Raw genomic sequence first — 60,948 nt, forward strand, 5'->3', positions numbered from 1 at the left:
ATTAACAGATTAATATTTTTTCTTCCTTTTTCTGCATAAATATGTTAAACAACTTCAGCCCTGTTCAATACTATCAAACATTAAATAATTTTGAGGAATTTAATGGCTGATTTTAGTGGTGAACAGTAGAAAATGTCAAATTTAACTATTTTTTTCAAAAATTAACCCATACATCAAGAAATGCATGGTTATATGTTGTTATAGTTATGATATTAAAAAATGTAGTATTATAATAGGAGTTAATGGGCCCTAAGTGGAAAATACCATTTTAAAACTGCTGCTACACAAAAACTAATAATGCATCAAACTCAATATTTTGGCTAATCTTTGACATATCCATGACAGATATAAAAATAATGCCTCAGCCACCTAACTTTTGTTTTGTGGAAAATAACTCATTTTTTGTGTTTTCTTCATAAATAATTACTGACATCAAGTAATCAAACTGGCATTTAAAGGGTTAACCCATTATATTCCTATGCATAAAATCCTTGTGTTTTGTGGATGTGTTTTGGATTGTGTTCAGTAGGCTGTTTTAAGTGTGTGTGCATGTGTTTGTACATGTGTGTATGTGTCCGTGTGTGCATATGTGTGTGTGTGTGCATGCATCTGTGTGCTGTTTCATGTGTCTTTGCAGTAGTCATTGTTGGTGTTAAAACTTATGTATGTAATGTCTGATGAAGTTACTTCAGTATATACCATCCACAGACACTCTTTCAAATAAACAAAAACATGCCCCCTTCCATTTTTGAAAAAAATAGTTAAATTTGACATTTTCTACTGTTCAGCACTAAAATCAGCCATGAACCCAATATATTCCTATGCATGAAATCCTTGTAATTTCATCATTTTTTGTGGTTGTGTTATTGCGCTTAGTAGGCTGTTTTAAGTGTGTGTGCGTGCATGTGTGCATGCATGTGCATGTGTGTGTGTTTGCCGTTTCATGTGTTTTTGTAGTATGTATGTTGACCTTGTAAAGCTTGTAATGTCTGATGAAGTTCCTGCAGTACACTGTCACAAACAGCCACAAACGCACTCTTTGAAGTACACAAAAACATGCCTCCCCACCTCTTCCTACTGCACTTCAAGGAGGTCAATGTGGAGAAAACACAAACAGCAGTTAGCCAGCAGCACCTGGCTGCAGTCCTGGCGTCCAGACTCCTCTTTTTCTGGATGTTTCACTTCCCTGAATCTCTCTAGCAGTTACAGGCAGCATCATTTCATCCTGAGCCTCTTCCACATAGAAACACCATCTTCATCTTGCTCCTTGGTTGTCACAGAAATAAAATTATGTTTTCTTCACCTTGACACATTGAAGGGGGCATGTTTTTGTTTACTTGAAAGAGTGTTTGTATGTCTGTGGATGGTATATACTGAAGTAACTTCATCAGACATTACATACATAAGTTTTAACACCAACAATGACTACTGCAAAGACACATGAAACAGCACACAGATGCATGCACACACACACACACACACACACGTATGCACACACATGGACACATACACACGTACAAACACATGCACACACACTTAAAACAGCCTATTGAACACAATCCAAAACACATCCACAAAACACAAGGATTTTATGCATAGGAATATAATGGGTTAATGGCTGATTTTAGTGGTGAACAGTAGAAAATGTCAAATGTAACTATTTTTTTCAAAAATGCATATGTTGTTATAGTTATGCTATTAAAAAATGTAGTATTATAATAGGAGTTAATGGGACCTAAGTGGAAAATACCATTTTAAACTGCTGCTACACAAAAACTAATAATGCATCAAACTCAATATTTTGGCTAATCTTTGACCTATCCATGACAGATATAAATATAACGCCTCAGCCACCTAACTTTTGTTTTGTGGAAAATAACTCATTTTTTGTGTTTTCTTCATAAAAAAATTACTGTGACATCAAGTAATCAAACTGGCATTTAAAGGGTTAAATTAGAAAAAGGAAGAAAAAATATTAATCTGTTAATTTTTTATAGCAGTTTTTTGGAAGTGGACTTTTTTGTCCCCTAATGACACAAAAGGTAGTAAATTTGTTTCACCATGTTCTGGTGATGTATTTGAAAACTTTAAATTGGAATTCTAAAATGTGTCTAGAGAGAGTCTTTGTTACAAAAAATTGTGCCATATGCACCAACACAGATAAAATGGTGGCCAGGTAAAGAGGCAAAAATTACCCAAATGGACAAAAAAGTCCCCAATGACGCACAAGGGTTAAACTTAAACTTGATCTAGAAGTCATAAGTGAATTAGATAATGTTACAGCAATCAGATTTAGACCTTTAACTAGACTGTTGAATAAAGTTACCCATAAATCCACCAGTGACTTAGTGACTCATTTTAGTATCTGTTTTTAAAACTGAAATGCATAAAAATGGTGTATAATGTTGTGGAACCTTTTCTGTGTCTTTCAGAGCTCTCTTCACGTGCTGGTCTGAAGCTGACAAGAAGGTCTACAGTATCCCTGACATATGCTCAGACATGATGAAGCTCATAATTGAGTTTGCATACACCGGCTCTGTAAATGTGACAGAGTCCAATGCACGGAGGCTTTTCATGGCAGCTGATTACCTCAATATAGTGAAGCTGGTGCAGATATGCTGCAACTTTTTTGAAAAGATGCTCTGCCCAGACAACTGCATTGGCATCTGGCAGTTCACAAAAACCTACCACGCCCCTGAACTGCACCTCAAGGCTTTCCACTATGTCCTCAGTCACTTTGAGGAAGTGGCTTTCGGTGGAGAGTTCCTGCAGCTCTCGGCCCAGGATGTCAGTGACATCATCAGCAATGACAACCTCAATGTGAGACAGGAGACAGCTGTGTTTGAGGCCATCATTCGGTGGATCACACATGAACCTCAGGAACGAGAAGAACATGCAGCTTTTCTCTTGTCAGAGGTACTTTATATCATACAGTATAATTTTCATATTATAGGTTAATTTATTTCAAGGCAGTGACTGAAGCCAACCTCAGCCCAATAGAGGGTTATCAGTTATTATATGTGCTCCAGTACAGCCATCCTTTACCCTTTTATAGGCCAGAAGGTGCAATATCATCTATTCTGATGAATGATAAATAAAAAGCAACACAGACTACCTGAGTGACGCATTGTGCTCATGTGCATGCTGGTCTTCTGGGTAACTCTAAAAATGGAGGAGAATTTATGCAAATCATCATCTTTTCCAAAACCTTACCAAGCATTTGTGGTGTGACAACCTATTTGCATAAGCTTTGTGTGCAGGTTAATGCAACTCAGACAATCAATAAGCTGATAATGACACTATGACAGATAAAGGGAGGAGAGTAATGAGAGTTAAAAAAAAATACATATTAAAGATAAGGGCTCAGTCCATCCTGACCAGTGGTGGAGGAAGTAGTGAAGCTTAAGTAAAAGTAGAAGTGCTACATCAACAATCCTACTTAAATAAAAGTATTGAGTACTTACTTTGAAATGTACTTAAAGTATTAAAAGTAAAAGTACTCACGCACTGAATATATATTATTGATTTCCATTGCAAAGGATACATGAACAGGTTAAAATAATCAAAGAAATCATCTTAAAATTAAAATGGACAATGTGTAGTTAATGTACCTGTTCAGTCCAAAAGCAGCTATGGACATGACTGAGGCTCATTATAGAAACACAGCCGGCGTGACACCACCTCCATGCAGAGTCTGACTTCTTTAACAAGTAACTACAAACAAATGTAGTGGAATAGAAAGTACAGGTAACAGCTGCAACATGGAGTAAAAGTATAAAGTATGCACTATTATTTTTACTTAAGTAAAGTAGAAATACATAAAAATTTACTTAAGTAAAGTAACGAAGTACAAATACTTCGTTACTTTTCACCACTGATCCTAACTGACTGCTACGATGTAGAACAAAGAGAATGAAGACCTTGTTTGTCCGGTTGCTAATAGCATTTCAAATAACTGACCATTATTTTATTGTTTTACTTGTTGTATTTATCATGTTCATTTGTCATGTTCTTTATTAGGAACCATGATTGTTTATGTATTTTATTTATTCTGACACAGACTGTTAAGTTATATCCTCTTTATTCTCTGTATTGTTGTAGGTCAGGCTGAGCATGATGCCTACAGAGTACATACAGAGTCATGTGCTGTCCAATAAGCTGGTGACGGACAAGTTGATGTGCCAGGTCATGTTCTCTGAGGTCATCGAATACAAAGACAGAATCCTCAGTCGACCTCGTCTGCCTTCTGCCATCCTATTGGCCATTGGAGGCTTAAACAGCAGCCAGGATCTACCTAATGTAATCGAGGCATTTGACGTCCGTGCAAATCACTGGATGAACATAACAAACCTTCCTGAGGTTCCTCGCGCATATCATGGTGCAGCCTACCTCGGTGGGTATGTCTACTGTGTTGGTGGCTTTTACCAAGTGTTCATAGCCACCAATAGTGTGCGCAGGTTTGACCTGAGCACACGGACATGGCAAGAGGTGGCACCGATGTACTATCGCCGCGGTTATGTGAGCATGACTGTGCTGAACGGGTGCATCTACGCCATGGGAGGCTATGATGGGCACACAAGTCTCAGCAGTGCTGAGTTCTACCAGCCAGAAACCAACCAGTGGCTTGAAATTGCACCCATGCATGAGCAGAGGAGCCGCGCTAGCTGCACAGCACTCAACGGCAAGGTGGATGGAACACAATGGAACAGAGAACAGAAAGATTTGTTTACAAAACACTGCTGTCAGTTTGACAAAAAAATGACAATTTCTTGTTGCCCCCCCCCCCCCCACCCCCCCTTTTTGTATTCAGATCTACATATGTGGTGGATTTGACAGGATTGAGCAACTGCAAACAGCAGAGTGCTACAACCCAGAGACCAACCAGTGGACCCTGATCTCTCCCATGATCAGCCCACGCAGTGGATTAGGAGTCATTGCATACGACAACCATGTTTATGCAGTAAGTGCATTAAAGAAACGTGTGACCAGCTTTCATCAGCGGTTTAAAGCGGCTAGTTTTTTTATGTGACAATTGAATTGAAAAGTGATGCATGTTCTTCTCATCTTTGACTCCAAAGGTTGGTGGCTTCGATGGAACAGCCTATCTGCAGACCGCTGAGGTCTACAACCCTCACACCAACACCTGGCATAACGTGTCCTCCATGATGACCCCCCACAACAACTTTGGCATCGAAGTAGTTGAGGACCGGCTCTTTGTTGTCGGGGGCTTCAGTGCCTCCAGCACCATCACCTCTAATGTTGAGTACTATGACAGGGAGACGAATGAGTGGTCTCAGGCCTGCGACATGGACGTCGGCCGCAGCGCTCTGAGCTGCTGTGTGCTTTCTGGTCTTCCCAACATGGCCGACTACACCATACCTCGTGATTCATGATTTCTGTAAAACTTGTATAAACATGAATGAATAAATGAATAAAGTGATGTAACAATACTGTCACAGTACCTGGCTGTATGTATATCATCTGTTTATTCCACTCATGCAATCTGCATGTATGTTTTAGTCTCGCAGTTATGCTGTACACATCTGGATTACTAGACCTGTCCTATCCACCATACAGTATGGTACTGTTTGGGACAATGAGCTCTCTCTCTCATATAGTGTCAATTACTGTTGAACCTTGAACCAAGATGTAAGACAATTTACCTGGCACAAACCTAATGGGCAAATTAGATTACTGGCTGGTATCACATTCAATACTGCAATATGTTACAGAAACAGTGATCTCTAATTGTCCCTTAAGTGATCACTGTTAATCTAAGACTCAAAAACAGAAACCAAAATAATTCATTTAAAGATTATTGGAAGTTTAATTCCCAGCTGTTAAAGAATGTGGAGTCCTGTAATTCTATTAAAGCACTAATTTGGGAAATCAAAAATGATGATGCATATCTAAATGGGAATATCTAAAGTTCTGCATTAGAAAATCCTCAATTGCATTTAGCAAACAACTAAACAAGCAAAAGAAAGAAGAAATTTAGTTTAAAGTTTAGTTGAGTCTGTATAGCAGGTTAAATTGGACAGAGGAAGAAAAAGGAAGAATTAACATATTGCAATCCAAACTGGATGAAATGTATTTGTATAAAGCTAAGGGTGCTTATGTCAGGTCCAGAGCCAGATGGATAGAAGAAGGGGAGAAAAATACAGCCTATTTTTGCAATTTAGAGAAGCGCAGACAAGAATATAACTCAATCTGTTGCCTGACAATAAATGGGGAGGAATGTACAGATCCCAAACACGTCTCAAAGGAAGTCTTTTACTTTTACAGCAATCTCTACAAATCCTCACACTCAGAACAAAATGTCACTTCCTTCTTTGATCAAATTAACCATTTGATTCCAGTAATCGAGGATGATTTCTGAGAAACTTGTGATGCAGGAATAACTATGGCTGAATTTGATGGTGCTATTAGCAACATGGCATCTAACCATTCACCAGGGCCAGATGGAATAACAACACATTTTTATAAACATTTGTGGGAAGATATAAAATTCTTATTGTTTCAAGCATTAATTGAATGTATAAGTCGAAAAGAGCTCATGGAAATAATGAAACAAGGCGTAATAAAATTGATTCCTAAACCTGGAAAAGATAAAATGATCCTAAACAACCTGAGACCTATAACACTCTTAAACACAGATTATAAAATCTTTACTAAAGTTTTGGCAACAAGATTAAAAACTGGCATTTCTAACATTATTTGGCCTACTCAGTTAGGATTTCTTAAAGGAAGGCTGATCCATAATAACATCCGTCTGGTTCTGGATCTTATTGATTATAATCACCTAATTAAAGATTAGGTTTTTTTTATCAATACATTTAAACATTTTGGGTTTGGTGATGTTTTCCTCAACATGATTGCTATGTTATACACTGATATTAATAGCTGTGTTACCCCATCAGAGGGCACATGTTCCAGGTTCAAGGTTGAGAGAGGAATCAGGCAAGGGTGCCGCATTTCACCTCTCTTATTTATTGTAGCCACTGAATTACTGTCTTTAACACACTCAAATATTCAAGGATTAGACATAAATAACCACCACAGATTAATCACAAGTTGGTGATGATACGATCTTTTCAAAAAACAAAGAACAAATCCCAATGGCTTGAGACACAATTAAGACTTTTTCCCAAGCGTCTGGTCTGCACTTGAACCTAGATAAATTAAAAAGGATCAATTAAACAAAGAAACAAACACAGACCTGCTGTTGTCCCCATAAACACTTCCTTCATTTATTTACTTCGTTCCAGGGCTCATACTAAATGAACTGCATTGCTTGTTTGTTGTTTAAGTAGCCTATAAGTGTCTTAGGTCTCCAGAAAAAATGGCGACCACTTAGCCACCACTACATGGTGAAATCTGAAGGTGCTGAATTGGGACTGTTTTGTATTCAAAGCCAAGAAAAGGAAATATTCTGAATGATGGGTATGACTTGGAATACATTTTACCAACATGATGCATTTGGTGACTCCGCTGGAATGTAAAGTGTTATATATGTCTTTTGTTTCCCCTCCAAAGGTAGAAACAGTACATTTACAGTTACCATAGAAGTCATAGAGATTTTAAGCACTAAATGATGAGACGTATCTTCACAGCCAATGAAGGACTCGACCTACATGCCACTGCCGAGTCTATTTTTTCCACATGCTAAGATTATTTATAACAATATTAACATGTATTTTTCACACGATACTGTATGTCATTTAAGACTACTAACACTACATACACCCGGGCTGACAGAGATAGCTCAAGATAGCTCAAAAAAATGTCAGGGTCATTCCAGTAAAATAAAAAACATGCAATGCAATAAAAGACATAAGATTTTAAATACATACAAAAACTGCGTTATAAAATGTTATGTAATTAGTTTTAGCTTAGCTAACACTGTTGGCAGTAACTGTGTCCTCACCACAGCAGCACCCTGGAGGCTGAATCCACCTGCGGGCTATGTTTTAAATATTCTGACCAGCTTTTCTTCTTGCCTCTGCAACAAGACAGCAAAAATAAATCCCATTACACTCAATCAACATTACATTGGTTTTGTTTATAAATGCAATTTTTCTTCTGTTATTACATTTATTACTCTGGGCTGGTGCCAATTTTACAAGACAATGTCTGAAAGATTAATATAGAGACACAATTTATATTATTCACACATTATTCCTTAAGTTTTAAATGGACATCATGTAGATTTTAATTTTAATAATTTGTAGCCAGAATTGGCCTGATTTTACCAAACACGTGTCTGTTGTAATATAAATATGTGTGTTGTATTTAAAGTGTTCTCTGCTCTCCAGCAGTATTGTAGGTGAGCTTTACTGCAGGCCCTGAGCGTACTGCGTGCGGTTGAATTGAAAGCCCTGTGTCATCACTATCACTGAGATGTGCGCAGCGCTTTAACAGTTTTGTATTTTCAGCAGATTCCCTAAAACACAAAACTCATCCTCTGTGATTGGCCGCGGCTCAGCGCGCTCCATTGTTCCATCAGGCCGTTTGTTCGCTTGGTTTCCTGCACACAAACAAAACTTTCCTGCCACCCTGGGCAATATCGGGCTCCTGTGTGCTGTGACAACCTGAAATATTGGAATCTCTGACTTTTTCTTAAGGAAAAAAAGGTATGTAATCACTATAAAAAACATCAGGTGTCAAATGCTTTTTCAATATTCTGTATTTTACATTCAAATGTATTTCTTAGCCTGATTATTTTCTCTGAAACAAGGTCAGAAATGCCCACTTTATATGAAATATTCAAATTAGATGCCATGTTTTTATGGACGCACCAGTGAATCTTTGCTAAAAAAAATATTCTTGAGCGATTTAAGCAAGCCATGTTGACTTGGCTTTAATTTAACATTAATATCTGTAGGTTGGAAAGTGTATTTAAAGATGGAGCCAGTTTTATTAGAGATTAATAACTTGCCAGACTTAGCTGGCATCTTTCTGTCTAATAAGTAATGTTTCTATAATCAGATCTGTCTAGCTGCAGCAGGACATTAGTGGCATCCTGCTGAATGTATTGAGATATTGTTTTATTCATGCACAGTGTTGCTCCCTCACTCTGCAGCAGGAAGTGGTTTCTGTAATTGGCCAGATGTGGCAAGGCCCTGACCTGCTTTCTCTCTCTCTCTCTCTCTGTTCTTGTGCCAGTCAGTGTTTTATTTTGGCAGGATGTACAGCTTCATGGGAGGTGGTTTGTTCTGTGCCGGAGTTGGGAACATACTCCTCATTGTCTCCACGGCAACTGACTACTGGATGCAGTATCGCCACTCCAGCAATTACATGCACCAGGGCCTGTGGCGGTACTGCGTGCCCGGAAAGTGCATGACACACACAGACAGTATCGGTAAGATGCCCAGACAGGGAGACCCTTATCTATATTTATTAGTTTGCTGACGAACCCGCTGTGACTCGGATCCCCACTGAGGTTACTTTCCTTTGGAGTTGTGAAAAGATTTAGGTGTGACAAAATAAAAAAGATTTTACTTACTATATTATATCTATTGCCTAACACTAGGTGGCAAACTAGAGCTGTCTTCTAGAAAGCCAATCTAGGCATGTAACAGAATAAGAGAATAAGACTTATTTCCACTCACAGCGTACTGGGATGCAACTCGGGCCTTCATGATTCTTTCCCTGCTGGCTTGTTTCATTGGCATCGTGATTGGCGTCATGGCCTTCATCCACTACTCCTCCTTTGATGGGTTTGACAAGACGTTTGCAGCCGGCATCCTCTTCTTCATCTCCTGTAAGCTCCTGTCACACACACAATACTCACAGCTGCACTAAAGATGAGTGTTAATGATTTTATCATTATTTGCTGTAGGCTTCTTTGTGCTGCTGGCGATGGCTGTGTACACAGGAGTGACAGTGAACTACTATGGTAAACGCTATGGCAGCTGGCGGTTCTCCTGGTCCTACATTATGGGCTGGGTGGCAGTGGTGCTCACCTTCTTCTCAGGTACACACACACTCAACCAGACTCTTGCTGGCAGGCTACCTGTTGTGTGCATCTAATAATTGTATGACCCTCTCTTTTAGGTATCTTCTACATGTGTGCCTATCGGATGCACGAATGCCCAAGAAGCTCTAACTCACGTTGACCTGCCAGGCACTCCCAACACACACACACTGGTCCATATTGCAGAATGAGACCACGAGGAACCAAGTACCACCATGATCCTTCCAACTGCTACACCAGTGAACTTAATGCTCATGAATAAGCAGAATAAATGAGGAGAAAACATCCATCCGTGGCTTGGATTGTAGTCATTTAAGGTTGTAGTAGTATTAACTGTATGCTGGATGAATGTTGACAATGTCATATAGGGTAACTTTTAGAGGTCTTAGCTACAGTTTAAAGGCTTAGCAGAAAAGCATAAGCATTATGGTGTTACACACATTGCTGATCTGCACATCGCCAGCTCAGAACATTAACTGTGGATGTAGTAAAAATGTATTTTAGCCACTAAAAAAGTAAACTTGCTTCTATGTATTTTAAAATATACAGTTCTAGTGCATGCTATATTCAGTGTATTATTTACCTTAAATTCTCACAAGGTTTTTATAAATTATGCAACACGGTGGCTACAACGCAGATTCAGAAAATACATGCAAATAGACAACACCTTGAAGGACCTTCAAAGGGGGCTTGATAAAATATAGATATATAGATTTTGTTTTTTGCCTATTTGCATGTATTTTCCGAAGTTGTGGTGCAGTGGGCAGCTCACGGAATACTAAAGAGTGATGGGCTGTTGATTCAAATTGAAAATATATATATATATTTTTTTAAATAACAAACTGGAGAGCAGGCACCCCATAAACCGAGGCTATAGTCCTCAATAAAACCATAATGTCTTGTAAATGCATGATTAACCCAGTGCTGTGTCCTCATACATGTTTTCATCTGTGGAATGTAGAAAACAGCAGGATCCAGAAAAATATTCAAAAACCAAAGAATCATTTATTTCTCATCCTTTGAAGACAAAAAACAACCATTATAGCTTCATAGAACGACCCAGAAAAACACTGTTATAAAGCAAATATTTTAAATGAAAGGAACATAGTCACCAAGAAGTCTGCTTACCAAAAAAAACGTCACAGTGCAAGTAAGCTTGGCATATATAATGACAATCCCAAGAACCGTCATTGTTTATAACTGTATAAATAATGCTGTGATAATACGTGTGTGAGTGAACCTCACCTGTTAGGCACTCCAAAAACAGAACAAGCCCATGCACATCTGCTTAACTTCTAATTTAGTCAACCTCCTCAATAGTGGGGCCAGAGGAGGATCCTCCTCCAGGAGCAGCACTGCCGGCTCCAGGGAAACCGCCGGGCATCCCCCCTGGAACTCCTCCTGCACTGTACAGCCTGGTTATGATGGGGTTACACACCTTCTCCAGCTCCTTCTGCTGATGCTCAAACTCATCCTTCTCTGCAGACTGAAGAAACAGAAAAAGGAAGAAGTCAATGCCAGCTTGACATGATTACTTTTAATTGTATCACAAAATCACACAAACCTGGTTTCTATCCAGCCAGCTGATAACTTCAGTACACTTGTCCAGAATCTTCTGCTTGTCTTCATCGCTGATCTTTCCCTGTAGCTTCTCGTCTTCCACAGTGGACTTTATGTTGAAGGCATAAGACTCCAGACCATTCTTGGCAGCCACCTTCTCTCTCTGCACATCATCCTCAGCTTTGTACCTCTCCGCCTCCTGAACCATACGCTCGATGTCCTCTTTGCTCAAACGACCTGTGCAGCAACGAAAATTATGTTTTATATCAACATCACCCAAGCTTCAATTTAGACAACGTTAAACGTTCTTCAGTTTACCTTTGTCATTGGTGATAGTGATCTTGTTTTCTTTCCCAGTGCTCTTGTCGACAGCAGACACGTTCATGATGCCATTGGCATCAATGTCAAAAGTCACCTCAATCTGGGGAACACCTCGCGGGGCTGGGGGGATTCCCGTCAGTTCAAACTTCCCCAGAAGGTTGTTGTCTTTGGTCATGGCCCTTTCACCCTCAAACACCTGTTGATAGGACATCAGGTCACCCAACTGGTATTTACGTGCTGTGTTAATGTAAAAAAAATAAAAAGATGGTTGTCTTACCTGGATGAGCACACCAGGCTGGTTGTCTGAGTATGTGGTAAAGGTCTGGGTCTGCTTTGTGGGGATAGTGGTGTTTCTCTTGATGAGAGCAGTCATGACTCCTCCAGCCGTCTCGATTCCTAGAGACAAGGGGGTCACATCCAGCAGCAGCAGGTCCTGCACGTTTTCAGATTTGTCACCTGACAAGATGGCTGCCTGCACGGCTGCAGAGCAAAGATATGAGATTAAGGTCTGTAGCTCAGTTGTGTGAGTTGCCTGCTGTTCTATTTAAGAGCACACAGGCTGTACCTGCCCCGTAGGCCACCGCCTCATCTGGGTTGATGCTCTTGTTGAGCTCTTTCCCATTAAAGAAGTCCTGCAGCAGCTTCTGAATCTTGGGGATACGAGTGGAACCTCCCACCAAGACAATGTCATGGACCTGAGCCTTGTCCAATTTGGCATCCCTGAGAGCCTTTTCCACTGGTTCCAGGGTTCCCCTAAACAGGTCTGCGTTCAGCTCCTCAAACCGGGCCCTGGTGATCGAGGTGTAGAAATCGATGCCCTCGTAGAGAGAGTCAATTTCAATGCTGGCCTGAGTGCTGGATGACAGCGTGCGCTTGGCCCTCTCGCATGCTGTACGCAGACGGCGAACAGCCCGCTTGTTGTCGCTGATGTCTTTCTTGAACTTGCGTTTGAATTCAGAGATGAAATGGTTGACCATTCGGTTGTCAAAGTCTTCACCGCCCAGGTGTGTGTCACCTGCAGTGGACTTCACCTCAAAGATGCCATCTTCAATGGTCAGGATGGAGACATCAAAAGTGCCACCGCCCAGGTCAAAGATAAGAACGTTTCTCTCGGTTCCAACCTGACAATTAGACATAAAAATGTGAATATTATTATTAAATATACATCCAAAAATGTTAATAAAACAGTAAATTTCTGACAAGGTTCTTTATATAAGTGTCTTGTATCTAAAGATTTACTTTACCTTTTTGTCTAGACCATAAGCAATAGCAGCAGCAGTGGGCTCGTTGATGATACGCAGAATGTTTAGCCCAGAAATGGTCCCTGCATCTTTGGTGGCCTGGCGCTGAGAGTCATTAAAGTAGGCGGGCACGGTCACTACAGCATTTGTTACAGTCTGTAATAAGAAAACAGTGACACTAGTATTAAATTACTTTAGTAGTTTTGATGGAATGCAGTGTCGCTCATCCTCACATAACCAAATTTTGTTATTTTGAGCAGCTAGCAGCTCTGATATCTGTTCTGGGGACTTTAAAACCTCCACATGACTTACCTGTCCCTCTGCAATTCATTGTTGATGTGTTCACTGAGGAAACAGTGTTTTAATCAGTGGCAGCTTATCTTTCAATATAACCCCCTAATTGGATGACGCTGATATTTCATTTTAAGGCTTTTATCTGCACATACGGATGCGTTCCTGAAAATAGCATATATCTCATGTCAAAACTTAAGTATACCTTGCCAAGATAAGCCTCTGCTATGTCTTTCATTTTGAGCAGCACCATGGAGGAGATCTCTTCTGGGTAAAAAGTCTTGGTCTCGCCTTTGTACTCCACCTTCACTTTGGGACGTGAGTTGTCATTAATGACAGTGAATGGCCAGTGTTTCATGTCTGACTGGACAACAGTGTCATCAAACCGGCGTCCAATAAGACGCTTTGCATCTGAGGGATAAAAAAGAAGAAATCAATATGCAAAAACATCAGAGATCCTTTATCATATATGACTTTTATAGTAGGAAATTGAATTGTACCAAAGACTGTATTGTTGGGGTTCAGGGCCACCTGGTTTTTAGCTGCATCCCCAATCAGCCTCTCTGTGTCAGTGAAGGCAACATAGCTGGGTGTGGTCCTGTTTCCTTGGTCATTAGCAATGATCTCGACTTTGCCATGCTGAAACACTCCAACGCAGGAGTAGGTAGTGCCCAGGTCAATGCCAACAGCTGGTCCCTTGGACATGGTTCCTGAGAATGTGAAAATGCTCAATTGTTACTCATATCAAAGTAGCAATCTGGACATGTGAGAGATGAGTAATCTCTCTCTAAGCACTGTGAGTGGCTATGATGACTTGTAGTATGGAGTAATAAGGTTATTATCAGAATCTGAGTCGCTCAAACAGAAGTGGAAACACACTGACTCAGTGAGTGAAGGTCTGCGGCACCTGTTTCCAAAGCCTCTTCATTCCTGACAGCATGGCAACAAGTGCCTTTATTATGGCAACAACAAACAACGGAGGGGCACTGGCCTTTTCCCAGAATCAGGTTTACTGCAAGCTGATTGCCATTTTGTTGAATTTGATCATTATCTTACTTTTGTCAAAGATCCTACAATATGTGACTTTCTGGAAACACCAACAAACTTGTGTTTGAAAGACTTAAAGTTTTGCAGCAGCTTTTGGCAATTACCCCATGCTTACTGTTAAAATAGAAGCAGATCATGCACTGTAATGTTTGCTTAATGTTAGGCCACATGGGAGGGTATTAGTCTAAACCCAGCAAATAGTCCACTTGGTAGGCACTGAGCAGCGTTAGAGTCAGTGCACATACATACATGAAGCATGATAGGTCATTGTACACTGAAGTTATTTCTGATATTCTAACAAAATGTCTTTTACACTTAAGTTAGTGGAAACCAAATGCACAAAACCAATACAGATCACTTTATTATGAGCAGAAAAGTTGTGGATGAGAAGGGAGTTGGTGTATTTTATGTTCTACTTGCTCAACACTTGTTTAAGGATTACTATCAAACTAAATTTTTTCATTCTTTCTGGATCACACTGGGCAACAGTTAAATGAAAAGAAGCATTTTCAAATGCTTAAAGGTTCATTTTTAAGTAGAAACACACATACTTCTAAAACTATTTTATTGTTAATGTATAGGCAAAAGATCCACAAATTATATGAAATATATACTGCTATTAAACCCTTTTAACCATATTCTGGTGAGACTGAGGTATAGACCTCTAAAAAGACATCTAAACAAACTAAAAAGAGGGTGGTAAGAACATTTTGTACATACCTTGTGTTTTTTTTTAATTAATCTTTCATAATAAAGTGCAAGTTAGACACAGCACAAAGTGTAATTTTGGCTTTGGACCACGAGGCGACACACCCACATGGCATGTGTCCAAAGGGGTGCTTTCTTTCATTTTGGATGTGCCCTAGCATTGGTCAATTGATGGGCTTGCCTTCTGACTTACTGATAAGCAGAGCAATCATTCAGGGCACACCCTTTCATGACTGCAGAAACACTTGACTGGCTGCATGTTTGCTTCTGTCTTCATTTCAGTCTACAGTGTTTAGCTGTCAATGTGTGTAGGATTTTCCAGTAGAAAACTTTATTTCCTGATGTGGGCATGGGAAAGTTCCTGAAGGTTCCTAATAGACTGCTGAAAGTTCCTAATAGAGCTAAAAGACCACTAATAGATCTAACACCACTAACAGTTCTGATGGAAACTAAAAGTTCTAAGAGTTCTAAGACTTACTAATGGTTCTAAGAGTCATTAAATGTTCAGCTGGAACTTAGTCCAGCTCACAGTTTATGTAGTATGTGTGTGTGTGAAATAAAGAGTGTGGCAACTACGAGTTGTATCCACCGTGCTTGTTCCGACAACCCATCCAGAGGGGAGACTAACTAAGACTAAGAGTAAATCTGGACAATGTGGCAAACTGGTAACTTGTGTACTGGCTTTCACAGATCACAACTTTAACTGGTAAAGATATTAATAATCAGATAAGACAATTTAATCATCTTTAAATCTGCAATTACAGCTGAGAGTTTCTGAACACTTGTTTTTTTCTTGCAAAACATGCACATCCCTTCTATATTTGACATTATTTAATATAAAAATGTTGCTATGCATTTGTTTTTCTCTAGGATATTGTTGATGATTGATAAAATGAATTCAGTTTAGGAGACAGAGAGATGTAAAGCTCCACTGTTAGTGCTGCATCATTTAGCCTCAGCCATCCACAGCAGCTCCACTACAGGAGGGCGTGTCACTTCATATTTTAGAAGGCTGCGAACTTTCTGGACCTTTCCATTCACTTCATGCATAGAGCACATGTTAGCATAGCTGGAAACCTAATTTCTTATTGTCTGACACTTTTATTGCGCAAACCACCGTAGCTGTAACTTTTTTGTTGCAGAAATATTGCGTACAGCAGCAGCTCTTAGTACCTGTTGTTTCTAAAACAACTTTAAGGTGGATATTAACGTGCACATTAACGTTTTGGAACCGTTATCTAAACTTACGATGTTAAGCTAACAGATCAGCAAAGCTACATATAAACAGTGATGTCCGCTTCTCTAACTGTTATTAAAAGTTGCCTGCCAATACTCACCTTCGTTAAACTCTCAAGCTGTCGCTTTATAGCGGTTGTGTAGTGACACTGCAGACTGGCTCTAGGAGCGGTTGTGGGTGTGTTGAATCTTCACTTCTCCCCCGCTGTCAGTCAGTCTGTGCGGCGGCTGTCGCTGCTGCTGCCTCCTCTTCAACTCTCCCAGTCAGAACCTTCTAGAATGCGGAGGAGCGATGCTGGCCAATCAGCTGGCAGTATTTTTTTTCCTGCTCCACGTCTAGTCCAATTAAAAAAATCAGTCAGCACATTTCAAAGCAGTTGCTACCAGGAAACAGACAAAAAAAGTTTGGTCAAAGTGAGGCTTCTAGTAAAGACTAGCAGGCACAGGAACATGCTGCTATTGCTGGAGAGTCAAATGTATTGATACTCACTACCCATTAATCTCATCCTGAAAGTAATTTGTTGTTAGTCATGTGTCCCAAAATAAATTGTGGTTAAGGCAAGCTAACAATATTTTTATTTTCCAACACAAAAGGCATCAGCAGGTACCTTACTGATGATTTTCTATTTTGTCAAAAACAATGAAAACAAAACAAAGAAACAAAAACAAACAACTACATATGTCCTCAGGGCTTTGTACAGGGGAGACTGTCAAATTTGGCTGTACCCATAGATAGTAATTTGGGGTGGTTGACACCCCACCTATTGTACAAAACCATCGAGGCCATCTTGGAACAAGAGTCTACTCATTGGCTGCTGACCATATACGTCCTCCTTTTTTATAAAATGATAAACACTAGCTAACACTCCATAAGCCATCTCTAGAAGAATACTTATTTGAGAAGTACAACAGAAGACTTATCAATACAGACAAAGGATGTTTTTGTACTAGGCTGTAAACATGTAAATTTAGCCATTTTAACATGGGAGTCTATGGGGACTCGCTTTTGGAGCCTGCCCCCAGAGGTAACAGGGTGAACTGCAATTTTGTAACACATTCACATAGGTTTATGCCTGGAGGTTACAGCTTGGTGGTGGTGACCTATATAAACATGCTTTCTTGTTGGTTAAAATCCATTCATGGAAAAAGATAGTAGCTAGTGAAGCATCAATAATTATCATCATAGCTGACAATAGCAATTAAAAGCAATAATTGTAAGATCCTAAATGCAGATCTGGCAATAGCTAGTGTCTACATTGTGCCCCTACATAAGCAATGTGCCTGAATATTCTGGTACAAAAAAAAGAAAAGTCACCGCACCTGTGAATGATGGATGGGTCATTTTAGAAGTACTGGCACACTCATGTTGGTTAATACATCTAAAATACACTGAAGGTCTCACAATAAATAATGTGACACTAGATACTGAGATTTGTTTCTAAAAACCAAATGGGTCACAGATCATCAAGTTTTATGAATCCTTGTATTGGTTTACTGTGTGAGCTGTGTCCTGATATTACCTTTAAAAAAGGCTCCTCCTATGCTGCTGTCACAGCATGTTATGATACTGCTCAGGTGTTGCATGCATTTGCCAATGTGAGTCAGAGTACAGCGTGTTCTGATTACAGTAAATAGGTTAGGTGTATGAACATCTATTGTCAGTTAAAATTAAACAATTCAATACTTTCCGGTGAATTTGACCCATAAAGGCAGAAAAGGAAGAGATAAGATCTGATGTGACAGAATAATATTGTGATATTAAACAAAAAAAAAACGTATATTGTGAAACAAAACAATAGAAGTCTGTAAACTTTACAAGGTAACATTGATTGAATTTATATTTGTGGATGAGTGCAGTCAGCAAGCAGCTGGTGTTTATATGGTAAAATGTAGTTATTATAATAAAGACATAATTTGGCACTTAAGATGTAAATTTCCTACACCATACAGCAAAGTCATGCGTTAACACTTTGTGAGAGGAATAACAAACACAAAAGCACTTCACCGCCAGTCCTGGTTCATGTAATTTAATAAACTTCATATTGTCCTGCAATATTCTCAATAGTAACTTTATTACCTTTCAGCCTATTGACGGCCCTGTAGAGACACAGCACTTGACCTGCGTCACATGACCTATGCGTCCTATTGTAAACATCCGGTGTTTCCATTGTAAACATACCATCTATTATTCCTCACATTCCCAGGAGTCACATTCACAGACACATGATCGTTTTTTGTGATATGTGTGTATGATAATGTAAAGCTCCAATGGAACACACTGCACAGTTGGTATTTTTTAGAGAAGAAGTCAAAAACTAGAGATTTTTTTCTTATGCAAATTGGTGCTTCCTTAAAGACGTCACAGTCAATGCAATGCTAATTTGCTTCCTGGTACAGATACCAAAGACAATTACACAAGGGAAAATAGTTACTAAATCCATCTAAAACCTGCCTGATGAATATGTCTTGCCCTGTTGATGAGTGTAGCAATGATCGTGTTTGTCTCCAGTATTGAATTGTTCCTTTAGACCTGATTGTAAATGGTGTTTGAATGAATGCATCATTTTAAAGTGTTAAAAAATAAACCTTGTGATGTCGGCACAGTTACTTACTGACCTCAACAGTTTATAGGCAGGTTTCTGTGTACGTATTGACCCACATAATTGCATATGCTGATACTGATATATCTGCGATAAGACAGGCACACACCAGAATCTATGTGTCACAGCTAACAATGCATGCTCTTGGTTTACTCGGAAACCATCCCATCTGCACTAAACATTGTGTCAGCGATTCAGATTCTTCTCGGAAAACAAAAATATATTCATGTCTACATCTTTATTGAATCCCCACAGCTGATGACAGACCGAGCCTCAGTTCATCTGGGGCTGCTCATTTCCCGGAAGAACTTGACTGAAGGAACCACATTAATGTGCACCAAACATCCGCATCCCCTCCCTTTCAGAACAGAACATTTGTTTCTTTGAGCACAGGTCCTGACCCAAATCTGCCACAGGCCTGTACCAGGTTAGTAATAATATTTCCCCTGGGTGACCACATTTGCTGCTTCTGGGTCCAAGTTCTGAAGCAATGTGCCCTAAGTAACACTGGTGGCATTGCTAGCAGACAAATGCTCACTTTGACAACAAAAGAGAGATTAAAACTGGCATTTGACATCAGATACGTCTAAAGTAATCTATCAGGCGCCTTTTTTCCAGGCTGTGTCCTCCAGCTGTATTATGGTGCTGTTCTTTGGGGACCTAGGAGTCCCTTTTTGTGTCATGATGCTTCACAAAAGACTTTGGAATTCTCTCAGCTAGGTGTGTCTTTTACCCTCAGACTGTACAAAACACACTGCAATTTTCTATTTACAGTTTAAGGCCCGAGGCAACGACCAAAAAAATGATCCATTACAAAAGTCATACTCTAAAGAACAACAGCCAGGCTTTTATCACATCCAAAAATCTCAAAGGGGGACAGTTGTGATCTGATCACTGATCCTCGTCTTTTATAGACCTGTGAAAAATAGAACTTTGTTTGTGTGTATATATTATATCTTCTTATGCTTACTAACACTTATTCTGATCTTACCCAAGAACCACTCCAGAGGTTGCACAACAGCCATTAGAACTCTTATTATTTCATATCTATAAATCATAATTAATCTACTACTCTCATCCTATCAGCTCCTGTAGTGCAGTCTGTCCTCAGTGACAATTAACAATAAGCAAATCAACATGTGATACCACCATGATTTTTGGTAGATACTAGTTAAACTACATTTAAATTAAGATTAGGATTAAGATTTACTTTATTCATCCATGTAGGGAAATAGAGATTTTAGCAATTTTTACTAGACCTGACAATTTTCATACATATAAACTATAGATTTGAAAACATATAATTTATCTAAGGCTTTATTAGGTGGACACATACTTTGTTAAATCTTTACTGAGTCTTTTTCCTGTACTGTACTGTATGTCACCTTCATACACATGTAAAAACACACTTATAAAATGTGTTGCTTAGGAGATTGTTTTCTCTAAACTCAAAATAATAATAAGATAAAAAGGAACATATTCAAGGCCCAGTTCAGGTTACACCATTGTGATGCTTCACACGCCCCTGTGGCATTGGGAGATATAAAAGGAGAGATCTGGTAGCTGAGAGCAAGACACAAAATGAAGACTGACAGGTGAGTCCCAGCATAATTTTATCTGGTAGTTTGTTCTTTCAGGGGGTGTTTACATCCATTTTATATCAAAACATCTTCTTTTAATTCATGTTTTAATCCAAAATCCAATCGAATCATTTATTACATTTTCTTGTTGTGCAAAATAATCCAAAGACACATAGCTGTGTCTAGAAAATTGTATTTTTGTTTGTTTTTTTAAAAAATGCTGAATCATGTTCTTTTTTTTCATTCATTGTTTGTTGTATAATGCGCTCATGTAACGAGCTCTGAGGCACAGGAACTCTGATCCACTTTTTTTACTAAGTTTTCTTTCAGGGAACTGTCCTTTGAAAGCAATTGGCAGGTGGCCTTGCTTCCTATTGTTTTTGCTGTTTTCTCACAGGTCTCCACTGAGAACAATGAGGCTGGTCATCCTTGTGTGCCAGCTCGGCCTGATTCTGAGGACGGATGCCCAGATGCCAGACGGTTGCATCACCAGTGACACAAACAGACCACCAAGTGAGTGGCTTTTTTTTCAATATATATATTAAAATTTAAATTTAAATCTTTTATTGATAGTTTTTATCTTTACCTCTTGCAGACAACTCGGACATCACTGTGGTCTGTGGCACCAACAGCATGGACCTGAGCATCTATATTTGCCCCATGTACAACGCTCTTTACAACGAGTCCCTGATGGTCCTGAATAATCAATACAACAAACCTGAGTGTTTTGGGAGGGCTGACTGGACCGCAACTCCCCCAGTGTTAAAGTTCAGATTTCCTATAAATGAATCTGCCCTCTCTTCATGCGCAAACAACTTCCGGGTACCTTTTTACAAAATGAGACATTTGTTACTGTTTGGATTGACTCATGACTATCATTTCATTCAAACACTGATTTATTTTGTCAATAGATAACCGATGAGGTTGGGAGCGGACAGTTTGCCGACTTCTCAAGTATCCAGTTTGTGAACATCTCTGGCTCTGTTACATCCATCGACCCCTCCGCAGGGATGATCACATATCGCCCACAAATCTTATACAAGTTCTCCTGCAAGTACCCACTGCAGTATCTCCTCAACAACACTAAACTGGGAGTGTAAGTATGACATGCGACACCAACAATAACACTTGTGCACCATTGCATCATTCAACCATATGTAATACACATTTCCTCTTGTTAAATGCAGCTCAGGTGTGAACATCGCCATACAGGACAACAACGGTAGCTTCATCAGCACACTGAGTATGAAGCTCTACCAGGTAAGGCCTGTTTGAACTCATTTATTTATTTATTGTTTAACTTGATTTAATTTTTTCCTTTCTGTACAACAGGATGGAAACTATGTAAACATGCTTTCAATCCCAGACACGGGGCTCAACCTGAAGACCAAGATTTATGTTGCAGTGAAAGCCACCAATCTAACAGAGAGGTACGAGTGTTTATAACTGCTTTACACTCAGCTAGATAAAACTGAGAAAAACACTTCAAACCATACCTCTGTAATCAAAGGTTCAACGTGCTGCTGGACAGATGCTACGCAACAACAAGTCCGTATCCCATGCAAACCACCTATTATGACCTGTTCATAGGGTGAGTTGCTGAATTGGATCCACGATCAATAAAATACCTTTCAGTGACGCTGAACTTCGAGCTAGCTATTTGTGAATGTGTCCTGTTTGACCCCAGGTGTAACCGTGATCCCCAGACAAAGGTGGATCTCAACGGTAAGTCACAGGAGGCCCGCTTTTCCTTCGAGGCCTTCAGATTTGTGGAGCACAAAAATCAGACCATCTCCACCTTCTACCTGCATTGTACCACCAGACTCTGCGAGCAATCCACATGTACCCGATTATTGCCTGTGAGTCCTTTTTAATACATCACTTCAATATAAAGTGAAAATGTCTACCGTCTGATTCTCTTTATTTATTTAGACCTGTAGCGGCACTAACAGAAGGAGAAAGAGAGACGTCCAGGATGTGCCGGCCAACGCTACAGTCACCTCGCCCCCCATAAAGGTGGGCAAACAGGCTGGTACGTATAAGCAGAAGAAGGCAGTCCGTCATCAACACTACAATGTGAACTGTACACTTATGTTAGTCATATAACATTAGATGGTAATCTGTTCCTACAGCAGCCCAGAATTGACAAATACTGGCTCTCAATAACATTTTAAGGCTGAAATAGCTTCATAGGAATAGGAGGACAATTGATTACAATCTGCAACCTTACCACTAGATGGCTCTAAGTCATAAACATTGGCCCTTTAAAAGATTATGTGTGTGGCATTGATTTTTTTCATGTAACTTTCTCTCGGAAATGTTCACATTCTCCTTTTTTTCTCTTTTGGTTCTGTTTCAGCAGATATTCAGACTTTCTCTGCTTCTCAAAGTAAGAATCTGGACCATATGTGATCTTTTCCTGTAACTTTGAGCGTATACTGATTTCTGATTTCTGATACCCAACAGCTATGTCGCCTGAGAGCAAGTACAGCAGCCCTGTGGTGGCTCTAATCATCTGCATTGTCATCATTGTCATTTTCATTGCCGCCCTGACCGTTTTTTTGGGGCTGTACGTAAGACGAAGAAAACCCATCTTGGCATAACACCTCCACCCCCCCACCACTGACTAAAAGTGGAGTCCTTTACCCATCTCTTCAAAGTGTAATACTTCATCATGTTGCAGAAATAGTTAACCCATTCAGGAGAAAGAATAGTGAGAAACATCCTGCTGTCGTGCTTCTGTGTAGCAGTTTCATTTAACACACACCGTAGCAGCTTTTCATGGTGGTCTGGAGCTCTGTATGCATGAAACTTAATAATCAATATCATTTAGATAGTTTGTTTATGTGGAGATGTGGGCTCAGGATGTGTACAATAACTGTGTATTATAATTAAATTTTTAATCACATTTGCAGAGTCATGTGACAGTATTTAATGAGTGGTGTGATTTGTTGTTTCAGTGAGATTAAAGGAAAATAACTATGGTTTTCTTGTATTGTAAAAGACGCCATCTAATGCTTTTTTTCCCTTTTAAAGACACTAAATGAAAGAAACTGAACCTGCCAAATGTTCAATAACTGGGTGACATGAAGTTGGGTAGTTGTGTAGGTTATACAGGTCTAAAATATGGATTGTTCTGCCATCTTTTGTTGGTTTTTTGTTGGTGTGTTTATAGAATTCATTTAGAGGCAATAAAAACATTAAATCACTGTGCTGAACAGACAAGACTGTGTCTCATCTTTTCAGTACAATACGGTAAAGATCAATGAAAATCCTCAATGTTCTGTGTTGGCTCCTACATTTTGACTGTGAGTCCAAAATCACAAAGGCCTCTATCATAGAAAGATTCATTTAATAAAAGTTATGGTGTAAATATAGACAGAGGTTGCCCAGCACCCACATGTGCCATGCAGCCTACACCTGTCATTGATTGGCTAATGACCACACCCCCGCTACCCATCAACGCATTGCATTGTGATGTCAGATAAGACTGGACGGCAATGTGCTGGTAAAACTAGCATAGTGGTTGTTTTAGCCAACAAATGGGACAAATTTGTGATGAAAATACCAAAAATATCCACCGACCCGACACCGACAGTGTGTAGACTGTGTGTGTGTGCACATCAAAATAGCAAGGACTCAGGAGCGGGGGTGTGGGGGTAGCACAAAGCTCACACTCTGAGATGGGTGCTACAATTGCAAAAATGTGATTCAGACATTCACCCTTGTATTAGTAAATCAGAAAGCTGTCAAGATCAAGATCACATACCCAACTGAGGAGCTGCAGTGATCCTCACTGATTTAAGTGATGAAGATTTGTGCAAATTCATCAATCAGATGTTCAAACCTTTGACCTGCTAGTAGAAGATGGGAATTTTTGCTTTGACTGCAATATGTACAATATATTATTGCCGGTCACTTTAAAGATTTAATTGCACTGATACTCTTTATTCTTTTTATATTTATTTAGACATATGTTAAATGTGCTGTTTTCACACTGTGTTCCTTAAGCCAAGAGCTGCTGACAAAGGTTTGTTGTGCCTTGCATAATGACATTAAAGATGTTTTATGATTCTTGACTCTGCTTCATAATAAAACAAGTTTTACACCATAGGGCTTCGCTTGATGTTTAGAGTTTTTTTTCCTATTTCCTCTTGTTTTGATTGTGACTTGACTCAAAACACAGTTCAGAAATCTTACACTAAATTATCAATATGGTGATACTGCAAGTTATCACACGCTACATGATCAAACCAAGAGCAACTTTAACAAATTATTTTATCTAAATCCTCCCAAAATGATCCACCACCTGCATACATTATAAAACACAACATGATGCTGTATACTCACAAAGCACCGACACAGACTGCATGGTTTCATAGATTTGCACATATTTACCAAATGTTAAAGTTTTCACGTTATGTATGCTATGACTTCAACACTACATGTTTAAGGGGTATACAGAGTACACACTTTAATAATCCATACCACAAAATTAGTCATAAAGAGATCAAAAGAAAAACACTGGCACGCCCTATTGATTGTTGTTCAGAGCATCCTTGGAGACAGACGTGTCTCATCAATCCACTGTTTAGCTACAGATACTGAGCAGATAAACATCTTTTGTATGCTTTCATGTTGACACCCTGCTTATGTTACTGGTTATCTGATGAGGTTCTTTCTTCTCCACCTTTTCATTTTACAGTATAAACGCAGAGAGATGTGGAAAGAGACAACCACACTGAAAATGACGACGCACCGGTGAGTTTACTATCTGTTCTAATGCAGTGTGAATAACAACATACCTACATTTGAAGGACTTCAGTTGGAAGCTGCTGTAAGCTGTTTGATGTTTTTTGACACAGGTCAACATTGATAATACTGAGGCTGGTCATCCTTGTGTGCCAGCTTGGCCTGATTCTGAGGACGGATGCCCAGATGCCAGACAGTTGCATCACCAGTGACACAAACAGACCACCAGGTTTGTGGCTTTTATATGTATATACATTTATATGTCAATCAAACTGTCAATATATATATATATATATATATATATATATATATATATATATTCGTGATTCCTCCTCTGACCTCTGGGGGGGTGCTTAAAAAAACATGTCCAAACAAAGAAAGCCTTAGTTTGGTTTGATTGATCAAATCTTTTATTGACAGTTTTTATATTTACCTCTTGCAGACAACTCGGACATCACTGTGGTCTGTGGCACCAACAGCATGGACCTGAGCATCTATATTTGCCCCATGTACAACGCTCTTTACAACGAGTCCCTGATGGTCCTGAATAATCAATACAACAAACCTGAGTGTTTTGGACGGGCTGACTGGACCGCAACTCCACCAGTGTTAAAGTTCAGATTTCCTATAAATGAATCTGCCCTCTCTTCATGCGCCAATAACTTCCGGGTACTTTTTACAAGATGAGACATCGTTTAATTTTTTGACTCATTTCATTCAAGCACCTTTTTTTTTGGTCAATAGATAACTGATGAGGTTGGGAGCGGAGTGTTTGCTGACTCAAGTATCCAATTTGTCAACATCTCTGGCTCTGTTACATCCATCAACCCCTCTGTGGGTGTGATCAATTATCGCCCACAGATCTCATACAGGTTCTCCTGCAGGTACCCATTGCAGTATGTGCTCAACAGCACTGAAGTGAGCGTGTGAGTATGATATGGAACACCTCACCGGCACATATTGATCCTAACATTGTTACATGCCATGACTGTATTTGTTTTTTTTAATATGATGCAGATCTGGAGTGAATTCTGCCATAAATGACATGAACAGCAGTTTCATCAACGCACTGTCCATGAGGCTCTATGTAGTAAGTGTCAGATTGAAAGAAAAAAAAAGGAAAACAGCAGTTAGCTGTTGACTTGTTCTTTCTCTGTCATTTCTGTGGAGCAGGATGTAGAACACAAAGAAGTGCTGACAATCCCACAAACGGGGCTCAGCCTGCACACAAGGATTTATGTTGCAGTTACAGCCACCAATCTAACAGACAGGTACTGAAAGTCTGGAAAATATGTTTTTAACTTTACTGTCAGGAGTCAGCTTATAAGAAATCCTCTGATACTGATGATTTTTGTCATCACTGTTAGCACTTAAATCATCAGTCATCCCAGATTATTATGCAAATTTAATTCTTAATATAATTAAAACGAGTGAGTGATCTGTACTGTTAAAAAAAAGAACCTAACAGTAGAAACCAAACTAAAAGTTTCTTTGTTTGGACATAACATGGAGGTCTATAGAGATTACTTATATTTTTTTTAAGCACACCCCCCAGAGGTCAGAGGAGGAATTGCAGTGTGAGTTTTATTTCCCTGACCTGGTAGATGCTGCTTGTGACTTGACACCTATATAGGAAATAAGCAATGGCCACAGACTACACCTGTTCTGTGATAATGTCTGACATTATCACAGAACAGGTGTAGTCTGTGGCCATTGCTTATTTCCTAACCTTACTTACTGCACTATATCTACCCTCTGACATACATATCTTCACGTTAAATGGACTTATGTTAGAGTGGTATACTTTTCCTGTTTTCCATGAGCTGCACTCATAAGAAATAATACTTCATATCTGTTTGTGAAGTTTCTATGTGCTGCTGGACAGATGCTACTCAACTCCAACTCCACAACCCTTCTACGACAACTACTACGACCTGTTTGTTGGGTGAGTTTCATAAATGTGACTCCATCATATAACGCATTTCACACTGATAAACCGCTCTCTCTTTAAACCCAGGTGTTCACATAATGCACAGACTAAGGTGGAGCTTAACGGGGTGTCCCAGGAGGCACACTTTTCCTTCGAGACCTTCAGATTTGTGGAGCACAATAATCTGACCGTCTCCACCTTCTATGTGCACTGTGCCACCACACTGTGTGAGGAGTCCACATGCAGCATGTTGCTACCTGTAAGTCCTCACTGCACATTGGCAGAACTTTTCTGAGAAAAGCAATGAGCACAGGAAACAGAGGCACCAGTGCATGCAGTGTGTGTTAATGTGACTTTCTGTTGTCTCTGATGTTCTGCAGAATTGTGAGAAGCAGCAGTGGGGGGCCCGAACAGAGAAGTCGGACTCTACAGTTACCTCGCCCGCCATCATGGTGGCAAATAAGAGCGCTGATGTGCCTTTTGATACAATAGCAGGTCTGTTACAGGCAGTAACTCACAATTTAAATATAGAATGTAAACCTTTTTGTATGATAATTAATGATTATAACTTGCTGGTGAAAGGTCAAATGTCACTGTCAAAATTTCATACACATAATGCTAATCCTAATTTCTGCACGAGGAGACCTTCTTATCTTCTTTTTCCCCCCTTACACACAGGGGTTTCACCGCTGAGCTGCTACAGTGTGATGGCTGTGATTATCTACCATGTCATGTTAATGGTCTGGCTCTCCATCTGAAAACATGTCACCCTCGCTTGCACTGTACTGTGCTCTGATTTATTAAAAATAAACATTAGTGTAGTGTTTGTGTTGACATGCTAACACTTTTTTTAAACATGAGTGTAGTGTAGTATGTACATTTCTGATGACAGTCAGTGATTTTAGTTCATCCTGAGTGACAGTATAAAATCAAACATGTGATTCAAACAGTAAGTATCGTGAATTTTGGAGCTGCCACAGTCAAAAATCTGCAACATGTGTATATCACACAAAAATAAGACAACATTTGAATTCTTTAATCCCACTTGTGGTTAACATAACTAAGTGCAACATTTTTTGTTTTTTCCATCAAATTTATAACAATACTGTCAAAAATAAGTGTTAGTCTGAGAAGCCGGGATGTTTGGTAGCTGCTTAAATAAAAGCTATAATGACAGTCTGAGAAGACATAGCAGGTATATTGTAGGGAAATGTCTCTTAAAGGTCCAGTGCAATGAAAAACACATTACCCACCGTTTGGCAATGAAGCAGGTCTACATCTCATGAGTGTTTTGATGCTGGTTAAAAAACTCTCTATTTTCTGTTGACTCCCCTTTTCTTTGAAAAGAAGAGTTTAAACTAAGATCCTGAATATTAAGTGACTTCCTCTAATATTACAGCCACTCCAGTGCTTTTGAGTTGTTGTTGTTTTTTTATCTTTATCTGAGTGAATTTAAATCACTGTGCTGAATCTTTAAAATATTTAATTTACCTAAAAAATATAAAGTGTTTTGGTAGTTTGGTATACCTATTTAAAAGCAGTCTTTGCAGAGTTCAGCATTCTCAGTGGGAGCACGCCCTCCACCCACTCATTTGGAGCGGCCATCATACGCTCCCACAGCGCCACCTCATAGGGACCTGAGTCCATCCAGTCCACCAGGGCTCCGTAGCTTCTGCCTGCAGAGACACACAGCCAAACACTGAAAACATGTCCATTCTAGTACCTGTCAGTGTTCTGCTGTCACTGAAAACATCTGTGAAGTTTTGACTGTAGGCCTCTTTTTTGACCGGTACCTGTTCCTGTTCCGAGCCTCAGGCCCCCCAGCAGGTTGCTTGCGAGCCTGTCTCGGTCCCAGACGGTGAGCTCCACGCAGGCCTCTGTTAAATCAGCCTCTCTGATGCCGTCATACACCATCGTGTGGTTGAAAACCGGATCCACCGTCCTCCGCAGCACGCGTGTCTTCTGCCGACTTTTCCTGCTCGTGTCCGGCAGCACAAAGCTCCAGAAAAGGAAGGTAACATGTTAAACGGCACAACGGGACAGTTACACTGACAAATTAGCTGCGCTTACCACTTAACATACGGGTCAAGGGTGGCCCTGATTAGAGGCAGGTTTTTGCAGTCTTTCACCCAAATGTGAATTTCTCCACTGTTGGGACTGTCTTTAACTACACCTTTACAGAAAAGACACACAAAGGTAAGTTAGATCTGGACATTTGTGTGATTTCTGTGTAGACATCATCTACAAAGGTTTTACTTCCTGCCACGCTAACTGCACTCTGTAAAGAAGTGATGAGACATCACTGCAGAAAATAATCTGTGGTCAGTAAAGTATAAGTTACAGTTTGTTTGTGCCCAAGATGGCCGCCATCTTGACACATTTCCTCTCAGATTATGTAACAAAGGAAAGAGGTGAAAATCACAAGAGCTGAAGCTACGAGTGCACACATGTAGTTATAAATCAGAAATCAGGTACAGTGGTCCAAAATGAGGGGCGGGTCTTAAAATGTAAGACAGCTGGTTATAATACAAGCAAAGTGGAAAAAACCCTACTGCCAAATGTGAGTACATGATTTAGTGTGATTAGACTGTGAGCCGACCTTCACTGTGTGTGATCTGTGGCAGGAAACGTATGGCGAGTCTCATCTCTCCTCGCCCATTTGACAGCTCGAGAGTGGGTGTAGTCTGAAACAGAGAAAACTCTACATCCAGAATATCTCATAAAGAATTCAGGAAACAAATGACAACAGGCTGCACATATTCTTAAATAAACAGCTATGGTATGATGAGAAACAGGCCAATAAAGCCGCCTTTGTGTGTGTGTGTGTTTTTCTTTTTACCCTTGCTTTCAGAGCTAAGTAATTCATCTGGGTGTGGTCAAAGTCCCACTTAGAGAGATCCACGTCTACCTCTCCCAGGAAACTGTTCCTGCCAAAGGTGTCGTGATGCCAAACAGAGAGAATGAGCGTCTGGGTTCTGAGGTACTCCATGCGAACGCGATACTGCAAGACAAGGAAGAAGAGTGTGTGGGAAACATTTCTGTGTGTGTGTATGTGTGTGTGTTCTCTTGTTCTTACACGGAGGATCTCATTGAAAGTTGGATTTAGCGTCTTCTTTTTTACAGATGTTTTCCTCTTTCCAAGGTTAGCTTTGTCAGGAGCCAGGTAGCTCTTCACATATCTAAAAAAAACAAAACAAACCTGGCATTAAAACATGTTTCACCCACTACACTGTACATTTGAACATGTTTTAAAGGCCTCCTTCACACAAGGCTAATATTAATGTTTGAATAATTTAATGCACAGCAGAGCTGAACGAAGAAACTCCCTGATCTTCAAACAGATTTGTTTTACCATTAGAGGAATGTGTTTGGTATGCTGAGTGTCTGTATATTGCTGCTGTATTTCTATTCTATTCTATTACTGCTGCCTGTTTGCTAAAGATCATGTGGACAAACCAGAGGGCCACTGGTAAAATATTTTGTGGACAGATGAGACCAGAACAGAATTATTTGTCTTAAATGAGAAGGCTGATGTTGGAAGAAAGAATGACACTGCATTCCAGTCTTTGGATCTATCCCATCTGGTAAACATGGTGCTGGTGGTAACAGGATGACTTGCCAGCATTGATGGAACAATGTCACTTCAGCCTGAATCTAGGCATAAAGCCATCAACGTGACCCCAAATGGATGTTTCTACAACAACAGTGCAAATAATATAAGTTTACAGGGTGAACTTAAATAGTGATGCTTGTGAGCGGCACTCACGGGTCTGAGCGGCCCCTCTTTGGGTCGACTGCAGCCAAGTCCCGGCACTCAGAAACAAAGATGTGAAACTCTCTGAGCCTCTGAACGTAGTTGATGGAGAAGTGGATATTTCCCTGAACCTCCACACTCCCAAAGTCCCCGCTGTACATGGTCATGACGCTTCCACTTAGCTAAGGAGCACACACAGACAGGATGGCAAACAGTATATTACAATGATATGACTGTGTGATGTGACACTAAGTCTAATTCTGACAGACAACAAGCAGTGTTGTTCAGGAGCAGCAGCGTCTGCTGGGAAACGTGCTTGTAACGGAACGATGCACGCTGCCGTGTTTAAACATACAGACGACACAGACGCCATGCCAGAGGAGCTGTTGATATTAGTCCCTGAGCTGCCAGTCATTAGTCGTCCTCGGTGGTAACTGTCCTCATAGATGTAGTCAGTGTCTCGGCCAGCGTCCTGAAACACAGACAGCAGGCACAGAAAGCTCCGTGCACAGTCGGGATGCAGAGCGGCCTTTGTCCACCCGGACTTTAAAGATGCAGTTTTACCTCCTTCTGTAAGAACGAAGGCACTGATTTGCTCATCTTCTTCAGGTGGTCTGGATCCGAAAACAAAGACGATGAAGGTGATGGGATGGATGAAGCTAACCAGAAGATACAAATATTTACTAATATGTTTTCAGAAAACACCCGTCATGAAAAGGAATGGGCATTATTTTTACCATCACTGCTGCGTCTGAGGTCGGCGGTAGGATCCGGTCTTCTCTCTTGTCCTGTGATAAAAACAGTAAAAACAATCATCTAATAGACTTTAGCATGAAGAATATTTTGACTTGAGGACATGCTCACGTGGCGATAAGGACGCTGTGATGTCCTCCATGCTCTTAGCCATATTTTTAGGCCGTGCTTCTGCTCGTCGCAGCGCTTTCCTCACAGGATTCAGATCGTCATCTTCGTTTTCACCTGGAAGAAAACACGTCATTCACTTTCAGACATATTCACTGAAGGGCAGAGTTTCTTTTTATAAATTAAAGTCTATGTAATAAATTGGTATTTTGAGCTACTATTTTGAGCTATACAGTATTAGCTATTGTATTATTTTGGTCTAAAAACAACAGAAATATATTTTACTTTAAATAAACCAGCAAATGTAGTTAAATCAAATATACTCTAAACGTATCCCAGTAAAGAGACGGCTCATTTTGTAGGTTGATGAAATGTATTTGTTCTTCATGTGAGAACTGTGTGTTGCCCAGCCCGCAAACTAAACACAGCAGCTGACTGCAGGTGCTGTTTACAGAGATTTGCTTCTGGTCATACGGACACGGCGTCAAGGATACTGTGGGACCAACCCATGGTGACAGTAAACTGTCCCCGAGTCTGCAAACAGTCTGCAGCAGCTCTCTGCTCCATAACAGGCCTTCAAATTAAGAATATGTCTGCTTAGATTGCACAGAGGAGAGGATCTGTGTGCTCACTGATGGTTTACTTCTTCAAAACATTTTCCCAGTTCATGATACTTGTGTAAAATCTTGTATTTACTTCATGTATAAACTACGTTTATTTAGTTTATCATTGACAAAGAGAGAGGAACTGGTTTGTCCGTGTGTTTTTGTGTTACACTGTAAAAATGCTCACGGTTGGAACTGTTCCTCGAGTTGCACCAGGTCTCTGACGTGCTGCTCACAGACGACTCCTGTCCAGTGTCTGAGCCGCTGTAGTTCGCCCACAGGGGCCGCTGCTGATTCGTCTTGACGGCCTTCCTGCCGTAACGATCTTCTGAGCTCACCGGGGTGCTGGTCCTCACCGGGCAGCCCAGGTCCAGCTCGTACCCAGACTTGATCTCGGGCTCTGTGTTCTTCGCAGTTGGGGCGAGTGAGGTATGGACGCTTGTCTTGTCTGTCATCCCCAGATAATGACGGTAGTCTCTGGGAACGAACGCTCGTGCACGTGGAATGAGAGTCTCGCTGTCCTCTGAGGCTCTTCTGAGCATGGCGCCCTTGTCAGTGCTTAGCCTCTGTTTCCTGCTCTGAGAGTGGACGGGGCTGATGTCCATGGTCAGCTGGTTTTGATCCTTTTCATCAGGAATGCTTAGAGCGAACATGCTGGTGGCACGACGCAGAGAATTCTCACGGCCGCTTGAAGTTCCAAAGCTGTCTTTCCTGCTCTTAGGAGAGCGAACCTCTTTTCCGGAGCTGCCTTGTGGTTTTGTGGGCTTCTCTTCTCTGCTGGCATCTTTAGAGCTCCGCCTGGTCTGCCTCTGCTGCCCGCCCTCGGCTGACATGTAATTAGGCAGGTTGTTTTTGCTGTCGGTTGGTGTTCTTGACCCCGTCTGTCTGTCATGTGGAGACTGTGATCGATTCTGAGATGATTTCAGGCCAGCTGGTCTTGTTTTCTCCACTGTGGTGGACAAGCGGTAGGTCTCCAAGTCGCCACTCTTTATCTCCTGAGATGGAAGCTGGCCACCTAATGACTCTTTTCTTTTGGGGGTTTTGGGTTTGTCAAAGGAAAACGGAGCTCTAGAGTCGGACGTGGCCTCGTCCCAGAACTCACGCAGGGTGTTGAATTGTGTCCGGCTCGTGCTCAGACTCTGAGGTGTCTTGTCTAATCTCTGATTTAATGGAAGAATAGTGAAATTGGGATGATTTTTCTGTTCTTCATCGCTGCCTGAGTCATTTCCAATCGACCTCAGATCGTACTCTGACTTTGTAAATCTATTATTCAGCTTTGCCTGATTGGCGCCGCGGGCTACTTTACCATCTCCGGGAGCTTTAGGCTTGCCGGTGTAAAACACGGGCTTGTTCCTCTCCTGCTCCCAGAAAGATTTGAGCTGCTTTATCCTCTCTGCTGTACTTTCCTGATGCGGTAATCCTTGTCTGTTTGAGTGAGGACCGTTAGTTCTTTCTTTAGAGGACGCATCGTCTTTTCTTTTTGAAGTCACACTTTTATCTTCACTGTCCCTTCTCCTTACATCCTCACTTGAACCTCTGCGATTTTGTTCTTTGAGTTGCACGTCATTTCGTGAGTCCGGACTGCACCGTGGCTGGAGATCTGGGTCCAGCTGCAGCATGGTCTTTGACAACTCTTCTTGCAGGAGCACAGGCGGATCTCTCACGTCAGAGGCACTGTCAGGTGGTGGAACTGGTTTGACATTCTCAGACTCTGGACAGATGGTCGGCCTTGTTGATGAGCTGAGTCTGGTTACGCATAAAATCTCAGCATCTGAGCCTCGTCTGTCAGCTGTCTGGGGACTGGAGCCATTATTGTTCTTTGGGGTTGAATTAATCACCACATTGTTGACCTGCTGGAGATTATTTAAGTGAGAGTCTACATGATCTGTTAGTGGGTTTTCCTCCTTATCATGGCCCGCCTTCACACTGCATGTTCCTGGTACAGAGGTCGTGATAGAGTCTGAGAACTCAACAGGTTTTTGTTGAGGGACTGATTTGCCGATCAGTATCTTAGGTCCTGGAGTACTTTTCTCCCAGAATGACTTGAGGTGAGAGATTTTTGGTGGCTGGTTTTCATCAACATTATCTTTCCCGTCTTGTAAATGCTTCTTCTCTGCCTGCGTTTCGGTCACTTCTTTGCTGATTGTTCTGTCCGTTGCTCTAAACTCCTTCTCCTCATTGGTCTGTCTTTGTAAGTGGCTCCTCTTTGTTTCAGATGTTTCCTTCTTTCTGTCACTTACAGCATCCACAGCGTATTTAGCTGATAAATCTTCCTCTCTTGACTTGCTGACTTCTACATGCTTCGCGGTCGCCGCAGTGTCTTCGGTCTTCAGCCAATCGCTGCTGTCTGTGCTGCGGCTGAACCAGTCCAACACCTTTGCGATGGAGTCCCCCTCTTCACCAGTGGGACTGGTGGCCTGTGTGGATAATTTAAATGCATGTTTCTGGTTTGACTTCTGGTTGTGCTGATCAGGCTTGTCAACAAAGTGAAGATCATAGGACATCGGAGGGTCTGGATCTGAAAGGAGAGAAGAAGCTGTGGTGACAAACTGCTACATTAACCTTAAAAATAGTTTCATATTGTTCCTCCTATAAAAACACTCTGTTGCCATTGGAAACATGGGATGCTAAATTTGCTTTGCTTGCCATGAAATGTATGGTGCACAGAGGATGAACCCAGCTGATATTCTCTTACCTTCAGACACATCATAATCAGCTGGGTTTAAAGACAAAATTCAAACACCAACCTTTGCACATTCAGCTCTGATCACCTTTAGCTCCTGCAGTAAATGATGCATCTAATGGTTTAACATTTCTTGACAGTCACAGAGTATTTTTTACAAATGTATCACAGAGGACTTGCCAAGTTTCCAGAATTAAAACAGTAAATCTGTTATATCGTGGAGTTACAATGCAAGTGAAGTGCATTGTGTATTATAATATATAAAAACAGAGCTCCTGTGCAAATATGTGCACATAAATACTATAAATAGACAAGTTCGAGTGCAACAAAGCTGTGAAACGCAGCTAATGCAGAAATATAGAAAGCTGCAGCCACGTCAGGCTGCCTCCAAAGGTGATCTCCACAGAACTCCATAGAAAAGAAAGACAAACTTTACAGCAGAAATAAACGTGTTTACAGCCTTGTATTAAGAAGCTGCAGTAATATATGTCATTTTTAGTCATTTGCAGCTGATGTATCCTGTTGTTTCTGGGTTGATTTGAGGAAAGAAATCAAATCTGTGAAACAAAATGCACGAGTTCTTCCTACTTCACCACTTTAGATTGTCAGAATCCTTAAAATTGAACCAGAAGACAGAAAAGTACTGAGTTATATCTTCTTTGGGACTTACCCACAGTGCTTTGGGGCAGACTCAGCTCCTCCTGCCTCACTGCCATCCCCACACTGCTGTTGTCCTGAAAGGTTGGGGTGGTAGTAGTGGTGGTGGCGGTGGGGATGCTGAGGGCTGCATGCTCTCTTTGTGTCTGCTCTCTGATTGTGTCGTCTTCACTCCTCTGTGTTGCTTCTCTCTCAGTGCGGCTGAATACAGCTTGTCTGAAAGTCCACAGGTAGTGAGTGACAGTGGGACATTGGGGGGGTTTAATTACAGATTCTAGGTAAAACTTGTCCACTGACCTGTCTCTTGGTATAGACGCTGTGTTTGTTTCTTTCTCCAGGCTTGTATTAGGGGAAACCTGAGACACTTCATGCAGAGAGTGTGTTTGGGGCGTTTTATCATCTGCTGGTCTGGATGGCTGAACGGACTGAGCGATCTGATTAGACACTGTGACTGCACATTTTTGAGGAGTTTCATCTTGATGTTTTAAGCCTGATTGGTTGGAGCTGCTGCTGGAACCTCTCTGTAAGCTCCGTCTTGGGGCAGGAACGATCTCAGCCGGCCCTACATGAGCATCCAACCCCAGGCCGTTGATTTCTGACTGACTACTCTTACGTCTGGAGAGAAATGTCCTCTTCTTTGGCACAGGCCTGAAACCCACAGAGGAGCCCTCTGATGTGATGGAGCCTGAAGTCTGAGCAGCTTCACCTGCTGGGGGATTCTTTAGGGACGAGGCTGGCTCTGAGGGGAACAAAGAAGCTAGAGAGAGTCACTGTGACATTCCCTGTTTCACAGGTTTATATAAACTCCAGTTCAAACCTGTCTCTTTTGTGTCCCGGTCCCGACTTGATGATAAGTCATAATTATTTTCAGGAGGCTCGACAACAATTAGGGAAGCTCGGTTAAAAGGGTTGTGCCTTGGCTGGAAGCAAAATTAACAGAACATATGATTAACATGATAATACAACTGCTTCAAAGAAAGAAACAGATGAGGAAGACGTGTGCATCTACCGTCCTTGGAGAGCGGATCCCTGAATTTAGATTCTCTTTATCTGCATCCCTGGAAATGAAGGAAAGTTTTGTAAGATTTGCTAAACAACAACACAGCTTGTGTGTAGAGAATATGCACTTAAAAGATCAACAGTTGCTTCTTGCTGTCGGCCCCACAGGCCACCATCACACCTACAACACTTCCATAACAGCCATTTCCTCACTGATGCTGATGAACAGGCTGAGATCATGTAGTTTAATGCAGATCTTTATCAGGGACATTTTATCCATCCCATTTCCTCCTCAACAGTCAGTGTAAAACTGGTTGCAGTTCACAGAGAGAATGCTCCGTATGAACAGCAGCAATCTATCTCATTGTGAATAGTTGTATTACATTAGTTTTTATACATATATATCCTTATGTTGAAATAATGAGGAAAGTTCATCAATCCAATCAGCACCATCAATGGACAGTAAATTTGATGACAACATGGTGTCAGCACTAATGGAGGATGTGCCATCTTACAGCATGGTGAGAAAGGAAGTGAACTGGAAGCCTCAGCCAGGAGGTCACAACAAACAAACTGCACATGTGTCCCCTGGTTGGTTTCTGTCTGAGAGATATCTACAGCTATTTGTAACCACAGTGAAAACACCAAGAGTCTCCAACGCCACAGAAAGACGAATCAGTGGCATCTGCAAGCAAGCTGACGGCCTCTGTTTCCTGCTGCTGGTGGACTACTTGGAAAAGGGTTTCACTCTTACAGGGCCGACTACACTGATCTCTGGGACAGCAACAGGAGAACATCATGAAGAGTCAAATCAGCACCATCAACGGACAGTAAATTTAGGAGCTGGTTGTTGGATGGATGATTTCTATGCCTTACTCCTACATACATCTGTACACTCATTAAATTATCGTTGCAAACAAATGTGTACTTATAGAGAAAAAACTGTGCATGAGCAAAATTCCACTAATATAAAGCAGCAGACATTAAAACTATAAAAGATCACAGCAGCTGCTGTCGTGTGCATGACTGGGGCTTGCTGACTCGTAAATAACACTGATGTCTACCCAACCACGGCGTTCAGAGAGGGCTGAATACAAGGAGGGAAATTATTTACAACACAAAGGAAATGTGATGCAAGCAAACCTGCTGCTGTAAACACGACACCACCAGCCTGCAAATACCTCAGACTTTTACAGCCTCTCCACAAAACGGTGAGCTCGGCCAAGTCAAATATTGACTGTACTATAACAGACCTGTGTTGACTTTAAACTTGAATATTGTGCCTTTTATTTTCCTTAAAAATCTTTTAGTGACCCGTCATTGGAGTCACATGCCCACAATTTATTTAGAATGTGGTACATTTCCAAATATAAAAAATAAAATGTTCATAACAGACTAATTAGAATCACAGGACAGTAACTTCCTGACACAGAATTTAATTCTAATAAAATAACTTCTTATTCTCAGCGCTGTAATTATGCTAAGAGCTCAGTATTGAGTTGAACACTTTGCTACACTGTGTTCCTGTACAGTAGCTGTGCTGCAGGGTACATAACACCAACATATTACCAGTCAGCACCACCTATGTTTACACAGGCTGTGTCACAAGACACACTGAACACACACGCAGGTTTATACTGAGAGGAGCTGGTAACACCTTCATCACCATCAAACCGTCTCTCAGCCACACTCACATGACCCAAGAAGGACATTATGATGTTATATACCCACAGGTGTATGTGTGATAAAGAAAAAAAGAGTGTTTACTTTGTCTCCTGTGGCTGCAGTGCCTCCAAACATCTGGCAGGCTTTGGTGGACCCAGCACGTCTGAGCCTCGACTGCTGGAAGTCCTGGATCTATCAGTTCTAAGAGACCCCTCTGCATCACAGAGGAGTAAATAAAAGCTGTTAAGATACAACCTGCTGCTACAACATTTTTAAAAATGACACAATAATAAAATGTGTGACCAAAGGTCGAAGGAGATACAGCTCCTATTACACTGAGAGTTCAGCCTTAGCAGAAAGTTTGAAGTCAATTGACAAATCAGCCTCCAGTTCTGATCACCTGAGGATGTCCATGACAACCAGTGGTGCAGGAAGTACTGAAGCTTGGTACTTCATTAAAAGTACAATTACCTTGCAAAATATATACTAAGTAAAAGTAGAAGATTTGTCTCTCAGTATCTAGGTGGTGCCATTTAGATAAAGAATGCAGATACAGCTCCTGGTAACACGTCTGTCTACAGATGTCACCAGTAAATTGCTGTCAGCAGCTCTTTCCTTTCAGGCTGACACAGAATGCAACGATGAGTTTAAACACATCTTTCAAATACGCTCACGGTGTGGCTCAGTTCAGTGGAGGCTGACTCTGGATCCATGTTCAATGGATTAGGGATCAATTAGCTGCAAAGGACAGGAGGCCAGTGACAGTCTGGTTTGCTGCTTTGCTGCTGCCAAACGCTCTGCTATCATTTGGAGCTGATGGAGCCACCTGATTGGTTTAAACTTCTTGGATAGAAACAACACAATCCATATGTTTGTGTAGATAACAAGTAATGAAAAACTTTGTAGAAATGTAGTGGAGTACAAAGTAAAGTAATTTGGAGTAAAAGTCTAAAGTATGGACTAGTATTTTTACTTAAGTAAACCACAAAGTACTCAGTTACATTCCAGCATTGATGACAACATGGTGTCAGCACTAATGGAGGATGCTCCATCTTACAGCATGGTGAGGAAGGAAGTGAGCTGGAAGCCTCGGCCAGGAGGGGCGGTCACTACTGCAAACTGCACATCTGTCCCCTGATTGGTTGATTCTGAGAGATATCTTCAGCTATTTGTAACCACAGTGAAAACAACAAGAGTCTCCAAAGCCACAGAAAGACATCAGTGACATCTGCAAGTAAGCTGGCGGCCTGTGTTTCCTGCTGCTGGTGGACTACTTGGAAAAGGGTCTCACTCTTACAGGGCCGACTACACTGATCTTTGAGACAGCAACAGAGGAACATTACGAAGAGTCACTGTGGGAGGCTGACCATGCTTTTTCACCAGGACAACACTGCAGACAACACGCCCACAGCAGTGATGGCTGCTGGTCACTTGATTTTATACCCTCACTCTTCTTCAAGATGAAGACAGAGTACAGAGGTCCAGGTCACCAGACTTCAGATCTCTGACTTCTACTTAAGTCCACAAACTAATCAATCACAATCACCAGTTCTGGGGTCATTCCCTCACATTAAAAACAAATATTTTGAGAGCGAACGTACCTGAACCACCTGTTTTCCCTTGTTTCATGGAGGCCAGAATGATCTCCGAGCCGTGGATCTTGTCCATGTGCCTGCGAGATTTGGCCTCGTAAAACCACTCCCCTGTCAGGTACTTCAGGTTTGAGTCCGACTGCGTGCTGCTGTCCAGAATTTTCTCCAGTTTCCTGTTGGAAAAACACAAAACAGACTCTATAGGACTTATTTCTTTTTCTCTCTCTCTCTCTCTCTCTGTCGGTGTTTATTGATCTTTTATTTAAATCTTAGTTCCAGGAGTGACACAAAAAAACTGCTCTGGGTGAGCTGAATGGAGAATATGACACCATCATCTCCAAATATGAGGTGAAATATAAAGCCAGAGGGAAGACAAAGGACAGACAGGCCTACGTCAGGTCTTTCTGAGATGCTGAAGATATGAGGTTTTAATCTCATGAAGCATATTTAAGAAGGATAAAAGGTTTCTTATTCAGTATCATTTAAAGGAAAACCATATGTCTGCACTTCATTCTGTAGTTTCGGCTGGAGGAGGAATTCCAAAAACATTTCCATCAAGTTCAAATTGAATCAGATGGAGGAACAAAAAACATTCCTGCGCCTTAAGATGACCACTCCGACTCATCTTCCCACTTGATGGCGGTCATGTGAAAAAAGGGTAGCACATTATTACAGGCTGTTGGCTTAATCCTTTTACACTAGACTGGCTGAGACACAGCGAGCATTCAGCCTCCTCCGTGCTGATAAAAAAAAAAGTCGGTCGGCCAATTCCATTAAACTCGCAGTGAAAAAGAGCATTGTGTCTCTGCATTCTTGACTTTTATAAAATGAAGCCCATCTTTAAAACGACGCATACGTGCATGAAAAAGTGAGCTTTTTGTTTGCCTTCACATCCCCTGATCACAGTGAGGAATGTGTGACCCCCACCCCCACCCAAAATACTGCAAGTTTTTATGATTCTCCAAATTAAACTGCCTGCGTGTTGAGTTGATGTGTTTCTATGGACCTCTACTTGGGTGTAATCTAATTGGTCGTCTCTCATTGAGGTTCCTCAGCAGTGGAGGCAGCGTCTGTATCCGGCCCAGCTCTTATTGTGTTATTCCATTATGGGCAGACAAGTATTATTTTGAGTACCCCACAAAGGCTCCTTCTCACATAGAGGGACGGGAGTACAGTACTGAAATGACATTAGCTCAACAACATGAACTTTAAAGGGACACTTCACCCCCTTTTTATCCCTCTGTCCTCAGTGTCCTAAGGAAGATTAAGGACAAATATTCAGACCTGATCCTCTCCTCTTCGGCCTTCTTCAGGTCAGCGTCCCTCCTCAGCACTGTCATGATCGCACCCTGCTCCTCCTCCGTCAGGTGGCTCAGATCAATCATGGTTCGTCCTCCTCCTCCTCCACCTCCTCCTCTCTCAGGTGCAGAAATGTTGACAAATGCTGGATCAGTCACTGTCAGATAAAATCACATGGTGGTCATATGAAAAGCCAAGTTTGTACTCGACTTAGACCTTCTTCTCTACCTAAATATATTGATTATATGCACCTTTATACTGCACAACATACATTGTTTACCTGACAACATTTCTATTTACAGAGCAGGACTACCTCAAAATACCAAAAAATAAACACATAAAATCCTCATAATTAGAGTTTAAACCAGTATTCTTCCACTTTGTTTTTGCCTGTGTCTAAACGATGTAACACTGTCCAGCAGTTTGCACACAAAAGTGCAGATAAGTTCAAAGATTAAAATCATATCACAACGTCTCAGGTTTATCTTGTGATCCTGAGGAGGAGCATGGTTGGAAAGCAGTGGACAGCCTGACCAGCTGCAGCCATAAAAATGCTGCTTTAACACACACACCTTAAATGATAAAACAACAATAATACATTATTTTATAATTCTGTGCTTTGATAAGGACCATTGTGACTCAGGCGTGTGGGTAATTCTACTAAAAAAATCACACAGTTCTTACTGATCACGTTTTACTACAGGTGAGAAGACACACTGGGTCATAATAAATTTAAACAGTCTTCTATTCAGCATTTAGATAAAACTAAACTCTAAAATAGTAAAACTTGATTCCTTCTTCCTGACTTGTTTAAAGTTGTATGTGGTTTAGCTGGAGATCAAGACACCAAACCTGCTAAATTGACTCTAAAAGTTAGGTGTGTCACCTCCTTCCTTCAAATGTAAGAAATGTTCCTACCTCACAGAGCATCTGCAGGTTTGTCACAGTCAGCTCCTGCACTCCCCACTTCTTCTTTCTTTGTAGTTCTTATTAGAAGAACAGAAAGTTTTACCCTCTCCTTACCCTCAGGTCTGTTGTTGCTGCTGGATGTGCTGGAATCCTCCAGGCTGGAGCAGAGGAGAGGGGGCGGGCTCAGTGCACATGGATGGGGAGGGTCTAGGACAGAAGCTAGCAAGCAGCAACAGTAATTATAGATAAAGTTGTTTATTAGTCCACTGTTTCATCTTTGATTCAGTCTGGATGTTTGAAGTCTGATTGTCGGTTTAATTCAGTCAAACTGAAGCAGAAGGGAGAGATGGGCGTGTTGAGATGAGGCTGTAATGACAGGCAGGGTCCAGCAGGTGTCCTCAGTTTACACGAGTTGATGGGAGAAGTCTGTTTGATAAAAGGGTGTGAACAGAAACAGGACAGGGCAGAACAACTTCCATAAACAAAGTGTTTGCAAATACTGTAGAATACTATCAATCATTATTTAAGTGTTTAAGCTTGTGACACAGAAACCTGGATCACTAACCAGGTCCTCATAGAACCCAGAAAACCTGACATCTGTAATAAGTTTCAGTGATCTTCAACCACCACATCACAAACAGGTCATCCTCTGAAGCCATTTTCATTTGGTGCCTTGTTTTTCCATCCCTGTCCACAAAGCCGGTGTATGGCAGGATATGGCAGCATTGTGCAATCAGAGGTGTGTCTCGTTCTGCTGTGCCACCCATTCACACAGCAGTCCACTCAGCTCGACTGCTCCCAGAGCAGCACAGCACAATAAAGACAGTAACAGCACTGCAATGAATGAAACTTAAAGTGAAGATTTGTGCCAAATATTAAGAATTTCAACTAAAAGCTTCTTAAGAACGTGACAGACACACAGCCTAAAATCATGATGCGCACACAGAGACGACAGTTTGTGGAAGCTGCTCTTTATTTGTAAAAGAAAGAAAAAGACTTCAGTCATTGTCTGCTACACGTTCTAATTACATAAAGAAAAATATCTGCGGAGACAAACGCAGAGAATATCCTGAATCAAACTTAGGTAGAGTCAAATTTGATTGAATTGCTTTCATATTTCATACATCTTTCACTTTTGCACTCAAAGAACAGTCAGTTTTTTTTTATATACACGGAGCACCGATCAACAGTGCCCCTCCTCTCGGCCCTGCTCCCCCTGGGATCTTTTATACAACTAATTTACATCAAATCTGTGACCTTTGTTCCCCTTAAACATCCCAACCCCACCCCTCAGCGTGGAAAGATGTGTGCAACATGAAGACAACTCTTTCACATTCAGAGTAAAGGCAGCCTTGATTACAGTCAGTGAGTCAATGGCATGCCAAGCTTAAAGCAAATGGAGCCCACCGCCCGGTGTGATGCTTCATGTTCGTGGATGACGTGTTTTCAGGAAACGGATCCATTGTGAAATAAAACCCTAGGCACGGAATCGACTATACACTGTTGACTGACTCTAACCCCTGCACTTTTAAGCACAACGGAGACTGTGAAATCTTCCATCTAGTAAAAAAACTTCTTAACACAAAACTCTGAGAATATTTAGTGCTCTATCATTCCGCTTATTAGGTGTAATTCATAATATAGCTACTTTTTTTTCAAATCTACCTCTTAATGATAGTCCTTGTTTAATGCTGAAGCACTCCCACATGTGTACTGTAGATTTTACATTATTATTTCACCCCCCCGCCCCAGTCTTAAACCAATAATCATAAATAAATACAAACAACACACAAGGAATGTCTACTGTAAACACGGTAAAAAAGACAAAAACTAAACAGGTGTAAACGTCATTAGCATCACTACTTAGTGACCGTTAAATAACTGCAGGGAGTGGATGACTGATGATCGGGTCAAGGAGGAAGGGGAAGGACCGCTTGCTCCCCGCTGAAACACCAAGCCTTTTTTCATCCGACCGCAGCGCCTCCACGTACATAACGATAAACGATAACGTTTCTCAGCACCCAGAACGATCTTTACAGATTACACTGTAAAAAACGGATAAGGAGTCCTCATAAAGGGGGGGTTAGACAGCAGCATCACTCGACGTCTTGGACAAGTTACAGATTAATGGGTGTGAGCTAAATCGCCAAATGTCATTTTGGACACGGTTACCATGGTTTCTGACAGTCAGTCGTTGCACCGTCATGTTCTGATACAAGTCTGTAATTTGGTGTGTGTGTGTGTGTAAATGTTTCTCTGAAGAGTTAGACCGCAACGAGGACAAAGTTTTGCTGCTAAGTGCTTCCTCTTCTGAGAGACACTTCTTTCAAATTACATGAACTGCATCTGCAAAAGAGAGGCGACGAGAGAAACGTCAGAGAAAAGCTGAACTTTGAACAGAAAGAATGACAGAACTGAGTGACTGTTCGCTAAACTTCTCCCCAACACAGCAGAGGTACTGTCAGCAGGATCAAGGAAGCTAAAGGAAGCGGTGTGCTGTAGGCTGTTAGAGCTCTTTAAGGAAAATGGACAGGTGGATAAGTTGAGTAGTGCTGGTTGGTAATTTTGTCAATTGGAGTATGAACTTTGGGCACTCTGTGTTTCCATAGAAACCATTCTGTCGTCCTGTTTAAATGTTAGAGGCTGCAGTGAAATCAGGTCAAATACCCCTAATACTGTCATTTTTGCACACTCTCAATATCAACATATGCACCTATGTGTCCCAGCTATTTGTAGCAAACTTGAACCCTCACATTATTATTATGCCTTCTGTTAATGTGCCTTTCAGTGTAATGGGCAAAATGAGGAAAACTACGTCAGCTACTTCCAAGGGAAACGATCAGGATTAGTCAGCGTCCACTCGTCTGCTGGTCTTTCATTTAAAGCTTTTAACAGCTGATGGATGATGTGTTGATATCAGCCTGCTTCACAAGAAAAACAAAGACGCACACCAAGGAGAGAGGAGACCTTCTGCATACCAAATGTTATTAGGTTATTTAGCAGACCTGGCGTCTGTACGCATATAAGCATGAGAAAAATAGCCTAATGGAATGAGGACAAATCCCCCTCGTGATTGCACTGCAGACATTTTTTTTATAGTTGCCAGTTTTCTACTCTCTACTCTACTTAGTATTGAACACTTCTCTGATCTTTGTCCAGGCATTAATCAATCAATCAATCATTGTTCTAAAAAATGAAAGTCAGTGTTTGCCTGTCCACAGTGGAGGTCAGCCGGCTGACATTAGCAGGTAAGACATGCTTTTCTAGGTATAAAGAACTAGAATATGTTTAATCTTGGCTACTAATGTCTTTTTTTTATACATTTTAAAATATTAAGTGTGTAAATTCGGCTGTCACACTTGCATTCCTTTGACACTGAGCCCTTCACAGCATTATAAAAAGAGTACTGTTTGTTGTTTTCTACTTTTCTCCACTGACCACTCTGGTGGTAATTGGTAAGTCAGAAACAATATTTATTTTTGCCAACTCATGCAGTGATTAGGCAGATAGCCACAGCTCAATAAATATTAAATACATCACTGAATGAGCCGTTTTGTTAAATAAGGAGAAATTAAGCTGAATTTTGTTAGAAAATGTGGCAACAGTACATTTAACAGTACCCCGGGGTTAAGAGCTTGGCGGACAGACACTCAGTTAAAATGATAAAGGTTCAGAGAACACAGGTTTGAGCGATATGTGATGGCTGAGAAGGAACAAAAGGGGGAAAGGATTTGGATTCAATCTATCATAACAAGCTGAAAGTCCACACAAACAAGAAGCCAAATTAAGCTAAATGTAGATGTAGCATTCAATCATTCAAACAACACATCAAGTATGCAAGTTTTTTTTTTTTTTTTATAAAAAGAAAAACAAACGGGTATCAGTTCTGGGCATGCAGGGCATGCAGGCGCATCTGCAAGCAAAGAGCATGATGTACCTAAAGAGATGCTCTACAAGAAATCCTTGAGAGAGAGGTGTGCAAACGGGTCCTGTCCAGGGGCTCGGAGAGGACTCTGGCTGGAAGGACTAGAGGCTGCAGAGGGCTAGTTCAGGAAGAAATACAGGAAGTGGGAGGACCAGAGGAGAAGTCAGAGTCAGTACAGAGACTGAAGGAGGGATGAGATTAGTTTGGAGAAGTTGTGATGTATGAAAGACGGGTTAATAAAAAAGGAGCAGGGAGATGATTCACAGTTTTGTCCCCTTCAGCTCCGCAGAGTGAACGGATCTCTGTTCAAACTGTCATCATCTTCTGGCAGTATTCAAACACACTGACTAAACTATGGTACACGTCACAGCACAATGGATACACCTATTTACTCAACCTGATAACTGAGCAAACAGAAACAGCCTGCCGCGCACCCACCTGAGCACTCGACACGGAGCCGAAAGGGTTAGGTGGCCTCATGACGGGCTGGGAGTACATCATGGTGGGCGGATTCATCATCCCCATCGAGCCCATCTGTGGAGGCTGCAGAGATCAGAGGCATCATTTGTTTTACAGATTTAAAAACACTTCATTTTTCATGATTTTCTCAATCTGCTCTCATCTGCTCAGGCTGTGGTTTCCAAAAGGTCAAAAAAGTCATTCTAAATCTACTCAGAGGTGTTTTGTCTGCTTCGCTTCTGTGATTTGTAAGAAATTACACAAAAAAATATGAAACTTGTGTGCCCTCTGTATTATATATGTAGTCATTTTATAACATGCTTTAAATAAAATCCATTAATATTAACCCTGCCTTCACTGTATTAATAAACATCAACCCAGTTTAAGTTAAAAAAACTTTTTTCTTCAAATAATCAGCAGCATGATAATTAATTATCTGATTTATTTTTTGACCTCAAAGCATACACACAAAATAACAGGCTGAACAACAGCAGCAGGCACTGTACAATTCTTACCATGCCATATCCCATCATGCCTGTGGGTGTGGTGGCAGGGAAGGCCATGATTGATGGGGGCTAAAGGAGACATGAACAGTTAAAGTAATAATTTACAACATAGCCACAAACTTCTTTGAATGTTAAAGCCACAGTATTGCACTTTGTCGCCCCCCTCGTGTCAGCGAGAGTAATTACACCAACACCTGTTGAAAGCCATATATTGTATATTTGTACTGAGCTACATTTCTTTTTTTAAAACCACCATCCGTCCTTCTTTTTCCCCCTCATTCTAGTTGCCGTCACATCTGCATGGATATGATCGGCCTGCTATGTATGTAATTTAAATAAATTATATTTATAAATTCTCATTTGTGTGGAAAACTTCCTCTGAGGTCACATGGGGTTCACCAACAGGCGTCATCCTTCTCTAAAATTAGACCACAAGATATGATGCTGCTGCTCTCAGGCTGTATTTTAGTTTAAAGTCAGTGCTTTTACGTCAGCCTCTGTAGGAAAGCAGAAGCAGCAGTTATAACAAGCACTAAAGTTAAAGGACTGTGTGTGTCACCATGGAGACGGGGTTCCAGGTCGTAGTCGGTGCCGCCTTGGGCTGCCAGTTGGTGCCGCCGGTCATCCTCTTCTCCCCCGGCTGGCTCCAGTGGATGTCACTGTGGATTAAGACAGCCGATGTTAGCACCAGTTCACATCTGCCCCAAAACCACAAAGCTGCTCACACACGCTCACACACACAGAGCGACATGCCGTCACTTACTTTTTCATTGTGCCGTTCCCGATGCCGAGGTCTAAAAAGGAAAACCAGCGAGCAGCTGTTAGTCTGAGTATATTTGGTCATATTTTGTGCATTAATGAACACGTGCTTTAATTAGTGCAGCTGAATGCCAAGGATCACACTCACTGCCAACTAGGTTCGCCAGGGAGGAGTCAAGGTCATCTGACACCAGCTTCTCTGGCTGCTGATTGGACGGCAGGTTGGAGCCGGCAAGAGTCGGTTTCAGGATCCCTCCAGTAATATCTAAAAAGACAAACAGACTTTTTATAAGCCACAAGGTTATATGTTAGTTATGATTTTTTTTGTTAGTCAGCCATTTTATTCCATTATTAAGATGGAGCAGATGGAGAGAAAACAGGAAATGATGGTACAAACACGAAGAAACAAAGAAACACACAAATGGTCCCGAGCAGATACCATCTGTTGTTATGGTCGACACCTCATAATAACTGTAAATGTCCATCAGTGCTCTCTCCTCTGCTGGGATAAAATACATGAATACATTTAGCATTAGCTGCACTGGTTGATAGCTGCTGCCTGTACATGATTGTGATCCCCTGCTAGTAACCAAAACAAGAGCTTCTTCACTGGAAGCAGTTTCAGAAACTGTTCTTCACATGATCTGAGCTCCAATATCCGTCAGTGTTCCATCATTAGGCTGATTTGAGCCGACAGCGTGCAGCTCAGAAAAGACAGAGCGGTGTCTTTTTGCATTGACACCTGGGTGTTGCGGGTGTTCCAGCTGTGTATATAGTGTATATAATGAGTTTCCTGTCAATTGCCTACAGCAAACATACACCTGTAGTCTAGAATTACAACATAAAGGGTTAATAAGTTCCATTCCCTTAAATGTTTTGTTTGACTTTACTCAAGACATATTTATTGCACAGATGTTGCATGTCCTCTTATGTGAATATGAGGTTCTTACCATCAGAATTGAGGCTACTGCTGCCTGTGGCTTTGGCTCCAAAAACTGACTCAAAGTCCACTTGGAGTCCTCCTGCAGACTGCTGAGGAGGAGCCTGTGGCGTTGAGTAACCTTCACAGAGACAAAAAGAAAAGAAGAAGAAGAAGATGGCTGTTACAGGATATGAAAATCCACAGATAGCTCCAGGCGGCGTCCACGTATAAACCACAAGACAGCTGAGCAGAACATTCTGCAGCACTGATCTACTACTGAATGTGCTGGAGAGAGCCTTCAGTACTCTACCTCTGAATAGACCTGCTACAGTAGAGGGCTCAGTGGGGAAGGGAGCCTGATGTGGGAGGTGCTGGGCAATGGACACTGGACCACAGAAGGAGTCTGACACGCCGCAGGAAGAGGAAGACAAAGAAGAGAGAAAGAAAAGGAAGCAAAAGGAACAAAAAAAGTTGAAGGAGCAGGCCAGAGAGAGAGCCTGGAAATGACAGAAATACAGGCAGAAGGAAGAAGACGGCTAACACTTTTAAAGCTGTGGAAAATCACAGCAAGAATTGTAGGAGATTAAAAAAAGAGCAGAAAAGTATTGTAGCAACCCAGAGGGAGGGATTAAAGGAATAGTTTGACACTTCAGGAAATTGCTGAAAGTATGATTAGACTGATGACACACCCTGTGTGTAATAAAGACTAGAAACAAGTGGAAACAGCTAAACCCTGCACATGTCTGTATGGCAGAAGAACAGGGACTTGTCTGTAAATTTGTGACAGCTGATCTACTATTGATGTGAAGAACAGAATGAAAAATGTTTGTTAAGGTTGTAAAAATAAAAAAAGTTAAACTAGCATGTTGAGTTCCTATTTTAGAGTAGTCATAGATGTATATACTTTTTCAACTGCTTAATAACCGTAGTTATATTACACAAAATACAAGATTCTCTCTACTTGTAGCCATGGTTGTGCTGTTTCGATTCTGACCGTGATGAAAAACAGCTTTAAATTAAACTCTGAGCAGCTTTTTTCCCAACATGTCAACCTTTTCCTTTCATACTATCTTTCTACCATAAATATTTGGTAGAATCTGGATTTGCATCAGATCCTATGTTTGCCAGGAAACATAGGCGGAGATGGTGAGCCATCATAGTACCTGAGACGGAGTGTTCTATCCGCACTGTGCGTTTGTAATTGGTTGAAACGGATGAGTTTGTGTCAATAAAGGGATTGTAACGATCTGGAGAATCAAACATAGTGTTGGTAAAAGAAGAACAGGTTTTCAACTTAAAATCTCTATGGTATCTTTGCACTGTAACACCAAAATGCTCATTAGCTTAGGATGAACTAAGTAAGGTCCCAGCTGATACATGAGAAGATATACCAAAATAACTTGAGCTTAACATGAACAGAAACATCAGCACAAGCAGAAAAATTTCAACTACTGCAACACAGAAAACATGCAGGCTGTTCATGCTTATACATTATTACAGTGAAATGAACAACAAGCAACAAAGACTTCTGAGGAGAAACAAAATGAGTCATTACCACCAAACATTTCATGACCAGATGTCCTAGAGGAAAAGCTAACACCATCTGAAGACACGACAGGTAAGTGAGTGGCATCGACAACGAGTTTTGAGAGGAAAGGGTTAAGGTTTGGCATGGAATCATCTCCAGCTTCAGCAGAGGTGAAAGGATCTATGCAGGCAGAGGAAAGAGAGACAGAAGAAGAAAGTAGAGAGGAAGAGGTGGACATCAGAGTCAGACAACAACAAGAGAAGAGCATGCAGAACAAAGTCCAGAAACACACACACACACACACGCACACACACAGTTGGAAGGAACACTGTTTACCTGCCCATGCCGTGGCCACTGGAAGCCCCGTGGAGCCTGACTGCATGGAGGGCTGGAAGGTGGACTGCAGGTCAAAGAGGTCACTCTCCATCTTCACTGCTCTGTAGACGGGAAACACAAACAACTGTTAAGAGGACTAAAAATATTCAAAGGTAATCTAAGAAACATTTAAAATATGACAGGGGTTAAAATGCCTCATTCTTTCTTAACTACTCATTGGAATGCACTTTAAATCTAAGCAGTACCCATTAGAGCAGCTGGGTGTGGAGAAAAGGTCGATGGCTGGTGCTGTGCTGATGGTGCCCCCGGTGGTGGAGATGGGTGATGTATCAGTGGTGGCAAAGGACGGCCTCTTGGAGAGCTCTTTGAGCCTTTGCTCCTGAAGGAGTGAAAGGAAATCCAGTTCAACACAAACAGACACTGTGAAGGCGTTTATTCACAGCAGTGTGGATTTATTTTTCCAAACAGCCCGCTGACCTTCAGAGCCTTGAGCCGGGCCTGCTCCTCCTCCAGAGCCGCCTGCTTCTCCCGCTCATCCACTTTAGTGAAAGACATCCCCGTGCTGGCTAGTGATGACACGGCATTAGACAGAGTGCTGGCCCTGCAGGAAAATATAAATTCACAGCAGATGCAGCACAGATAAGTCGGCATTACTGACCAAACGGGGAGGAAGCTGCAGTCTTCGATTTAACTCTGAAATCCTGAAGTGCAAACAAGACGATCAATCACCTTGTATCATAGAAAGAAACTTTTTAATCAGACAGAACTGTCAAGATGATTAAAAATTACATTTAATGACAAATTCTATAAATCCACTTGAAATGACTTTACGCTAAGAAAATTCTGTAAAAAAATAAATTCTGTGCTTCACAGCACTACCTAGCTGTGATATGCTCACTTACAACCATCAGTCATGTGATAAAAATTAATGATTAAATTAAAATTAAAAGTTTCTGGCTGAACAGACTTTCTACCGTTCTACCGCTGTGCAGAACTGAGATAAAAACTGGCTTGTAGAGGCTGAAAATAGCTATAAATCTTCACTATGTGGAGTTCCCAAAGTCTTTTTCTAAGACTGGTGGCACCTTTGAACCCTTGGAAAACATTCAATTCCTTTTTTTATGATTTGTGGTTTTCTAATTGCGTTATCCTGCACAAATGACACACTTCAGTCATGTGTACTTCTTGCCATGATTGTGCTGTTTTGGTGCAGTGCTTTATTTTTCTGAGAAAAACGAACAGATGGTGACCAAAAATGTGACAGGACTGTGAAAAAAGCTCCAAGCAATTCAGAAATAATGATTGGAGGATTAACGTACCTGCTGGCTGCAGTCGAGTCTTTGACCTTCTTGCCCTCTAATGAGGCCAAGTGTTGCTCCAGAGCTTCCAGAAGGCTACTCGGAGCCTGTTGTGACAGAAAACAAGAGTCAATGACTGCCTGAGAAACAGAGAATGTACTCTGGATGGACACTGAGGCCATAAAGGGGCAGTGGTGGGTAACCAAAAATGAGCAGAATACACCACACCATATAAAATCTCAGGTGAAGGTGGACAAATTATTATTTATTTTAAATTAATTTTGGGCTATTAGCTACCCACCACTGATCGATGACTGCTTTCCAGCCAAAAAGCTATTTTGGATGAGGAGCTAACATCTGTGTGGGATGACGTACTGCACCACGGTGCTTTCAGCAACCGTCAGGGATGTTGCTAAAGCGGCCGTGTCAAAGCACAACAGGGCAGCCATTTTACAGGAGATGAGCTACACACTGGATCACACCTCAGTAAACAAAGTGAACAGAATTTACCACAGCGAGTGTTTTTTCCTTCAACTGTTTTTCACCACGATGTGTGGGACAGAGTTAGAGCAGAGGCATGCAAAAAGACAACACTGAGGCAAGTCACGCACACAGAAGAAGAGCGAAATGATAGTACTTACACAAACTGTGAACTAAAGTGGAAAGATAAGGGGAGAACACAGAATATAAAGGTGGTGACAGTCAAAAGGGAAATGTAGAAATACTGATGTAACGGGGTTTCCTATAGAAGACACAGCACAAGGTTTTTTTTGTTTAAATAGGAGACTTCTAACTGTCACTTTACAGGTTTACTCAGTGGATTGTACCAGCAGTGGACTAGGGCTGGGCGACTGGCAAGCTCCCTCTGGGAGAAACCGTTAAATAATTCATCTGTAAAGTGCAATTTAAAGCAGTAATACACAGTGGCAGTTGGGCCACATTATGCATGTTGTGTTGAACTGATTACCATATGTACTGATGGATCAATTGATGATGAATCCTTTAATAAGCTACGTCATCTCCAGCTTAGCTTTTCCCTACATGTTTGCTTCATTCAGAGAAAGATGCGCCAACAAATATAGCAAAAACAGATAACATATTAGCATATTAGCATCTACTCAAGCACAGACTGCACTTCATAATGTTTAATGTAAAGAGGCAGTCTTTATTTGTACACAACAAAAAAATGGAACCACACACTTTCAAAATGAGTGTTCACTTTACAATCAGACGATGTCCCTGGAATCTTTCAATCTTTCATCTACTATCATTGATTATTACTACTGACACTGCTGGATGCAACAAGGCAGCACTGTCTTCACATCCCTCACACAAATGCCATGGCGAGGTGCGTTAAACGTGCATTAGAAACTGATTCGGTGTCATTCTGAATTATTCACTAGCTTGAACAGCTATGCCTCCAATCAGGGAGTGCATCTGAAAACGACTTCATGTCATTTCAAAGGTTCTTTTAAAACTGCAGCAGTTTTTCCCTGTGATTACGAAGGATCACGGCACCAAACACCTTTGTGACTGAGGTCAAAGGGCAAAGTGAAGCAGCCTCTGAGTTGTGACATGGCCTGTCCAACATACACATCCATCTTCACGCATGTTCATTCATTGACAAACTTTTGAAACATGAGAACACTTCATTCAAATGCAACTAAAATCTATTGCACAATGTGACCACTGGTGGGTGCAGCAAAATCAAACAATATTACCATGTACTGTGGCCAGAAACATGGCTCAGCTCAAACATTGTCAGTCCTGACACAGGCTACGTGGGCTTGTTCATACCGATGGTAGCTGTTTGCGTGTAAACTTCATGAAATCCTAAATACCACCATTATGTGGCCGGTTATAGAACTACAATTCTAGAAAACATGGCATTACTGTACCCCAGACACCACTGTGAAAATATCTGCAGTCACCGGTCAGACAATTTTAGCATATCGCCCAACCCTAGTGTGAACTTGACACCTTTATTTACTGTTGGAAGAATCAGAAGAAGAAGGTGAGGAGAAGAAGGAAAACAGGAGAAGAAGAAGAAAGAGAAGGACAGGAACAGGAAACAGGAAGAGAAGAAGACCTCCTCCTCCTTCACTAGCAAACATGCATCTATCAAGTATATTCATGCGCTTGTATAGAAGAACATCTATGCTGGTGTACTATTCTCTAAAAAAGAAAAGGCTGATGAAAAAAGTGCAGTCAGAGCTACAAAAGAGGAGCAAGTCAAGACCTCCTATTAAAAAGAGGAAATCAGGTGTGTTGGGCTGCTTTGCAGGGTCGGTGCTTACCTGTGAAAGATCTGGAATGTCTCCTCTGTCAATTCCCACCTGCTGTTAAGAGAGAAAACCAGGTTACGATCACAAACTGTCACTCATGCATGGTGGAGAAGAATGGAGAGTAAGTTACCTCTGCTACTTTGAGGAATTCTGATATCCGGGTCATTCTGGTGAGGAACTTCTTGTAAATGTCCAAACCCTCTTTACACTGAGTCTTCTTCATGTCAAAGTATTTCTCTGTGTAAATAAAGGAGTGTGTTTATTTTGAACGAGCACGTTCAAGACAAAGAGAAGGTTAAAAGCCAAAGTGGTCCATAAAAGTCTTACCAAGCAGGTTGATAATGCCTTCATTATAAGCAGCAAACAGCCTGATAGAGTCTTTGAAGAGGAGCATGAAGGCTGCATTGATGACTCCATTAGTCAGCTCGTTGGCATTGACCTGCAGGAAAGCAATCAGAGCGAGACATTTATTTTTACTGCTTCTTCTTGGCCATTTGTTGAGACAGAACCAACAAAAAAACCCTGAAGAATGAAGATAATGCAGCAGGCTCGGTGCAATCTGTGTGCTGCAGATGAGCAGCTCTTCATTACGCGAGCTGCGGGGCGCTTCACCTCAAACTCACATTGAAATCGAGGAGAGCGTCCATCTGGTTCTGAATAATGGGGATAGTCTTGAGCAGCTTCTCTGTATTCATGGTCCTCATTACACCGTCCACTCTGTGCGGACACATGGGGAGCCGGAGCAGGAGAGGGCAGCGAGGACAGAGAGGAGGGAGAAAACACAGCAGCTCTTTAAACACTGTGCTTTACACTGATCAGAAGAATTCTTTGAAATATAAACATAACAGGTTGTTTCAGACCTAAACACAACCATTATTTTTTATAAAAACATGATATTTGTTGTGAAATAGGGACACAAACTGTTAAAAAACGTACCCGCGTTTAACTTTTGTGAAGTCAAAGGCCACCTGTCTGTATGACACAGCTTTCTCATTCAGGTATCGACTATACCGCCTGATAAATGTAGACATGTCATAGCCTGAAACGTAATACAGGATGCCAAAAGTTAGCTTTAACTGTTCCATTAATTTACACAAAAACCAAAAGTGGCACGAATAAGAATGTACCTTGTAACCCACTTTTGTCCAAAAAGTTACTGAGGTTGAAAAGTGTATTCCTTGAAGCCAAGTACTGAACAAAACGCTGTGTGAGGAAGAAACAAGAGTTTAACATCAAGGCATGAATGAATAATGTACTGTACTTTTAGAGGGTCATAATGTCACCTCATTGCCGTAGACCATGAGGTGGTGTGTGGTGATAAGTGATTTAAACACAACCACCCAGCTGGTGTTGGTCGTCCTCTCAAACAGTGAGTCAGCCAGTTGGGGAATGTTTACGTTCATCTCGTTGGTGCAATGGATCAAATCTGAAAGCAAAAGAGACGTCCGAAGATTAAGAAATGATCATCCTCAAAATGCAAAAATCTCCCGTAAACCACAAAAGCTGCAAAATTACAAATATACCACACATGCAGCAGGGCTGTGAAATTTATCACAATATTCTTTTCTTCACGTAAATCATTTTAAAGTGAAAAAGCATGGGTCTGTGTTTTCTGACATTTTAAACCCTCCATAAAAAGAGCAAGAACATAAGAAGAAGATATTATTTAGGTGTTAGTCATCATGTCATAATATGCTGAAGCCTTAATGCTGCATCTTCCTGTTTTTATTATGGTCCAGGCTGAGGGAAACACTTTGACTCAAACAGATTACTAATTAGTTTTTGATTAAATCACCACCTAGTTGAGATCATTGAAGCACAATGTGTCTCATCTAATCACAATCTCATCACACAGTCCATATCAAGGCGCCTCATTTGATTTGAACACCACCTGATCATCTAAACGCAGCCCTCAGGTGTGCCAACAAACTTAATTTAGAACCCAGTTCTTTACCCATACAAACACATCGCTTTATTTTACTACCATATGTTGTTGAGCTGCTGAGCAGTCAAACATCTGCTGCTGTCTACTGTGAAAAAGTAGACATTGACCACAGCTGTTCAGTCTTATTTTTGGAGTGTCTGAGCCAAAAACAATCTTAGTAAGGAAAAAAAATTAAAATAATTCACAGTATGTCAAACAACTGCCACTCAGTATATTATTATGGGCTGCATTAGAAATTACCTGCCACTGGTGTATCAGAGTCTTCTGCAGGCACCACTTCAGTATAAAACAAACACAATGCCCACTCTTTATCCAGATGTAGTTTGTATGTAGAAAGATGGCGGCATAACACTGCAGACACTAAGCTAACAAAACCACACTCATTCATAGTGACAGCTAATGATGCATCAGTGAAAATGTAATTATAAATACTGAGAGCCAAATAATACCCTCTAAATTTGTTAGAATAATCCTTTAAACCAGGCCCTTTACGCTAAAATGATCCTAAACTAAACATTATAATGTCTGCTGCTATTTAAACTAGAAAAAAAATCCATGACATTTTTGAAACTTGTTTCTCTCTCAGGCGGGTCTAAACGATTAAAAAGACAACTGTAAAATATTTCATATAGGAGCCATTATGCTGTTGATACTTGACAAATATTTAACATCTGTGTGATGTAAATCTTTGTCATCTGAAAGTGAGGAGGGGAACTGAAGATGCTGCTGACTGCATCTGTACACATTTTCATATAAAGACAACCAAACAGGCATTAAAAAAAAAGAACTGTGTGTCATCATGGAATATATGGTCCTGTGGACACCTGTCCACTGTAAAGTAAATCAGCTAATCAAATCCTACGATGAACTGTAAAGTTGGGCTAACAGTTTGTGAAGTCGAGTTTTTCTACATAACATCTGCATAATAAACTCCTGCCAGTGCAATCAGGGAGCATTGCAGCAGGAGCTGAAATTGATATTCATTTTAATTGTTAATGGCATCAACATGTGCTCCAACACAAAGTGCAGGGCATTAAGACGTTAACCATACACGTCCTGTCCCACTTCCTCTGTACGTACGTTCACCCTGCATCTGTGTGCTGGTTGAAAGATGTTAGTGGAAGCGGCCGAGCCCATCAGTGCTAACGACCCTGCCATTCACAAGAGTGATCAGACTGACGGGGTAATTGGGCCTCCCTTTCTGTCCTATATTTGACTTTTCAAAAGGCGGGGGACTCTAAGTAGGACAGGATAACCTTCCAGAGAAGAAGCAGCAGCAGCAGCAGTTAGCATGGGTGGGTGAACTGCCCAGAAGACGATAACAGAGAGAGGAGAGGAGCTGCGAGGAGGAGGAAGAAGAGGAGAAATATGGGGGAGGAGGACACACTGACAGCGCTGTCATGTTATAATCAGCCTGCTAAATATCCACAGTGGTTGACATTAATGATTTCTAACTGAATTAATTCACGAGACACAAATGTATTCATGAGACAGCCATGACAAAGCGTGATGCTGCTAAACTGTGTGATGAATCTAAATTAGTCCCCAGTATGGGCTTTTTTTCAGCATTTGAGGACTTTCTGTTGGACATTTGTTGTTCTGTTTGTTGTTTAATGTTAACAGTAAGCTGAACATGAATGGTGGTTCTGGTTTTGGACATCAATTAACATGTTGTAGAGTAAATATTAAATCAGTAAAATCATTCATAATTCAACTACGAGCTGCCAGAGTCTAAAACCGTAAGTGGATGCAAGCTGCTTAATTGTAGGTCGAAATGATGAAGAATCAGATGAGTTCCTGACAGAGGCGATAAATGAGGGTATCACCTCAGCTTGACATGTTTACACTGCTGCTGATTGGAGCTGATAAATAATTATTACAGCAGACATTAGACCCACGTAGTAACCGTCAAGGCTGGCAGATGAGTCAAAGCTGAAGTGTCAAAAACTGTAGTTCCACCATGGCCTCATCCCCATAGTCCTCCATTTTAAAGGTTTGATCTAGTCTCTATTAACAATTTCTTTTTTATACAAGTGTTAGGGCAGTGAACTTTTATACAATGGACAGCTCAGCCTTCCTCTTACATCACTATCCACCTGCCTTAGCCTCACTCATGCTCCACCTCCTTGCCTGCATTTGGATTAACCATGACTTAAGACTTGGCACTGGTCTGTACAGGGTCTCTTCAGACACTGTCACAGACAGTCCATCCACAGTTGTATAGTTATGATTTGACAGTGGGTTTAGTGCTAACTGACGATGAAAGCCAGATGTTGGTGGGTATTTGCAGGATTTTTGTCCAGTGTGAAAGGGACATCACCCCCAAGAATCAAATGAACTTTACTCTTACTCATGTGTCAACATAAAACAAGAGGACACCAATTATCTGGGTACATTGTGGTTCTGTGTGTGTGTGTGTGTGTGTGCAGAGACACGTCAATCTCTGGCGGTGTCACACTGCCAACTCACTCATCTCAGAAGCTCACAACAGGTGTGAAACCTGCACAAAATACAAAGTATTACTATCACCAGTGTGCACCATGATGCATGGCCACCTTCCTAAACTGCCATTTACAGGTCGATAAGCAAAAAAATCAAGCATTGCATCTGTGAGCACAGGCAGAGCGTGTGAGTGCATCACAGCAGGATTTAAGCTCTTGTGCTTACGTCAGGGTGCGTTCAGGGTGTTGTTTGGTGACCTGTGTGAGGAAGCCACAAACTGTGATTTCTGTCCTCACACAGTCACCTCAGCAGGTATCACATTACTCACAGACATGGAGGGGGCCTGTCTGTGTGCAGAGGTCCATTCATTTTCTGTTTGATTCTCAATGCAACGCTCAAGCTAAACCAGACAGGCTAGTTTTGCTAACAGAAAAAAAAATGACAAAGAAACACATTTTTACGCATCAAAACAGGCTGCTAAGCGTTTATAAGCGTCTTCATTACGCACAGCAGGGTGTCAACAAGGCCTGTCCTCTGTGTTAAAACAATATTAATCTCCCTGTTGTGAAGCAGCAGCAGTAGCATGTAGCATCAGCTGAGGCTTTGAGGCCTCCTCATCCTCCACCAACACCAACCATCGCCATAACTCTCTGAACCAGAAGCTGTGGATTTAACCTGATGTTTGAATCAAATAAAACATACTCACAATCCAAGTGTTTCTTTTTGGGGCCCATGACTTCGTGCGTGGTGGCCTTGCATACTGTTTTCGACACGGCGGATCCCGTTACACTGTGCTGGGCTGCAGTTATCCTGTCCGTAATGCTCTGCCCCGACATCTTTGCTTCACTCAGTGCAACAAAAGACTTTTTAAAAAATGTTGCCAAGCCTCGTCCGCTCCCTCGGATGTGATATTTCTTGTTTATTTATATAAAGTATATATGAATTAAAACCTCCACCTCCTCCGCAGCCTCTCCGCCGGTGGGATCCCCCCTTTACACCCAGCTCGGTGGGAAATTTAAAAAAAAAAATCGAAACTAGGCTATGGCAGACGCGCACCGGGGGAGGGCGGAATAAATAAAGAGGAGCTGAATCTGACAACAAAACCTGTTCGGCTGTTTCCTTCTTGTTGCTCGAGGTTCATTCAGATTTCAGGGATGCCGTGATTTGCAGGCTCCTCTAGCTGACTCATCCAACCCGGATCTCTGTCTCGTTCTCATCCCGATGTGGCACGCCGGATCCCTGCGTCTCTGCTGCTCCTGCCTGCCTGCCTCCTCCGCCGCCGCCGCCGCCGCTCCTCCTCCTCTTCCTCCTCTTCTTCCTCCTCCTCTTGCCGCTGCTGCTGCTCGGTTTGAAAGCGCTATTTGAGACGGGGGGAAATGGTGGGCCTCCTCTTCTCCAAGCTTCTCCTTCTCCGGTTCAACACACCGCCCTGCAGGATCCGATCGTGCACCGCGGAGTTTCCGTCATCACGGCCCGCTGTGGCTGCAGGTGCAGACAAAACATAAAGCCCAAACGCTCAGTCACTGAAGGCCTGGATGAGAGGATGAAGCCTGGTATTGATCGAGGAGGAGTGGACACAGTGTACAGAGACAGCAGGCCTGGCACAGTGAAGGAATGAAGCAGATGAGTCCAAAATAAATAAGACTTTAAATGGTCAAAATACCAAACACTTCACATTATTAAGTGCCTAAGTGTCTAAAAAACTCTTATAATGAATCTGCAGAAGAAAAAAAGGATTTGGACAGATGTCAGGGGTTTAACAAAGTGATGTTTTTTTCCTACCAGTCATCCGTCTGTTACATCAGACTGCCTGAGTAGAACAATGCCTCATATTCTAAAAGACAAAAACTCCCTGTGTGAGTGTTAGGATGTCTGAGGAGATCAATAAAATCTAAGAGCCGTCAGAGGATTGTCAGCCCACTATTACATCAAACTGACTGGTACAATGTTAACAACATTTTAAGGTCCAGCAAACATCCGTCCTGGGTGCAAACATGATGCAGCACATTGTGTGAACTCCAACAGATGTTGGAGCAGTGGGATTTCAGGCCCACTGCTGCTTCACATTCATATCATTCTTCCCACACATTTGCATTAATAGTGACATTTTGCATTCGAAATGAACAAGTAGTCTTGTAAGTAGAGTTTACCTCAGAGTTGAGGGGGTGCTGGAGACTGTCCCTGCTGTCTTTGGGTCAAAGGATTTTAGAGAGTTGGTTTTTTAAAATTAAATATAGATCATCTCTATTTATGTATTTATCAATAGCCCTAATTAAT

General features: G+C 41.3%; 6 protein-coding genes across 17 annotated transcripts; 3 read left to right on the plus strand and 3 right to left on the minus strand.

Annotated features, from left to right (window-relative positions):
* Window positions 1-9,186: 9,186 nt before the first annotated feature.
* On the plus strand, window positions 9,187-10,158 carry lim2.3 (lens intrinsic membrane protein 2.3). The gene is made up of 4 exons (XM_028420194.1): window positions 9,187-9,361; window positions 9,614-9,763; window positions 9,842-9,976; window positions 10,057-10,158. Exons 1-4 carry the CDS (start codon window positions 9,187-9,189, stop codon window positions 10,116-10,118), a joined length of 522 nt encoding a protein of 173 aa, XP_028275995.1. The 3' UTR covers window positions 10,119-10,158.
* Window positions 10,159-10,959: 801 nt separating this feature from the next.
* hspa8b (heat shock protein family A (Hsp70) member 8b) lies at window positions 10,960-16,631 on the minus strand. Its single transcript, XM_028420139.1, has 9 exons — window positions 16,482-16,631; window positions 13,890-14,099; window positions 13,595-13,800; window positions 13,102-13,254; window positions 12,423-12,978; window positions 12,135-12,337; window positions 11,855-12,053; window positions 11,541-11,773; window positions 10,960-11,462 (listed from the first exon to the last, which is right to left on the minus strand). Exons 2-9 carry the CDS (start codon window positions 14,092-14,094, stop codon window positions 11,277-11,279), a joined length of 1,941 nt encoding a protein of 646 aa, XP_028275940.1. The 5' UTR covers window positions 14,095-14,099; window positions 16,482-16,631; the 3' UTR covers window positions 10,960-11,276.
* A 741-nt stretch (window positions 16,632-17,372) lies between these two features.
* Window positions 17,373-23,238, plus strand: LOC114445127 (zona pellucida-like domain-containing protein 1). The gene is made up of 12 exons (XM_028420089.1): window positions 17,373-17,405; window positions 20,544-20,575; window positions 20,958-21,073; window positions 21,156-21,382; window positions 21,472-21,656; window positions 21,748-21,820; window positions 21,893-21,990; window positions 22,071-22,151; window positions 22,248-22,419; window positions 22,493-22,592; window positions 22,920-22,949; window positions 23,027-23,238. Exons 1-12 carry the CDS (start codon window positions 17,373-17,375, stop codon window positions 23,161-23,163), a joined length of 1,284 nt encoding a protein of 427 aa, XP_028275890.1. The 3' UTR covers window positions 23,164-23,238.
* A 2,069-nt stretch (window positions 23,239-25,307) lies between these two features.
* Window positions 25,308-28,000, plus strand: LOC114445128 (zona pellucida-like domain-containing protein 1). Its single transcript, XM_028420090.1, has 10 exons — window positions 25,308-25,321; window positions 25,426-25,541; window positions 25,755-25,981; window positions 26,057-26,238; window positions 26,330-26,399; window positions 26,483-26,583; window positions 27,177-27,257; window positions 27,330-27,501; window positions 27,623-27,737; window positions 27,921-28,000. Exons 1-10 carry the CDS (start codon window positions 25,308-25,310, stop codon window positions 27,998-28,000), a joined length of 1,158 nt encoding a protein of 385 aa, XP_028275891.1.
* sytl2b (synaptotagmin-like 2b) lies at window positions 27,940-42,404 on the minus strand. Of its 3 annotated transcripts, none has more exons than XM_028419402.1 (20): window positions 42,276-42,404; window positions 41,343-41,514; window positions 40,068-40,231; window positions 38,569-38,680; window positions 36,812-36,860; window positions 36,620-36,722; window positions 36,100-36,541; window positions 35,816-36,018; window positions 32,650-34,980; window positions 31,861-31,974; window positions 31,734-31,784; window positions 31,561-31,655; window positions 31,352-31,468; window positions 31,009-31,178; window positions 30,319-30,421; window positions 30,082-30,243; window positions 29,842-29,926; window positions 29,313-29,415; window positions 29,036-29,241; window positions 27,940-28,918 (listed from the first exon to the last, which is right to left on the minus strand). In XM_028419402.1, the coding sequence occupies exons 2-20, from the start codon at window positions 41,441-41,443 to the stop codon at window positions 28,770-28,772; spliced, it is 4,860 nt and encodes a 1,619-aa protein (XP_028275203.1). In that variant the 5' UTR covers window positions 41,444-41,514; window positions 42,276-42,404; the 3' UTR covers window positions 27,940-28,769. The 3 variants fall into 3 exon arrangements, with proteins under 3 accessions (XP_028275203.1, XP_028275202.1, XP_028275204.1); XM_028419401.1 differs by having other exon boundaries at window positions 36,100-36,559; XM_028419403.1 differs by lacking the exon at window positions 31,352-31,468 and having other exon boundaries at window positions 36,100-36,559.
* An 817-nt stretch (window positions 42,405-43,221) lies between these two features.
* On the minus strand, window positions 43,222-59,947 carry picalmb (phosphatidylinositol binding clathrin assembly protein b). Of its 10 annotated transcripts, XM_028419034.1 has the most exons (24): window positions 59,378-59,947; window positions 55,568-55,710; window positions 55,412-55,487; window positions 55,221-55,323; window positions 54,908-55,001; window positions 54,612-54,723; window positions 54,415-54,521; window positions 54,297-54,338; window positions 52,641-52,652; window positions 52,021-52,106; window positions 51,179-51,302; window positions 50,947-51,080; window positions 50,702-50,802; window positions 50,393-50,545; window positions 50,001-50,084; window positions 49,148-49,240; window positions 48,866-48,976; window positions 48,064-48,180; window positions 47,920-47,950; window positions 47,716-47,815; window positions 47,166-47,225; window positions 46,630-46,734; window positions 46,204-46,309; window positions 43,222-44,612 (listed from the first exon to the last, which is right to left on the minus strand). In XM_028419034.1, exons 1-23 carry the CDS (start codon window positions 59,505-59,507, stop codon window positions 46,217-46,219), a joined length of 2,211 nt encoding a protein of 736 aa, XP_028274835.1. In that variant the 5' UTR covers window positions 59,508-59,947; the 3' UTR covers window positions 43,222-44,612; window positions 46,204-46,216. The 10 variants fall into 10 exon arrangements, with proteins under 10 accessions (XP_028274835.1, XP_028274836.1, XP_028274838.1 ...); XM_028419035.1 differs by lacking the exon at window positions 52,641-52,652; XM_028419037.1 differs by lacking the exon at window positions 50,001-50,084.
* Window positions 59,948-60,948: the final 1,001 nt, after the last annotated feature.

The sequence above is a fragment of the Parambassis ranga genome, chromosome 13 (genome assembly GCF_900634625.1).
Source record: "Parambassis ranga chromosome 13, fParRan2.1, whole genome shotgun sequence".
In the NCBI taxonomy this organism is placed as follows: domain Eukaryota; kingdom Metazoa; phylum Chordata; class Actinopteri; family Ambassidae; genus Parambassis; species Parambassis ranga.

Excerpts from the sequence above, each read along its gene's own strand:
- lim2.3 (XM_028420194.1), top strand. The coding sequence starts at position 9,187 with ATGTACAGCTTCATGGGAGGTGGTTTGTTCTGTGCCGGAGTTGGGAAC. Across the intron at positions 9,764-9,841 it reads CATCCTCTTCTTCATCTCCT|GCTTCTTTGTGCTGCTGGCG; the intron begins GTAAGCTCCTGT and ends TATTTGCTGTAG. Across the intron at positions 9,977-10,056 it reads GGTGCTCACCTTCTTCTCAG|GTATCTTCTACATGTGTGCC; the intron begins GTACACACACAC and ends CCTCTCTTTTAG.
- hspa8b (XM_028420139.1), bottom strand. The coding sequence starts at position 14,094 with ATGTCCAAGGGACCAGCTGTTGGCATTGACCTGGGCACTACCTACTCC. Across the intron at positions 12,054-12,134 it reads AGCCTGGTGTGCTCATCCAG|GTGTTTGAGGGTGAAAGGGC; the intron begins GTAAGACAACCA and ends TCCTATCAACAG. Across the intron at positions 11,774-11,854 it reads CACTATCACCAATGACAAAG|GTCGTTTGAGCAAAGAGGAC; the intron begins GTAAACTGAAGA and ends GTTGCTGCACAG.
- LOC114445127 (XM_028420089.1), top strand. The coding sequence starts at position 17,373 with ATGGGGACTCGCTTTTGGAGCCTGCCCCCAGAG. Across the intron at positions 17,406-20,543 it reads TTTGGAGCCTGCCCCCAGAG|CTGAGAGCAAGACACAAAAT; the intron begins GTAACAGGGTGA and ends GAGATCTGGTAG. Across the intron at positions 22,420-22,492 it reads CATGTACCCGATTATTGCCT|ACCTGTAGCGGCACTAACAG; the intron begins GTGAGTCCTTTT and ends TTATTTATTTAG.
- LOC114445128 (XM_028420090.1), top strand. Across the intron at positions 26,400-26,482 it reads CACTGTCCATGAGGCTCTAT|CAGGATGTAGAACACAAAGA; the intron begins GTAGTAAGTGTC and ends ATTTCTGTGGAG. Across the intron at positions 27,738-27,920 it reads GCCTTTTGATACAATAGCAG|GGGTTTCACCGCTGAGCTGC; the intron begins GTCTGTTACAGG and ends CCTTACACACAG.
- sytl2b (XM_028419401.1), bottom strand. The coding sequence starts at position 41,443 with ATGATTGATCTGAGCCACCTGACGGAGGAGGAGCAGGGTGCGATCATG. Across the intron at positions 31,975-32,649 it reads CTCGAGGAACAGTTCCAACC|GTGAAAACGAAGATGACGAT; the intron begins GTGAGCATTTTT and ends GTTTTCTTCCAG. Across the intron at positions 29,242-29,312 it reads CTTGACCCGTATGTTAAGTG|CTTTGTGCTGCCGGACACGA; the intron begins GTAAGCGCAGCT and ends CCTTTTCTGGAG.
- picalmb (XM_028419034.1), bottom strand. The coding sequence starts at position 59,507 with ATGTCGGGGCAGAGCATTACGGACAGGATAACTGCAGCCCAGCACAGT. Across the intron at positions 54,522-54,611 it reads AGGCATTATCAACCTGCTTG|AGAAATACTTTGACATGAAG; the intron begins GTAAGACTTTTA and ends TTATTTACACAG. Across the intron at positions 48,977-49,147 it reads TGTAGCAGGTCTATTCAGAG|GTTACTCAACGCCACAGGCT; the intron begins GTAGAGTACTGA and ends GTCTCTGTGAAG.